Source organism: Rana temporaria, chromosome 5, assembly GCF_905171775.1.
Source record: "Rana temporaria chromosome 5, aRanTem1.1, whole genome shotgun sequence".
Taxonomy (NCBI): Eukaryota; Metazoa; Chordata; class Amphibia; order Anura; family Ranidae; genus Rana; species Rana temporaria.
This window is the reverse complement of record NC_053493.1, coordinates 125,868-197,573: the sequence shown is the minus strand read 5'-3', so window position 1 is coordinate 197,573 and position 71,706 is coordinate 125,868. Positions and strand designations below refer to the sequence as shown.

At 51.7% G+C, this 71,706-nt stretch overlaps 2 protein-coding genes across 3 annotated transcripts; both read right to left on the bottom strand.

Moving 5' to 3' along the window:
* Nucleotides 1-16,713: 16,713 nt before the first annotated feature.
* On the bottom strand, nucleotides 16,714-34,448 carry LOC120939728 (solute carrier family 52, riboflavin transporter, member 3-B-like). 2 transcript variants are annotated; one of them, XR_005749363.1, is made up of 5 exons: nucleotides 34,364-34,448; nucleotides 24,760-26,419; nucleotides 24,146-24,269; nucleotides 17,725-18,249; nucleotides 16,714-17,384 (listed from the first exon to the last, which is right to left on the bottom strand). XR_005749363.1 is itself a non-coding variant. In XM_040352056.1 (4 exons), the coding sequence occupies exons 2-4, from the start codon at nucleotides 25,734-25,736 to the stop codon at nucleotides 18,037-18,039; spliced, it is 1,314 nt and encodes a 437-aa protein (XP_040207990.1). In that variant the 5' UTR covers nucleotides 25,737-26,419; nucleotides 34,364-34,448; the 3' UTR covers nucleotides 17,724-18,036. The 2 variants fall into 2 exon arrangements, 1 of the variants encoding a protein (XP_040207990.1); XM_040352056.1 differs by lacking the exon at nucleotides 16,714-17,384 and having other exon boundaries at nucleotides 17,724-18,249.
* Nucleotides 34,449-43,421: 8,973 nt separating this feature from the next.
* Nucleotides 43,422-67,881, bottom strand: LOC120939727 (solute carrier family 52, riboflavin transporter, member 2-like). Its single transcript, XM_040352055.1, has 2 exons — nucleotides 67,732-67,881; nucleotides 43,422-43,828 (listed from the first exon to the last, which is right to left on the bottom strand). Exons 1-2 carry the CDS (start codon nucleotides 67,828-67,830, stop codon nucleotides 43,616-43,618), a joined length of 312 nt encoding a protein of 103 aa, XP_040207989.1. The 5' UTR covers nucleotides 67,831-67,881; the 3' UTR covers nucleotides 43,422-43,615.
* Nucleotides 67,882-71,706: the final 3,825 nt, after the last annotated feature.

Genomic DNA, 71,706 nt, shown 5'->3' with positions numbered 1-71,706 from the left:
GGGTCTCCATGTATCCGTGTGTCTGAGGTCTCCATGTATCCGTGTGTCGGAGGTCTCCATGTATCCGCGTGTCGGGGTCTCCATGTATCTGTGTGTCGGGGTCTCCATGTATCCGTGTGTCGGGGTCTCCATGTATCCGTGTGTCGGAGGTCTCCATGTATCTGTGTGTCGGAGGTCTCCATGTATCCGTGTGTCTGAGGTCTCCATGTATCCGTGTGTCGGAGGTCTCAATGTATCCGTGTGTCGGAGGTCTCCATGTATCCGCGTGTCGGGGGTCTCCATGTATCTGTGTGTCGGGGTCTCCATGTATCCGTGTGTCTGAGGTCTCCATGTATCCGTGTGTCGGAGGTCTCCATGTATCTGTGTGTCGGGGTCTCCATGTATCCGTGTGTCTGAGGTCTCCATGTATCCGTGTGTCGGGGTCTCCATGTATCCGTGTGTCGGGGTCTCCATGTATCCGTGTGTCTGAGGTCTCCATGTATCCGTGTGTCGGGGTCTCCATGTATCCGTGTGTCGGGGTCTCCATGTATCCGTGTGTCTGAGGTCTCCATGTATCCGTGTGTCGGAGGTCTCAATGTATCCGTGTGTCGGAGGTCTCCATGTATCCGTGTGTCGGAGGTCTCCATGTATCCGTGTGTCGGAGGTCTCCATGTATCTGTGTGTCGGAGGTCTCCATGTATCCGTGTGTCGGAGGTCTCCATGTATCCGTGTGTCGGAGGTCTCCATGTATCCGTGTGTCGGGGTCTCCATGTATCCGTGTGTCGGAGGTCTCCATGTATCCGTGTGTCGGAGGTCTCCATGTATCCGCGTGTCGGGGGTCTCCATGTATCTGTGTGTCGGGGTCTCCATGTATCCGTGTGTCTGAGGTCTCCATGTATCCGTGTGTCGGAGGTCTCCATGTATCCGCGTGTCGGGGTCTCCATGTATCCGTGTGTCGGGGTCTCCATGTATCCGTGTGTCTGAGGTCTCCATGTATCCGTGTGTCTGAGGTCTCAATGTATCCGTGTGTCGGAGGTCTCCATGTATCCGTGTGTCGGAGGTCTCCATGTATCCGTGTGTCGGAGGTCTCCATGTATCTGTGTGTCGGAGGTCTCCATGTATCTGTGTGTCGGAGGTCTCCATGTATCCGTGTGTCGGAGGTCTCCATATATCCGTGTGTCGGGGTCTCCATGTATCTGTGTGTCGGAGGTCTCCATGTATCCGTGTGTCGGAGGTCTCCATGTATCTGTGTGTCGGGGTCTCCATGTATCCGTGTGTCGGAGGTCTCCATGTATCTGTGTGTCGGAGGTCTCCATGTATCTGTGTGTCGGGGTCTCCATGTATCCGTGTGTCGGAGGTCTCCATGTATCCGTGTGTCGGGGTCTCCATGTATCCGTGTGTCGGGGTCTCCATGTATCCGTGTGTCGGGTCTCCATGTATCCGTGTGTCGGAGGTCTCCATGTATCTGTGTGTCGGAGGTCTCCATGTATCCGTGTGTCGGGGTCTCCATGTATCTGTGTGTCGGGGGTCTCCATGTATCTGTGTGTCGGGGTCTCCATGTATCCGTGTGTCTGAGGTCTCCATGTATCCGTGTGTCGGAGGTCTCCATGTATCCGTGTGTCGGAGGTCTCCATGTATCCGCGTGTCGGGGTCTCCATGTATCCGTGTGTCGGGGTCTCCATGTATCCGTGTGTCTGAGGTCTCCATGTATCCGTGTGTCGGAGGTCTCAATGTATCCGTGTGTCGGAGGTCTCCATGTATCCGCGTGTCGGGGTCTCCATGTATCTGTGTGTCGGGGTCTCCATGTATCCGTGTGTCTGAGGTCTCCATGTATCCGTGTGTCTGAGGTCTCCATGTATCCGTGTGTCGGGGTCTCCATGTATCTGTGTGTCGGGTCTCCATGTATCTGTGTGTCGGGGTCTCCATGTATCCGTGTGTCGGGGTCTCCATGTATCTGTGTGTCGGAGGTCTCCATGTATCCGTGTGTCGGAGGTCTCCATGTATCCGTGTGTCGGGGTCTCCATGTATCCGTGTGTCGGGTCTCCATGTATCCGTGTGTCGGGGTCTCCATGTATCCGTGTGTCTGAGGTCTCCATGTATCCGTGTGTCGGGGTCTCCATGTATCCGTGTGTCGGAGGTCTCCATGTATCCGTGTGTCGGGGTCTCCATGTATCCGTGTGTCGGGGTCTCCATGTATCCGTGTGTCGGAGGTCTCAATGTATCCGTGTGTCGGAGGTCTCCATATATCCGTGTGTCGGAGGTCTCCATGTATCAGTGTGTCGGGGTCTCCATGTATCCGTGTGTCGGGGTCTCCATGTATCCGCGTGTCGGGGTCTCCATGTATCTGTGTGTCGGAGGTCTCCATGTATCCGTGTGTCGGAGGTCTCCATGTATCCGTGTGTCGGAGGTCTCCATGTATCCGTGTGTCGGGGTCTCCACGTATCCGTGTGTCGGGGGTCTCCATGTATCCGTGTGTCGGGGTCTCCATGTATCCGTGTGTCGGGGTCTCCACGTATCTGTGTGTCGGAGGTCTCCATGTATCTGTGTGTCGGAGGTCTCCACGTATCCGTGTGTCTCCATGTATCCGTGTGTCGGAGGTCTCCATGTATCTGTGTGTCGGGGTCTCCATGTATCTGTGTGTCGGAGGTCTCCATGTATCCGTGTGTCGGAGGTCTCCATGTATCCGTGTGTCGGAGGTCTCCATGTATCCGTGTGTCGGGGTCTCCATGTATCCGTGTGTCGGGGTCTCCATGTATCCGTGTGTCGGGGTCTCCATGTATCCGTGTGTCGGGGTCTCCATGTATCCGTGTGTCGGAGGTCTCCATGTATCCGTGTGTCGGAGGTCTCCATGTATCCGTGTGTCGGAGGTCTCCATGTATCCGTGTGTCGGGGGTCTCCATGTATCCGTGTGTCGGGGTCTCCATGTATCCGTGTGTTGGAGGTCTCCATGTATCCGTGTGTCGGAGGTCTCCATGTATCCGTGTGTCGGGGTCTCCATGTATCCGTGTGTCGGAGGTCTCCATGTATCCGTGTGTCGGAGGTCTCCATGTATCCGTGTGTCGGAGGTCTCCATGTATCCGTGTGTCGGGGGTCTCCATGTATCCGTGTGTCGGGGTCTCCATGTATCCGTGTGTTGGAGGTCTCCATGTATCCGTGTGTCGGGGTCTCCATGTATCTGTGTGTCGGGTCTCCATGTATCCGTGTGTCGGGGTCTCCATGTATCCGTGTGTCGGGGTCTCCATGTATCTGTGTGTCGGAGGTCTCCATGTATCCGTGTGTCGGAGGTCTCCATGTATCCGTGTGTCGGAGGTCTCCATGTATCCGTGTGTCGGGGTCTCCATGTATCTGTGTGTCTGAGGTCTCCATGTATCCGTGTGTCGGGGTCTCCATGTATCCGTGTGTCGGGGTCTCCATGTATCTGTGTGTCGGAGGTCTCCATGTATCCGTGTGTCGGAGGTCTCCATGTATCCGTGTGTCGGAGGTCTCCACGTATCCGTGTGTCGGGGTCTCCACGTATCCGTGTGTCGGGGTCTCCATGTATCTGTGTGTCGGAGGTCTCCATGTATCCGTGTGTCGGAGGTCTCCATGTATCCGTGTGTCGGGGTCTCCATGTATCCGTGTGTCGGGGTCTCCATGTATCCGTGTGTCGGAGGTCTCCATGTATCCGTGTGTCGGGGTCTCCATGTATCCGTGTGTCGGGGTCTCCATGTATCCGTGTGTCGGAGGTCTCCATGTATCCGTGTGTCGGGGTCTCCATGTATCTGTGTGTCTGAGGTCTCCATGTATCCGTGTGTCGGGTCTCCATGTATCTGTGTGTCGGAGGTCTCCATGTATCCGTGTGTCGGAGGTCTCCATGTATCCGTGTGTCGGAGGTCTCCACGTATCCGTGTGTCGGGGTCTCCATGTATCCGTGTGTCGGGGTCTCCATGTATCTGTGTGTCGGAGGTCTCCATGTATCCGTGTGTCGGGTCTCCATGTATCTGTGTGTCGGGGTCTCCATGTATCCGTGTGTCGGAGGTCTCCATGTATCCGTGTGTCGGGGTCTCCATGTATCCGTGTGTCGGGGTCTCCATGTATCCGTGTGTCGGAGGTCTCCATGTATCCGTGTGTCGGGGTCTCCATGTATCCGTGTGTCGGGGTCTCCATGTATCCGTGTGTCGGAGGTCTCCATGTATCCGTGTGTCGGGGTCTCCATGTATCTGTGTGTCTGAGGTCTCCATGTATCCGTGTGTCGGGTCTCCATGTATCTGTGTGTCGGGGTCTCCATGTATCTGTGTGTCGGGGTCTCCATGTATCCGTGTGTCGGAGGTCTCCATGTATCCGTGTGTCGGGGTCTCCATGTATCTGTGTGTCGGGTCTCCATGTATCCGTGTGTCGGGGTCTCCATGTATCCGTGTGTCGGGGTCTCCTTGTATCTGTGTGTCGGAGGTCTCCATGTATCCGTGTGTCGGAGGTCTCCATGTATCTGTGTGTCGGGGTCTCCATGTATCTGTGTGTCGGAGGTCTCCATGTATCCGTGTGTCGGAGGTCTCCATGTATCCGTGTGTCGGAGGTCTCCATGTATCCGTGTGTCGGAGGTCTCCATGTATCTGTGTGTCGGGGTCTCCATGTATCTGTGTGTCTGAGGTCTCCATGTATCCGTGTGTCGGGGTCTCCATGTATCCGTGTGTCGGGGTCTCCATGTATCTGTGTGTCGGAGGTCTCCATGTATCCGTGTGTCGGGGTCTCCATGTATCCGTGTGTCGGAGGTCTCCATGTATCCGTGTGTCGGGGTCTCCATGTATCCGTGTGTCGGAGGTCTCCACGTATCCGTGTGTCGGGGTCTCCACGTATCCGTGTGTCGGAGGTCTCCATGTATCCGTGTGTCGGAGGTCTCCATGTATCCGTGTGTCGGAGGTCTCCATGTATCCGTGTGTCGGAGGTCTCCATGTATCTGTGTGTCGGGGTCTCCATGTATCTGTGTGTCTGAGGTCTCCATGTATCCGTGTGTCGGGGTCTCCATGTATCCGTGTGTCGGGGTCTCCATGTATCTGTGTGTCGGAGGTCTCCATGTATCCGTGTGTCGGGGTCTCCATGTATCCGTGTGTCGGAGGTCTCCATGTATCCGTGTGTCGGGGTCTCCATGTATCCGTGTGTCGGAGGTCTCCACGTATCCGTGTGTCGGGGTCTCCATGTATCCGTGTGTCGGGGTCTCCATGTATCCGTGTGTCGGGGTCTCCATGTATCCGTGTGTCGGAGGTCTCCATGTATCCGTGTGTCGGAGGTCTCCATGTATCCGCGTGTCGGAGGTCTCCATGTATCCGTGTGTCGGAGGTCTCCATGTATCCGTGTGTCGGAGGTCTCCATGTATCCGTGTGTCGGAGGTCTCCATGTATCCGTGTGTCGGAGGTCTCCATGTATCCGTGTGTCGGAGGTTGTGACGGTATTGGTATGATATCCCCGTCAAAGATTCCCTTCTTCCATAAGAACATCACCCAATATTCCACTAGGAGGAATATTCCTGAGATCGCCCATTAAGCCACACATTAGTCCAGGCTTACTGCTAGAACAAGACAGACTTTAATGTTATATCACACAGCTTATATGTCATTTCCAAAACTGTTACAATGACAAATCTCCGCCCCCCCTCACACTGGGGCTTCCATACAGATGATTAGGCAGACACGACGGAGCCGATGCTGAAAACACATTTTCTTTAGACAACGACATCAATGACGCTGATTACTAGTTGTACTGAATACATTAACTAGACAGCTCGACCCCGCATATAGAGAGATAATTACCACAATGGAGCAATCAGAATAATTAACACAAGCCACTTAAACACAGATCTCCTTCACACAACACAATAGATCAATTAACCTTTAGAAATAGTGAGGGGACATTAGCACTTCAATAACCTGTTAGCCGAGGACTGAATCACACAGGGCAAGCAGGGAGAATTAAACTGAGACATATAGGCAAATGCATCACAATGGCCCCCCTTTTTCTCCCTGCTCCGGCAAACCCGGTTGGACCTTCCCTGGTCCAGTAGGGTTGACGGGTTCAGAGCTTTCAGTCCGAGGTTAACTCAGTTTGGCGTGACTGACCTCCCTTGGCAACTGCTTCAGACTCAGGTATGTCACCGGGTCGTCAGATCACACGCCGTTCAGTCCCCAAGTCTTTGTGCGATCTGCAGAGTCACCAGAAGTCAGTGTGAAGACAGCGAATGGGTTGGGGCGCCGCCATCTAGGTGTCCCGCTATGGGAGGGGCAGGTTATGGCTCTGAAGTGACAATCACAGGAGATTCATAAAAAAATAAGAAAAAGTTATATTTGTTGAAATGCTGTAGCACCGATGCTCAGAGTTCGTGGGGGGGGCGGAATCAGGGCCCCATAGGGTCAGCCACCCTCTGCTCCCTCCGCAGCCGCCAGTTCTCCTCTTTGAGCTTCTCCAGCTCCATCTCCAGTTCATGGAGCCTGGGGGGGTCAGCCTGCTGTGACCTCAGGTGGTTGTTCTCCTCCTCCATGCGGCTTATGCACTCCTCCAGCTCTATGTACTCACGGATCAGATCCTGCTTGCTCATGTCCTGCAGGCTCTCCACGTGGTCCTTCATCATCAGGAACTGGGTGGTGGTGTAAGGGGCCACCGGTGTGCCCTTGGCGAACATCTCGGCCCGCATCTGGGACGCCCGCTGCGATTCCATCTCCTCCAGTCGCTTCTTCTCCTCCCAGGTCAGCTTGTTATACGGCTTCCAGGACCTCTTCTTCTTGGAGGGTAGCCGGCGGTGCCTCTTTCTGCCCAGCTCCCTCCAGGGCCCCTCCGGCTCATAGCTGTTGCCCACCCGGCTGTCTCTTAGTCCCTGGGCGTTTTTTCCGTTACCCATGACCAGCTGACAATGGTGTTCCCTGTTGTCCGTAATAGCAGATTGTACCATGAGGGCTTCGTAAGGGGTGCCCAATGGTTCTTCCTGACCCAGCTCCTGGGGATCCCAAGCCGAGTCTACACAATGGGCTGCTGCTGGTGGGCGGTACCCAGGTTGAGACCAATTTGACCTGGTGTTGTCGTTCATGGGGCAATTCTGCTTGAAGTGACCCAGCTGTTTGCACCGGAAGCAGCGTTGTTCGTTGTCCTCCTGGCGTGGGTAGCGAGGGCTAGATGTCACCGGTCTGTTAGGAGGTTGATATCTAGCGGCTGGTGGGTGTGAGGGCGCCGTTGGTCATGGAGGTTGTACCCGTGGTGGGACCTGGTTCGTCTTGCGAGTATCCGCATATTCATCCGCCAACTTCGCGGCCTCTGGTAGAGTCATGGGCCTGCGATCTCTCACCCAGTCTTTGACGTCCGTCTGGATGTGATTGTAAAATTGCTCCAGGAGCATTAGTTGCAAAATGTCCTCTGCGGTGGTGGCCTGGCTGCTGTTAACCCAGTTAGAGGCCGACAGGGATAACTGGCATGCCCATTCCACGTAAGAGTCTTTCGTGGTTTTGCGTGAGTCCCTGAACTTCTGTCGGTGGGACTCTGGGGTTACTGCATAACGAGCCAGGAGCACTTCTTTAACCCGGGCGTAGCTATGAATATCCTGATCTGGCACGGTCCGGAAAGCATCAGAAGCTTTGCCTGACAGTTTGCCTGACAATATTGCAACCCACTCTCCTCTAGCTATTCGGTGCAGGTTACATTGTCGCTCAAAATCCGCCAGGTAGTTATCAATCTCACAGTCCTTTTCATCAAAAGCTTTAAAAGCGCTAAACGGAATCTTCCTTGTGTCTGCTGTGCTGTACTCACTGTTTGGAGAATGTGCGGCTGCTTGTTGGACTGCTGCCAGTTTTAACTGTAGTTCTGCGTCTCTTATTTGTTTAGCCTCCTGTAGTTCTGCGTCTCTTATTTGTTTATCCTTCTGTAGTTCTGCGTCTCTTATTTGTTTAGCCTCCTCCACTAACAGGTCCATCACTTTCAGCACCACATCCGCCGTTGGGTTCGGACCGAACCATGCTAGCTTCTCTCTCATTAGCTTGTTGGCTGGTGATTCCTCTTCCTGAATCACTGGTGTCTCCATCTCTTGTACTGCTGGCGTTGCTGCAATCCCGTTCTCCTGGTCTAGCGCCATTAATTCTGCTATGATGACCCACTTGGTTTTGTTGCTAGCAATCCTTCCACGAACTTCCAGTAGTTCTTCCAGTGTCTGCTTGGAATCCGGGTGTAAAGGAGAGTAGAAGGGAAAATCCCGCTGCTGCCAACCAGTTGTGACGGTATTAGAATGATATCCCCGTCAAACATTCCCTTCTTCCCATAACGAAGATCACCCAATATTCCACGTGGAGGAATATTCCTGGAATCGCCCAATAAGCCACACATGAGCCCAAGCTTACTGCTGGAACAAGACACTTTAATGGCAGCATGCTGCTCGGTATATATGCAGTTTACAAGCTAAATCCTCAATCAAAGAACAATGAAATCTCCACCCCCTTTCCACACACAGTGGGGGCTCTCATACAGATTATAGGCAGACACTTCGGCGCCGACTCTGAAGACACATTTCTTTAGATAATGACATCAGTGAAGGTAATTACTAGGGTTGTCCAGATACCGATACCAGTATCGGTATCGGGACCGATACCGAGTATTTGCGGGAGTACTCGTACTCGCGCAAATACCCCCGATACCTAAATAGAATACTCCCACCCCCCCTTCCCCCCCCCCGCCGCTCCTGCCGCATCGTGCCGCCGCATAGAGGGACATGGCTAGAGGGACATTGGTGCATATGTGAGGGACATGGCTAGAGGGACATTGCTGCATATGTGAGGGACATGGCTGCATATGTGAGGGACATGGCTAGAGGGACATTGCTGCATATGTGAGGGACATGGCTAGAGGGACATGGCTGCATATGTGGGGGACATGGCTGCATATGGGGGGGACATGGCTGCATATGTGAGGGACATGGCTGCATATGTGAGGGACATGGCTAGAGGGACATTGCTGCATATGTGAGGGACATGGCTAGAGGGACATGGCTGCATATGTGAGGGACATGGCTAGAGGGACATGGCTGCATATGTGGGGGACATGGCTGCATATGGGGGGGACATGGCTGCATTTGGGGACACATTTAAAAAAAGTATCGGTATTCGGTATCGGCGACTACTTGAAAAAAGTATCGGTACTTGTACTCGGTCCTAAAAAAGTGGTATCGGGACAACCCTAGTAATTACTAGTTGTAACAGAATACGTTATCTAGACAGCTTGGCCCCACATATAGAAGAGGTAATTACCACAATGAAGCAATCAGAATAATTAACATGAGCCCCTTCAAATCACAGTAAACACAGGGCTTCTTCACACAACACACTAGATCAATTACCCTTTCATACACAGCATTACTAGCAGGGAGAATTAACTGAAGCATATCCTTCACAGTACTTTAGACCTGTATAGGAACCATAGGCATGTATAGGAACTGGGATCTGTAGACTTGTGTGAAGCATATGCTTCAGTGTAATTCTCCCTGCTTGTTTTAGTTATATTGTGTGTGTTAGAGGTAAAAAGGGTTCATGTGTTACAGGCTGATTGAGATGTTAATGACCCTTCTTCAGCCAGCTCCCTAATTCAAATGGTAATTGATTTATTGTGTGTGTGAATGAGACCGGCCTTACTGTTTACAATGATTAGATAAGTGGTATGTTAATTATTCTGATTGCTTCAGTGTAGTAATTACCTCCACTGATGTCATTATCTAAAGAAATGTGTCTGCATAGTCGGCTCCGACGTGTCTCCTATAATCATCTGTATGGAAGCCCCAGTGTGAGGGGGGGGGGCGGAGATTTGTCATTGTAACAGTTTTGGAAATTACATATAAGCTGTGTGTTATACCATTAAAGTCTGTCTTGTTCTAGCAGTAAGCCTGGACTCATGTGTGGCTTAATGGGCGATCTCAGGGATATTCCTCCTAGTGGAATATTGGGTGACGTTCTTATGGAAGAAGGGAATCTTTGACGGGGATATCATACCAATACCGTCACACCATGTATTAAGACTAGACTTTTATGCAAACCACAGACTTGTATGGGAACCGTAGACTTGTATGGGAATTATAGACTTGTACGGGATCTGTAGACTTGTTTAGGAACTGTAGACCTGTATGGGAACTGTGACGGTATCGGTATGATATCCCCGTCAACGTTCCCTTCTTCCCATAATGAAAATCACCCCAATATTCCACGAGGAGGGATATTCCTGGAATTGCCCAGAAAGCCACACATGAGACATATAGGCAAATGCATCACAATGGCCCCCCTTTTTCTCCCTGCTACGGCAAACCCGGTTGGACCTTCCCTGGTCCAGTAGGGTTGACGGGTTCAGAGCTTTTAGTCCGAGGTTAACTCCGTTTGGCGTGACTGACCTCCCTTGGCAACTGCTTCAGACTCAGGTATGCCACCGGGTCGTCAGATCACACGCCGGTCAGTCCCCAAGTCTTTGTGCGATCTGCAAAGTCACCAGAAGTCAGTGTGAAGACGGCGAATGGGTCTGTGCGCCGCCTTCTAGGTGTCCCGCTATGGGAGGGGCAGGTTATGGCTCTGAAGTGACAGTCACAGGAGATTCATAAAAAGAAAAAGTTATATTTGTTGAAATGCTGTAGCACCGGTGCTCAGAGTTCGGGGGGGGGGGGAATCAGGGCCCCATAGGGTCAGCCACCCTCTGCTCCCTCCGCAGCCGCCAGTTCTCCTCTTTGAGCTTCTCCAGCTCCATCTCCAGTTCATGGAGCCTGGGGGGGTCAGCCTGCTGTGACCTCAGGTGGTTGTTCTCCTCCTCCATGCGGCTTATGCACTCCTCCAGCTCCATGTACTCACGGATCAGCTCCTGCTTGCTCATGTCCTGCAGGCTCTCCACGTGGTCCTTCATCATCAGGAACTGGGTGGTGGTGTAAGGGACCCCCGGTGGGCCCTTGGCGAACATCTCGGCCCGCATCTGGGACGCCCGCTGCGACTCCCTCTCCTCCAGTCGCTTCTTCTCCTCCCAGGTCAGCTTGTTATACGGCTTCCAGGACCTCTTCTTCTTGGGGGGTAGCCGGCGGTGCCTCTTTCTGCCCAGCTCCCTTCAGGGCCCCTCCGGGTCATGGCTGTCGCCCATGACCAGCTGACAATGGTGTTCCCTGTTGTCCGTAATACCAGATTGTACCGTGAGGACTTCGTAAATGGTGTCCAATGGTTCTTCCGGACCCAGCTCCTGGAGATCCCAAGCCGAGTCTACACAATGGGCTGCTGCTGGTGGGCGGTACCCAGGTTGAGACCAATTTGACCTGGTGTTGTCGTTCATGGGGCAATTCTGCTTGAAGTGACCCAGCTGTTTGCACCGGAAGCAGCGTTGTTCGTTGTCCTCCTGGCGTGGATAGCGAGGGCTAGATGTCATCGGTCTGTTAGGCGGTTGGTATCTAGCGGCTGGTGGGTGTGAGGGCGCCGTTGGTCGTGGAGGTTGTACCCGTGGTGTGACCTGGTTTGTCTTGCGAGTATCCGCATATTCATCTGCCAACTTCGCGGCCTCTGGTAGAGTCATGGGCCTGCGATCTCTCACCCAATCTTTGACATCCGTCTGGATGTGATTGTAAAATTGCTCCAGGAGCATTAGTTGCAAAATGTCCTCTGCGGTGGTGGCCTGGCTGCTGTTAACCCAGTTAGAGGCCGACAGGGACAACTGGCATGCCCATTCCGCGTAAGAGTCTTTCGTGGTTTTGCGTGAGTCCCTGAACTTCTGTCGGTGGGACTCTGGGGTTACTGCATAACGAGCCAGGAGCGCTTCTTTAACCCGGGCGTAGCTATGGATATCCTGATCTGGCACGGTCCGGAAAGCATCAGAAGCTTTGCCTGACAGTTTGCCTGACAATATTGCAACCCACTCTCCTCTAGCTATTTGGTGCAGGTTACATTGTTGCTCAAAATCTGCCAGGTAGTTATCAATCTCACAGTCCTTTTCATCAAAAGCTTTAAAAGCGCTAAACGGGATCTTCCTTGCGTCTGCTGTGCTGTACTCACTGTTTGGAGAATGTGCGGCTGCTTGTTGGACTGCTGCCAGTTTTAACTGTAGCTCTGCGTCTCTTATTTGTTTAGCCTTCTGTAGCTCTGCGTCTCTTATTTGTTTATCTTTTATTTGTTTAGCCTCCTCCGCTAACAGGTCCATCACTTTCAGCACCACATCCGCTGCTGGGTTCGGGCCGAACCACGCTAGCTTCTCTCTCATTAGCTTGTTGGCTGGCGATTCCTCCTCCTGAATCACTGGTGTCTCCATCTCTTGTACTGCTGGCGTTGCTGCAATCACGTTCTCCTGGTCTAGCTCCATTAATTCTGCTATGATGACCCGCTTGGTTTTGTTGCTAGCAATCCTTCCACGAACTTCCAGTAGTTCTTCCAGTGTCTGCTTGGAATCCGGGTGTAAAGGAGAGTAGAAGGGAAAATCCCACTGCTGCCACCAATTGTGACGGTATTGGTATGATATCCCCGTCAACGTTCCCTTCTTCCCATAATGAAAATCACCCCAATATTCCACGAGGAGGGATATTCCTGGAATTGCCCAGAAAGCCACACATGAGACATATAGGCAAATGCATCACAGGAACCATAGACTTGTATGAGAACCATGGACTTGAAAATGGATTGAAAACTTGTATGGGAAGTGTAGACTTGTCTGGGATCTGTAGGCTCGTACGGGATCTGTAGGCTCGTACGGGATCTGTAGGCTCGTACGGGATCTGTAGGCTCGTACGGGATCTGTAGGCTCGTACGGGAAGTGTAGGCTCGTACGGGAAGTGTTGTATGGGATCTGTACACTTGTATGGGAAGTGTAGACTTGTACGGGATCTGTTGGCTTGCACGGGATCTGTAGGCTTGTACGGGAAGTGTAGACTTGTACGGGAAGTGTAGACTTGTACGGGAAGTGTAGGCTTGTACGGGAAGTGTAGGCTCGTACGGGATCTGTAGGCTCGTTCGGGATCTGTAGGCTTGTTCGGGATCTGTAGGCTTGTTCGGGATCTGTAGGCTTGTTCGGGATCTGTAGGCTTGTACGAGAAGTGTTGTAGGGGATCTGTAGGCTTGTACGGGAAGTGTAGACTTGTATGGGAATTGTAGACTTGTCTGGGATCTGTAGGCTTGTACGGGAAGTGTAGACTTGTATGGGAATTGTAGACTTGTCTGGGATCTGTAGGCTTGTACGGGATCTGTAGGCTTGTACTGGAAGTGTAGGCTTGTAAGGGATCTGTATGCTTGTACGGGAAGTGTAGGCTTGTACGGGAAGTGTAGGCTTGTACGGGAAGTGTAGGCTTGTTCGGGATCTTTAGGCTTGTTCAGGATCTGTAGGCTTGTACGGGAAGTGTAGACTTGTCTGGGATCTGTAGGCTTGTACGGGATCTGTAGGCTTGTACGGGATCTGTAGGCATGTACGGGAAGTGTAGGCTTGTACGGGAAGTGTAGGCTTGTTCGGGATCTGTAGGCTTGTTCGGGATCTGTAGGCTTGTACGGGATCTGTAGGCTTGTACGGGATCTGTAGGCTTGTACGGGATCTGTAGGCTTGTACGGGATCTGTAGGCTTGTTCGGGATCTGTAGGCTTGTACGGGAAGTGTAGGCTTGTACGGGAAGTGTTGTATGGGATCTGTAGGCTTGTACGGGAAGTGTAGACTTGTATGGGAAGTGTAGACTTGTCTGGGATCTGTAGGCTTGTACGGGATCTGTAGGCTTGTACGGGATCTGTAGGCTTGTATGGGAAGTGTAGGCATGTACGGGATCTGTAGGCATGTATGGGATCTGTAGGCATGTAATGGAAAAGTAGGCTTGTACGGGAAGTGTAGGCTTGTACGGGAAGTGTAGGCTTGTACGGGAAGTGTAGGCTCGTTCGGGATCTGTAGGCTCGTACGGGAAGGGTAGGCTTGTACGGGATCTGTAGGCTCGTACGGGATCTGTAGGCTCGTTCGGGATCTGTAGATTTGTACGGAAATGCTAAACCTACTTGAAGCAAATAAAAACGCCTTCCTACAGAAGTCTTTAGAACCTCAGGGTGGGTGGCAGGATTCTCAGGATGACCAAAGCAGGATGGTGAGCATAGATCGGAACCGTAGTGCCCTTTTCCTAGACCTGTCATGTGCTGAGTATTCTGGCCAGCTCATGTGTGCGTCCGCTGCCAATAACCAGATCTGGAGAAGGAGAAATTCACCTAACATACACCGCCTACTCCTGACCTGTGACTTCTGCACTATATATATATATATATATATATATATATATATATACACACAAGAAACATCGACGGGGAAAAACTGCACCGCACATCAACACAAAATCTCCTTTATTGTATACTGAAGATACATTATTTTATTCTCTATATATGATTGTTACGGCAGCCAAAAGTCTTCTATATATTTGTACAAAGACGTCCCGTACCCAGATCTGTACCAGGCGGAGAACAGAGAATCCATCGCTGAGAAATGAATGAAAAGGGACCATTCCAGAAATGAGAGCCAACCAGAGGACTGGAGAGGCCCTAAGTCCCCTAGGACCCCCCCACTCCCTTCTCCAGGACCCAAAGATCCTAGACCCCTTCCCCAGAACCCCCAGACCACCACCCTCAGTTCCCCAGACCCCCTACCCCAGGCCTCAGACCCCCTCTTCCCTTCCTCAGACCACCAACCCCTCTTCCTAGGCCTTAGAGCCCCCAAACCCTCCCCCTCCCTTCCCCAGACCACCACCCTCAGTTCCCCAGACCCCCTACCCCAGGCCTCAGACCCCACTCTCACTACCCCAGACCACTAACCCCTCTTCCTAGGCCTCCGAACCCCCAAACCCTCCCCCCTTCCCCAGAACCGCCAGACCTCCACCCTCACTTTACCCTGAGCCCCCAGACCACCACCCTCACTTTACCCTGAGCCCCCAGACCACAAACCCCTCTTCCTAGGCCCCAAAATACACAACCCTTTCTCCAGGCCCCAGCATCTCCAGACTGCCCCTCCCTTCCCCAGAACCCCCAGACCATTACCCTCACTTCCCCCACCAAAGGCCCCAAGATCATCAACCCCTCTCCCCAGGCCCCAAATATCCTAGACCACCAGGCTCCAGAACCCCCAGACCACCTCCCTCACTTATCCAGAGCCTCCAGACCACCAACCCCTCTTCCTAGGCCCCAAAACACCAAGACCACCACCCTCGCTTTCCCAGAGCACCCAGACAACCAACCCCTCTTCCCAGCTTTCAGAACCCCCAGAACAATCCCCCTTTCCCCAAGCCCCAAATCCCACTCCCCTCTCTTCCTCAGGCTGAAAGACCACCAACCCCTCTTCCTATACCTCAGAAACCCCCTCCCCCTTCCCCAGGGCACAGAACCCTTAGACCACCACCCTTCCTTCCCCAAGCCCCAGACTACCAATCCCCCTTACCCAGGTCCCAGAGGCCCCAACCCCCCCTCCTCCTGGGGTCCCAGAGACCTCAGACCACCAAACCCCCTTCCTCACACCCCAGAGCACTTAGATTTACAACCCCTTCCCAGTTCCCAGACCTTCAACCCCTCTTTCCCCCCCCCCCAAAAAAAAACAACCCCCTTTCCCTAGGCCCCAGAACCCTTAGATCATCAACTCCTCTTTCCCAAAACCCAGAGACCAACATCGCTTCCCCAGAGCCCTCAGTCCTCTTTCCCTGGCCACAGAACCGCCAGATTACCCCCCCCCCCCTTCCTTCCCCAGGTCCCAGACCACCAACTCCTCTCTAGGTCCCAGAGTGTTCAGGTTATCAAACCCCCTTCCCCAGGCCCTAGAACCCCCAACTCCCCTTCTCTAGACCCAGAGCCCCCAGGGCCTTGTGTTTATTCCATACCTTGTATCACACCTCCCATCTCACATTGAGTCTGTGTCTTTCCACACACCTGCAATGCAGAGGCAGAGACCGCCATAAACCGATTTCCGTGTTCCTCATTTCGCACTTCCAGTGACAGCGGTCTCAATAATCTCACCAATTCCATATTTCTATGTATGTCATCTCCTCATTACAGCAGAGCTCATACTGGTCCTTACCACCTTCCCCTATCACATGGCTCTCCTGAAAATGGTTCATTTCCACCAACCGGAATTCCAGCTTTTTCTCAAATTGTAATTTTTACAGGGTGGAGTCAAATCTGATTGGTGATTGTGGAAAAACACAATCAATTTCTTACTAAAGACAAAAAAAGTAGTGTGTGACTCCTCCCAACACCACCTGCGGAACTCCTCCCATCACCCTGCATAGCTCCTCCCACTATTAACTACAAAGCTTCTTCCAACACATCATCAATTCCTCCCACTATTACCTGCATTAGTCTACATAACTCCTCCCATTACGCCATTACACATTCTATCATTCCATGTAACTTCTCAAATACTCAGAAGAACATCTATTGCTTAATATAACTCCTCCCATTACGCCATATTACACATTCTATCATTCCATGTAACTTCTCACATCTATTGCTCAATATAACTCCTCCCATTATTCTCTATGACTCCTCCCATTCTTCTTCTTGTCCCCTATCATTCTCTATTACTCCTCCCCTCATTCTCCCTGAATCCTCCCATTATTCTCTTTGATGTCTCCCATTATTCTTCTTGACCCCTATCATTCTCTACTCCTCCCATCATTCTCCCATTATTCTCTATGACTCCTCCCATCATTCTTCTTGACCCCTATCATTCTCTATTCCTCCTCCCATCATTCTCCCATTATTCTCTATGACTCCTCCCATCATTCTTCTTGACCCCTATCATTCTCTATTCCTCCTCCCGTCATTCTCTCTGAATCCTCCCATTATTCTCTATGACTCCTCCCATTATTCTTCTTGACCCCTATCATTCTCTATTACTCCTCCCATCATTCTCCCTGAATCCTCCCATTATTCTCTTTGATGCCTCCCATCATTCTTCTTGACTCCTATCATTCTCTATTACTCCTCCCCTCATTCTCTCTGAATCCTCCCATTATTCTCTATGACTCCTCCCATTATTCTTCTTGACCCCTATCATTCTCTATTACTCCTCCCATCATTCTCCCATTATTCTCTATGACTCCTCCCATCATTCTTCTTGACCCCTATCATTCTCTATTCCTCCTCCCGTCATTCTCTCTGAATCCTCCCATTATTCTCTATGACTCCTCCCATTATTCTTCTTGACCCCTATCATTCTCTATTCCTCCTCCCGTCATTCTCCCTGAATCCTCCCATTATTCTCTTTGATGCCTCCCATCATTCTTCTTGACCCCTATCATTCTCTATTACTCCTCCCCTCATTCTCTCTGAATCCTCCCATTATTCTCTATGACTCCTCCCATTATTCTTCTTGACTCCTATCATTCTCTATTACTCCTCCCCTCATTCTCTCTGACTCCTCCCATTATTCTCTATGACTCCTCCCATCATTCTTCTTGACCTCTATCATTCTCTATTACTCCTTCCCTCAGTCTCCCTGAATCCTCCCATTATTCTCTTCGATGCCTCCCATTATTCTTCTTGACCCCTATCATTCTCTATTACTCCTCCCATCATTCTCTTTGACTCCTCCCATTATTCTTCTTGACCCCTTTCATTCTCTATTACTCCTCCCGTCATTCTCCCTGAATCCTCCCATTATTCTCTATGACTCCTCCCATTATTCTTCTTGACCCCTATCATTCTCTATTACTCCTCCCGTCATTCTCTCTGAATCCTCCCATTATTCTCTTTGATGCCTCCCATTATTCTCTTTGATGCCTCCCATCATTCTTCTTGACCCCTATCATTCTCTATTACTCCTCCCCTCATTCTCTCTGAATCCTCCCATTATTCTCTATGACTCCTCCCATCATTCTTCTTGACCTCTATCATTCTCTATTACTCCTCCCCTCATTCTCTCTGAATCTTCCCATTATTCTCTCTGAATCCTCCCATTATTCTCTTTGATGCCTCCCATTATTCTGACGGCTATAGTTATTTTTTGACTCCTCCCCCTTTTTCCTCTGACTCCCTCCATCATTTATTCTGACTCCTCCCATCATTGTATCTCTCAGTATTATCTGCAGGTATAGGGGGATCCTCCTGGGAAGCTATTGGGGGCAGTTGTCCACGCAGGGGTCACCGGACTGGAAGAAGGAGTACACATTGACCACGGGGAACATAGTCAGGGCCCCCACCATCGAGCCCAGCTGCACCACCGCACCACACCAGACGAGGGCGCTGTGTCCTTCATCCCGTAGAATCATTCCGATAACCACCTTCACGTAGGAGAGGATCCCAACAAACAGCACCCAGGACGCGACCTGCGGAGACAGACAGATCATCAGCCTCACATGGGGATCACATGGTGATATCCTCCTCATCCCTCACTGTGTTCTACCCGTCCTTCACTATGACATAAACCCCCCGCCCCCTGGTTACACATACACGTGTGCGACGCGTTTCGTTATGAATCGGAATTCAGATGAGATTTTCATTATTTGGAGAATTATCTGAATTCAAATTTGAAATGGAAACATATTTCAATGAGTACAGTAAGGTATAAAAGTGAAAAACGATGATTGCAACTTAGGCAGCTTTATAGACATAGGGGTAGATTCAGGTAGGGGCACGCCTAGTTACGGCGGCGCAGCGTATCGTATTTAAGCTACGCTGACACAACTTACAGGAGCAACTGCAGTATTCACAAAGCACTTGCTCCATAAGTTGCGGCCGCGTAACGTAAATGGGGCCGGCGTAAGCCAAATGTGGAAGGGGGGGCATTGCTACTGTATGATGACCCGACGTGATTGACGTGTTTTACGAACGGCGCATGCGCCGTCCGTGTACATGTCCCAGTGTGCATTGCTCTCAAGTACGCCGCAACGACGTATTGGTTTCGACGTGAACGTAAATTCCGTCCAGCCCTATTCGCGAACGACTTATGCAAACGACGTAAAAAATTCAAATTTCGAAGCGGGAACAACGTCCATACTTAATATTGGCTGCGCCTCCTAATAGCAGGAGCAACGCTACGCCGAAAAAGCCTTACGTAAACGACGTCAAAAAACTACCGCCGGGCGCACGTACGTTCGTGAATCGACGTAACTAGGTAATTTGCATATTCTACGCCGAAAAACAACGGAAGCGCCCCTAGCGGCCAGCGTAATATTGCACACAATTCTACGCTGCCGCATTCAAGTTACGTCGGCGGAGGAAGCCTATTTTTTAAGCGTATCTGCCTTTGAGAATCGGCGTACAGATACGCCGGCGCAGATTTCAAATTACGGCGGCGTATCTGGAGATACGCCGTCGTAAAAGCCACCTGAATCCGCCCCACTGCAATTCGTTTGGGTCCTAATGTCAATTCGGACACATTTTTGGTTATTCGGAGATACGAATTAACCACTTAAGGACCGCCTCATGTAAATATACGTCAGCAAAATGGCACGGACAGGCACATGCACGTACCTATATGTCCTCTGCTTGACGTGGGTCGGGGGTCCTTAAGCCTCGGGGGGCGATCCAGGACGACGGCGCGGCTATTCGTTTATAGCCGCCCCGTCGCGATCGCTCCCCGGAGCTGAAGAACGGGGAGAGTCGTATGTAAACACAGCTTCCCCGTGCTTCATTGTGGCAGTGCATCGATCGTGTGATCCCTTTTATTAGGGAGACTCGATCGATGACGTCACACCTATAGCCACACCCCCCTACAGTTGTAAACACACACTAGGTGCACCCTAACTCCTACAGCGCCACCTGTGGTTAACTCCCAAACTGCAACTGTCATTTTCACAATAAACAATGCAATTTAAATGCATTTTTTGCTGTGAAAATGACAATGGTCCCAAAAATGTCTCAAAATTGTCCGAAGTGTCCGCCATAATGTCGCAGTCACGAAAAAAATCGCTGATCGCCGCCATTAGTAGTAAAAAAAAAAAAAAAATAATAAAAATGCAATAAAACTATCCCCTATTTTGTAAACGCTATAAATTTTGTGCAAACCAATCGAAAAAACGCTCTACAAAAATAGGTAGAAGAATACGTATCGGCCTAAACTGAGGGAAAAAAATTATTTTTATATGTTTTTGGGGATATTTATTATAGCAAAAAGTAAAAAATATTGCATTTTTTTCAAATTTTCGCTCTATTTTTGTTTATAGCGCAAAAAATAAAAACCGCCGAGGTGATCAAATACCACCAAAAGAAAGCTCTATTTGTGGGGGAAAAAAGACGCCAATTTTGTTTGGGAGCCACGTCGCACGACCGCGCAATTGTCCCGAACTGTAAAAACCCCTTGGGTCTTTAGGCAGCATATTGGTCCGGGGCTTAAGTGGTTAAATAGTAATTTAGTTGAAACGTATTTCATTTCGTTTTCTTTATTCGTTTTCTAACAAATTCCAGATTTTCGAAACGATTCGAGTTTTGGATCGGTCGAAAAATGATCGACCGACTTAAATTCTGTGTGAAAAATAGCTGGTTGTTAAAGTGAAGTTCCACCCAAAAATGGAACTTCCGCTTTTCCGATTCCTCCCCCCCTCCGCTGTCATATTTGGCACCCTTCAGGGGGGAGGGGGGAGCAGATACTAATGCAAGTACTTTGCTCCCACTTCCGGGCATAGATACCCGAGCCACCTGTGGGTATCTACGCCACTTCCGGCGCCTTTTCCGTTCCCCCCCCGTCTTCTGTGAAACACACAGGTCCCAGAAGACAGCGGGGACCAGTTAGGACGCGCAGCGCGACTCGCACATGCTCGACAAGACACCGGCATTCCATATCAACCCTACTCCAAAATGTAAAATAAACTGCATGGGGTCCCTCCAAAAATCCATACCAGACCCAACATCCGAGCATGCAGCCCCAGCAGGCCAGGAAGGGGGAGGGGACGAGCAAGTGACACCGCCCCCCCCCCCCCCGTCCTGAACCATACCAGCCCACCACCCAAAGCACCTTGTGCCCATGTTGATGAGGACAAGGGCCTCTTCCCCACAACCCTGGGCGGTGGTTGTGGGGGTCTGCAGCAGGGGGCTTATCAAGATCCGGAAGCCCCCTTTCCCGTCGTGTGACTGAGTAAGGGGTACCCACCAAAAAAGCGTACAAACAGGTAGATTCAGGTACGTTGGCGTAACTTTGCGGCGACGTAGCTTAAGGCATTTAAGCTACGCCGCCGTAAGTTAGTGAGGCAAGTACATGATTCACAATGTACTTGCCTGCTAAGTTACGTCGGCGTAGCCTAAAGCGGGCGGGCGTAAGGGCGCCTAATTCAAATGTGTTTGAGGGGGGCGCGTTTTATGTTAATGGCGCTTGACCTCACATTTTTTACGTTTTTTTTTTCACTGCGCATGCACCGGGCGCCTACATTTCCCAGTGTGCATTGAGGCTAAATACGCCGCACGGGTCTACTGATTTCGACTCGGACGTAAACGACGTAAATCCCGATTCACGGACGACTTCCGCAAACGGCGTAAAAAAATTTGAATTTCGACGCGGGAACGGCGGCCATACTTGACATTACTATTCTAATAGGGCCTAGCTCTAACTTTACGAGGCATATCTCTTACGTAAACGGCGTAAAAAGGTACTGCGTCGGCCGGGCGTACGTTCGTGAATCGGCGTATCTCCTCATTTACATATTCTACGCCGACCGCAATGGAAGCGCCACCTAGCGGCCATCCGAAATATTGCAATCTAAGATAGGACGGCGCAAGCCATCGTATCTTAGATATGTTTAGGCGTATCTCTGTTTGAGCATACACTTAAACATACGTCGGCGTAGATTCTGAGTTAGGCCGGCTTATCTACTGATAATCTACTGATAATCCGGCCTAACTCTACCTGAATCTACCTAAAAGTGAATAAAGACACAACACAAGTTTTTGACAATTTCTTTATTAAACAAAAAACAAAAACATGTCCCCTGATGTAGATCCATCTTCAATCACAAGGCCCCCCGGACCGCCGGACCCGCCCCCAGCGCCCTCTCCTGCCCCAAAGCACCGCTCATCCTCCACCTTTCCTGGGCTGCCGGGCTGCGCGCTTAGATAAGGGTCTGGTATGGATTTAGGGGGGACCGCCCCACGCAATTTATTTTTATTTTTTTGATTGCCGGCATTCATTTGTTTACATTTCAGCCTTCAGTGGGGAGGCCCGCTGACAGCTGACGAGTCATTGGTTGTTAGGGACGCGGGCGGCAGGCCCCTTAAAGGGGTTATAATCCTCATCCTATGCATTTAGGTAAAAAAACTTCTGATAGGTACCGGCCCCCCAGCCCCCCCCGTTACTTACCTGAGCCCTGGAAAGTCTTCAATAGACCTCCTCCCTCATAGTAGATCCCACCCAGCATCATAAAGACCCCGCCTCCCTCATAATAAACCCCTCCCAGCATCAATAGACCCCCTCCCTCATAGTAGATCCCTCCCAGCATCAATAGACCCCCTCCCTCATAGTAGATCCCTCCCAGCATCAATAGACCCCCTCCCTCATAGTAGATCTCTCCCAGCATCAATAGACCCCCTCCCTCATAGTAGATCCCTCCCAGCATCAATAGACCCCCTCCCTCATAGTAGATCTCTCCCAGCATCAATAGACCCCCTCCCTCATAGTAGATCCTTCCCAGCATCAATAGACCCCCTCCCTTATAGTAGATCCCTCTCAGCATCAATAGACCCCCTCCCTCATAGTAGATCCCTCCCAGCATCAATAGACCCCTCCCTCATAGTAGATCCCTCCCAGCATCAATAGACCCCCTCCCTCATAGTAGATCCTTCCCAGCATCAATAGACCCCCTCCCTTATAGTAGATCCCTCTCAGCATCAATAGACCCCACCTCCCTCTTAGTAGATCCCCCCAGCATCAATAGACCCCTCCCTCATAGTAGATCCCTCCCAGCATCATAAAGACCCCGCCTCCCTCATAGTAAACCCCTCCCAGCATCAATAGACCCCCTCCCTCATAGTAGATTCCTCCCAGCATCAATAGACCCCACCCCCCTCATAGTAGATCCCTACTATGCAAACGCCCTTTACCTCGGACTCCCCAAGTACCAAATCGCTCGTCTACAAGTCGTTCAAAATACGGCCGCTAGACTTGTGACTGGGAAAAAACCTTGGGAATCAATCTCACCTTCGCTGAGAACCCTTCATTGGTTGCCAGTAAAAGACAGAATCACTTTTAAAGCACTCTGTCTAACGCATAGATGTATCCATGGGAACGCTCCCCATTATCTATGCGAAAAAATAAAAGCTCATAAACGCAATCGCGTTCTGCGATCCACCAATCAAAATTTCCTCCAGATACCCAAAGCCAGATACAAGTCCAAAGGAGAAAGGAGATTCGCGGTCCAAGGACCCAGACTATGGAACGCTTTACCAACCAGCGTCCGCTTGGAGGAGAACCACTTGGCCTTCAGGAAAAAGATCAAGACTCATCTCTTTTGATACCAAAGGAGACAGGAACAACAAGCGCCCAGAGGCGATTAAATTCGCATGTGCTGCGCTATATAAGTTTTCATTCATTCATTCATTCATTCACTCCCAGCATCAAAAGACCCCCTCCCTCATAGTAGATCCCTCCCAGCATCAATAGACCCCCTCCCTCATAGTAGATCCCTCCCAGCATCAATAGACCCCCCTCCCTCATAGTAGATCCCTCCCAGCATCAATAGACCCCCTCCCTCATAGTAGATCCTCCCAGCATAAATAGACCCCTCCCTCGTAGTAGATCCCACCCAGCATCAATAGACCCCCTGCCTCATAGTAGATTCCTCCCAGCATCAATAGACCCCCTACCTTATAGTAGATCCCTCTCAGCATCAATAGACCCGCTCCCTCATAGTAGATCCCACCCAGCATCAATAGACCCCCTCCCTCATAGTAGATCCCTCTCAGCATCAATAGACCCCCTCCCTCATAGTAGATCCCTTCCAGCATCAATAGATCTCCTCCCCCCAGAAACAGTAGACCCCTCACTAGCAACAATAGACCTATTAGGCAAACAGTAGATTTCCTGCAACAATAGATCTCCCTCATTGGACCCTTCCGCACACTCAGTACCCCTTGTCATTATACACATTGGGTGCGGGAGGTGGTGGACCTGTGTTCCCCCGCGTTCCCCTGGGAGGAGGGGTGTGATATCGGGACTGCCAAGCACTGACATGGAAGTCAGAGGACAAAGACGAGGCCCGGGCAGGGCAGAGGTTTATTCCCCATCAGGGTACCTACCATGAGCGCTCCCCCGATGGCGCTGTGTAGAAGAGGTGGGCAGGGACTCAGCACTGCTATACCCATAATGTACCCGCCCATGATGGAACCGACCAATGACAGCACACCGACAGCCACCAGAGACCTGCAGGAGAGAGACATTGGTGGGGTTACTGGAGAAGGGAGTCACAGTGGTCAGGAGTATGTAACATACAGTGCAGTGGTCAGGAGTATGTAACATACAGTGCATTGTACAGAGTGCAGTGGTCAGGAGTAAGTAACATGCAGTGCATTGTACTGAGTGCAGTGGTCAGGAGTATGTAACATACAGTGCATTGTACTGAGTGCAGTGGTCAGGAGTATGTAACATACAGTGCAGTGGTCAGGAGTATGTAACATACAGTGCAGTGGTCAGGAGTATGTAACATACAGTGCAGTGGTCAGGAGTATGTAACATACAGTGCAGTGGTCAGGAGTATGTAACATACAGTGCAGTGGTCAGGAGTATGTAACATACAGTGCATTGTACAGAGTGCAGTGGTCAGGAGTATGTAACATACAGTGCATTGTACAGAGTGCAGTGGTCAGGAGTAAGTAACATGCAGTGTCCAGTTAGTCCCCCCCATTCTCAGTACCTGTTGGGCAGACACATGGCTATGCCACAGGCCAGTGGGTTTGCCATGGAGGCAAGGGTGGCAGCCAGATGGTAGATGTGCCCTCCGTATGGCATGCAGGAGTAGGTCTGGACCGCGGGCAGTACCGCGTTGGTCAATGCGTTGACCCAGGCCAGGACCAGGAAGATGAAGATCTTCTCACACCGGGAATATCTTTCCTTCTTCACTGCGGTGACCTCTTCTTCCATCATCGGTCGTTGCTCCACCCCCTTTCCCCAGGACTCCACCTCATCTCTTTTCCGCTTCTTTAGCGCCTCCTGGTGCCTGTGGTTGCGTGTGTCGGGCAAGGTGTGAAGGATGGTAAACGCTATCAGACAGATGCCCATCATACCGGCCAAGAACAAGAAGAAGCCCCAGGCCGGAAACCTGGCCGGCTGGTAAACGGCTGTGAGATTTCCAAAGACAAAGGACCCATTGGCCTCAGTGATGTTCACCGGCTCACAGCTCAAAACCCCGACGCCTTGTGCCAGGGCCAGGAGTGCCGGCATCAAGCCACTTAGTCCTTCTCCAATGAAATACGAGACCAGGTAGTCAGGCCGGAGACGGGTCATGTATGGAAGGAAGGTGACCGAAGAGGTGCAGTCCACCAAGGACAGGAAGAAGATCAGGGAGAGCAGCGCCGTACTCCTCCGCGTTCCTCCGACCCAGCTGGTCTTCTGCCACAGAAATGCCAGGAGCACACAGGACACGACCCCCACCCCTAACAGGACAAATATGACCGGTCCCTCCCGGAGCCACCCTGGGCGAAACTTGTGAGTCAGTGTGACCGCCAGGGGCCCAATATTGGCAAACTGGATAAGAAGAGACAAGTAAGAGGGTAACTCCCAACCTTCCGGTGCCTGAGGCACCAACAGGGGCAACTCCACCCATACCCCATTGATGGCAACCCAGGAGCCCAAACCAAGCAAGCAGGAGAGAATATGAAGGACAAGAGCCATGACTGTCCACGTCACCGGATGTTCTGGAATAATTCACATCAATGTCTCATCAGAGGAAGTCTTCATCTGCAGGAGAAGCACCAATGAGGGAGTTCAAGATCTGGGATCTAATAATGAGGATCTGGGATAGAATAATAAGGATCTGGGATCGAATAATGAGGATCTAGGATCTAATAATGAGGATCTAGGATCTAATAATGAGGATCTGGGATCTAATAATGAGGATCTGGGATCTATTCATGAGGATCTGGGATCTAATAATGAGGATCTGGGATCGAATAATGAGGATCTAATAATGAGGATCTGGGATCTAATAATGAGGATCTAATAATGAGGATCTGGGATCTAATAATGAGGATCTGGGATCTAATAATGAGGATCTGGGATCTAATAATGAGGATCTAATAATGAGGATCTAGATCTAATAATGAGGATCTGGGATCTATTAATGAGGATCTGGGATCTAAGAATGAGGATCTTCTCTCATCCAGACCCCGGGAGGGGGAAGGACTTGTATCCAGACCAAATGATGAACATCTATTCCAGCTGAACAGAATCCTCATCCATAGTGTTCGGAGGTGGCCGGGTTCTCTACCTTCCTGAAGATAAAATCCACCAACCAGAGACAATAGTTGGAATTCCGAAGGCGGCTCTTTATCCCGGAAATGAAAACATTCCAGCGCCTGTGAAGAGGAAATCAGATAATAAAGAATTATTTACTGAGAGAGAAGAGAAATTCCGAGGACTTACGGAAATTCCGAGGACAGATACGACCTCCTAGATCTGCCTTTATCAACACTTTCAATGCAGAGGAACCCTTGAAATAACTTTCTGGTCTAAGCAGGCCCGTCACTACAAGGCAGGCAAAACAAGCAATTGCTTGGGGCTCCCGAGCTGGCCTGGGGCCCCAAGCAGGGCCCTTGCCGCCCTTCCTATATGCTGCAGCCACCTGAGCGCTCTATAGAGAGCCTGCAGCACTGCTGCCTCGAGTCGTCACTTCCCCTTCTCTGTAGCATGGCCGAGCTCCTTCCTTCCTCCTGTCAGTCCAGACTCCAACTGGGGTACCGCGCGGTACAGGAGATTCAGTTTCCTGTTCCCGGCCAGACTGACAGGAAGTGCACACTGAGTGCTCACTTGCTTTCAGTCCGGCCAGGAACAGGAAACTGAATCTCCTGGGACCCGGGGGCGTAAAAAGATCATAGGGAGGGAGAGGGGGGTCAGGGGGAGTAAAAAGAACATGGGGGGCTTTGCGTTAGTGCATGCGTGTGTGGGGGGTTGGGGGGCCTCCATGTCCATTTTGCTTGGGGCCCCCAAATTCCTTCAAACAGCTTTGGGTCTAAGGCAACCCCTACTAATAATAACTATATCTTCAACTCATGATTCATTAGTGTGATGTTCTGTGGGAACTTATCTGAGAGGCAGAAATTGCTCCTTGCCCAAGGAAGGTGGGTAAGAGGAGATTGAGGGGTGTAAGGTGGGTGAGAGGAGATGGGGGGATGTAAGGTGGGTGAGAGGAGATGGAGGGATGTAAGGTGGGTGAGAAGAAATTAAGGTGGGTGAGAGGAGATGGGGGGATGTAAGGTGGGTGAGAGGAAATTAAGGTGGGTGAGAGGAGATGGGGGGATGTAAGGTGGGTGAGAGGAAATTAAGGTGGGTGAGAGGAGATGGGGGGATGTAAGGTGGGTGAGAGGAGATGGAGGGATGTAAGGTGGGTGAGAGGAAATTAAGGTGGGTGAGAGGAGATGGAGGGATGTAAGGTGGGTGAGAGGAAATGAAGGTGGATGAGAGGAGATGGAAGGGTGTAAGGTGGGTAAGAGAAGAAAAAAACATTAAAGGTGGTACTGAAATGATGGACGGATACAATTAGGAGAAAGGAGACAATGGAGGGATGAAAGGTGGTACTTGGAGGAGATGGAGGGATGGAAGGTGGTATTAGGAGGAGATGGAGGGATGGAAGGTGGTACTTGGAGGAGATGGAGGGATGGAAGGTGGTACTTGGAGGAGATGGAAGGTGGTACTTGGAGGAGATGGAGGCATGGAGGATGGTACTTGGAGGAGATGGAGGGATGGAAGGTGGTACTTGGAGGAGATGGAGGGATGGAAGGTGGTACTTGGAGGAGATGGAGGGATGGAAGGTGGTACTTGGAGGAGATGGAGGGATGGAAGGTGGTACTTGGAGGAGATGGAGGGATGGAAGGTGGTATTAGGAGGAGATAGAGGGATGGAAGGTGGTACTTGGAGGAGATGGAGGGATGGAAGGTGGTACTTGGAGGAGATGGAGGGATGGAAGATGGTATTTGGAGGAGATGGAGGGATGGAAGGTGGTACTTGGAGGAGATAGAGGGATGGAAGGTGGTACTTGGAGGTGATGGAGGGTGGTACTTGAAGGCAATAAAGGCAAGTAGAGGAATTGAGGGATTAAAGATGAGTGAGGGGAGATGAAGCTGGGGGGGGGGGGGGGTGTAAGGTGGGTGAGAGGAAATGAAGGTGGATGAGAGGAGATGGAGGGTGTGAAGGACTTTTATGCAATTGCCTATATGCTTCAGTAATTCTCTCCTTGCTATTTTAATGTCTGTGTGTTCTGTGTAGAAGGTGATTTAATGTGGACTCATTCCTCTGCATAACAGACTGTTGAAATGTTAATGTCCCATCCCCAGCCAGCTCTCTATTCTAAAGGGTAATTGATCTATTGTGTGTGAAGAAGACCTGTGTTTACCCTTAAGAGATGTGTATTGTATCGTCAGGCTAAATGATTAGATAATTGGCTCATGTTAATTATTCTGATTGCTTCGTTGTAGTAATTAACTTCGCTGATGTCATTATCCAAAGAAATGTGTCTTCAGGGTCGGCGCCAGAGTGTCTACCTATAATCTGTATGGGAGCCCCAGTGTGTGGAAAGGGGGTGGAAATTTCATTGTTCTTTGATTGATGATTATCTTGTAAACTGTATATAACTAGCAGAATGCTGCCATTAAAGTGTGTCTTGTTCCAGCATTAAGCTTTGGCTCATGTGTGGATTATTGGGGCAATTCCTACTCGTGGAATATTGGGTGATTTTCTTTATGGGAAGAAGGGAAGACTTGACGGGGATATTTTCTACTACCGTCACAGAGGGATGTAAGGTGGGTAAGAGAAGAAAAAAGCATGGAAGGTGGTACTGAAAGGATGGATGGATACAATTGGGAGAAAGGAGACAGTGGAGGGATAGAAGGTGGTACTTGGAGGCAATGGAGGGATGGAAGGTGGTACTGAGAGGAGAGTAAGGAATGGAAGGTGGTACTGAGAGGGGGGGGGGAGCGATGGAAGTTGGTACTGAGAGGGGGGGAAGGGATGGAAGGTGGTACCAGCACAAGATGGAGGGTTAGAAAATGGTACTTTGGATAATGGAGAAGGAGGGATGGAAGGTGGTATTTGGAGGAGATGGAGGGATGGAAGGTGGTATTAGGAGGAGATGGAGGGATGGAAGATGGTATTTGGAGGAGATGGAGGGATGGAAGGTGGTATTAGGAGGAGATGGAGGGATGGAAGGTGGTATTTGGAGGAAATGGAGGGATGGAAGGTGGTATTAGGAGGAGATGGAGGGATGGAAGGTGGTATTAGGAGGAGATGGAGGGATGGAAGGTGGTACTTGGAGGAGATGGAGGGATGGAAGGTGGTACTTGGAGGAGATGGAGGGATGGAAGGTGGTATTAGGAGGAGATGGAGGGATGGAAGGTGGTATTTGGAGGAAATGGAGGGATGGAAGGTGGTATTAGGAGGAGATGGAGGGATGGAAGGTGGTATTAGGAGGAGATGGAGGGATGGAAGGTGGTACTTGGAGGAGATGGAGGGATGGAAGGTGGTACTTGGAGGAGATGGAGGGATGGAAGGTGGTATTAGGAGGAGATGGAGGGATGGAAGGTGGTATTTGGAGGAAATGGAGGGATGCAAGGTGGTATTTGGAGGAGATGGAGGGATGGAAGGTGGTACTTGGAGGAGATGGAGAGATGGAAGGTGGTATTAGGAGGAGATGGAGGGATGGAAGGTGGTATTAGGAGGAGATGGAGGGATGGAAGGTGGTACTTGGAGGAGATGGAGGGATGGAAGGTGGTACTTGGAGGAGATGGAGGGATGGAAGGTGGTGTTAGGAGGAGATGGAGGGATGGAAGGTGGTATTTGGAGGAAATGGAGGGATGGGAGGTGGTACTTGGAGGAGATGGAGGGATGGAAGGTGGTATTAGGAGGAGATGGAGGGATGGAAGGTGGTATTTGGAGGAAATGGAGGGATGGAAGGTGGTATTAGGAGGAGATGGAGGGATGGAAGGTGGTATTTGGAGGAGATGGAGGAATGGAAGGTGGTATTTGGAGGAAATGGAGGGATGGAAGGTGGTATTTGGAGGAGATGGAGGGATGGAAGGTGGTGTTAGGAGGAGATAGAGGGATGGAAGGTGGTATTTGGAGGAAATGGAGGGATGGAAGGTGGTATTTGGAGGAGATGGAGGGATGGAAGGTGGTATTAGGAGGAGATGGAGGGATGGAAGGTGGTATTTGGAGGAGATAGAGGGATGGAAGGTGGTATTTGGAGGAAATGGAGGGATGGAAGGTGGTATTTGGAGGAGATGGAGGGATGGAAGGTGGTACTTGGAGGAAATGGAGGGATGGAAGGTGGTACTTGGAGGAAATGGAGGGATGGAAGGTGGTATTTGGAGGAGATGGAGGGATGGAAGGTGGTGTTAGGAGGAGATGGAGGGATGGAAGGTGGTATTTGGAGGAAATGGAGGGATGGAAGGTGGTATTTGGAGGAAATGGAGGGATGGAAGGTGGTATTTGGAGGAGATGGAGGGATGGGAGGTGGTACTTGGAGGAGATGGAGGGATGGAAGGTGGTATTAGGAGGAGATGGAGGGATGGAAGGTGGTATTTGAAGGAAATGGAGGGATGGAAGGTGGTACTTGGAGGAGATGGAGGGATGGAAGGTGGTACTTGGAGGAAATGGAGGGATGGAAGGTGGTATTTGGAGGAGATGGAGGGATGGAAGGTGGTATTTGGAGGGAGAGATGGCAGGTGGGTGAGAATGCGCAATGGTTGGCTAATCTTTACATTTCATACTGAACAGCACAATCTGCAGACTGATGGGAAATTTCGGGGTTCGTCATGTTGGGCGCAGTGAGCTGTAGAGAAATTCACTATTTTTGGTCTATGAGTGACCCCCCCCCCCCACGGGGCACTTACCTTTTGTTTGCCAGTTAGTGATATTTTCCTCAGGGAGGGGGTGGGTGCAGCTGCCAGTTAGTGATATATTTCCGGGCAAAGGGGTGGCGGAGCTGCCAGCTAGCAGCTGACATTCCAGAAGGGATTAATAAAGTACAGAACTACCTACATCCCGCCCAAGTCTGCCGCAGATCGCGTGATAGGAAGGTTTCTTCCCCCAGACTGACCCATATGGGGGGGGGGATCTCCATAAACACCCTCCACACAACTACTTACCTCCTGTCATAGGAAAGTCCCCATACCACCTACCTCCAGAGAGGGGTACCTCCTCCATAACTATGTCATACTCCACACCTCCAACACAACTACTTACCTCCTGTCATAGGAAAGTCCCCATACCACCTACCTCCAGAGAGGGGTACCTCCTCCATAACTATGTCATACTCCACACCTCCAACACAACTACTTACCTCCTGTCATAGGAAAGTCCCCATACCACCTACCTCCAGAGAGGGGTATCTCCTCCATAACTATGTCATACTCCACACCTACTACACAACTACTTACCCCATGTCATAGGAGAGTCCCCATACCACCTACCTCCAGAGAGGGGTATCTTCTCAATAACTATTCACACGCCACACCTACTACACAACTACTTACCTCCTGTCATAGGAAAGTCCCCATACCACCTACCTCCAGAGAGGGGTACCTCCTCCATAACTATGTCATACTCCACACCTACTACACAACTACTTACCTCCTGTCATAGGAAAGTCCCCATACCACCTACCTCCAGAGAGGGGTATCTCCTCCATAACTATGTCATACTCCACACCTACTACACAACTACTTACCTCCTGTCATAGGAAAGTCCCCATACCACCTACCTCCAGAGAGGGGTATCTCCTCCATAACTATTCACACTTCACACCTACTACACAACTACTTACCCCCATTATAGAAAATTCTCACAAGATACAGCATATTAGGTAGGTGTTCCCAGACATCACAGGATAGGTAGTTGGGAGGGGAACATTTTATTCCAGGGAGGGGTATCTCCTCCATGAGTACATAACACGCCACACCTATTACATAACTACTTACCTCCTGTCATTGAGAACTCCTCTGATAAAGAACACAGCACATTACTAACTTACCTGATAAAGAAGGTAACTCACAACATCTACTTACCAACCTACCTCTGGCCTCAGAACATACCTCTTCTCTTCATACAAAACACCTCACAACCACCTACCTTCCTCCTGTCCCAGAGTATACCGAACACCCCCAGTCAAAGAAGAGGTAAGTTGGTGCCCCCAGAGATCTCAGTACCAGTAGGTAGGTGGCCTCAGGTCACACAACAAATAGGGAGGGGATCTCAGGTGACACAGCATAGGTGGGTAGATAGGTGGTCTCCAATGGTACATTACAAGTAGGGAGGTGGTTTCCTGTGACAGAAGACAGGTAGGTGGAGACAGAATGCGTAGGTAGGTGGTTTGGGATGATACAGGACAGGTAAGGGGGTTCAGAAACAGAGGACAGGAGGGTAGGTGGTCTCAAGTGATTCAGAAATAGTAGACAGATACGTAGTCTCAGGTCATACAGGACAGGTAGGTAGTGGCAGGTGATACAGGACAGGTAGGTAGTGTCAGGAATGTGGTCTCTGGTGATACAGCACAGGTAAGTAGGCAGACTTAAGTGATTCAGAAATGGGAAATAGGTAGGTATTCTCCGGTGATTCGAGACAGGTAGGTAGATGGCTTCAGGTGATGCAGGGTTAGTAGGTAGGTGGTCTCTGGAAAGACAGGATGTCTAGGTAGGTGGGTCTCAGGTGATACAGAATGAGTAGGTGGGTAGTCTCATGTGATTCAGAAGTAGTAGGTAGGTAGTCCCAGGTTATATAGGACTTCTAGGTGTTCTCTAGTGACACAAGACAGGAAGGTAGGTGGTCTCAGGTGATACAGGGAGGGTAGGTAGGTAATCTCAGTTGGTAGAAGTGGGTAGACTTAGGTAACACAGGATGGGCAGAGGGGTGGTCTCTGGTGACACATGATGGGTATGTAGGTTGCCTCAGGTGATTCAAAAGTGGTAGGTAGGTGGTCTCAGGTTATACAGGGCCAATAGGTAGGTAGTCTCTGGGGAAAATGGGGCAGGTAGGTAAGAAATCTCATGTTATAAAGAGTGGTTAGGTGATCGCAGTTGATACTGTAGGTAGGTGGTCCTAGGTGATAAAGGACAGGAAGGTAGGTGATCTCAGCTGACAGAATGGGTAGGTAGGTGATCCAGGATGGGCAGGGAGGTGATCTTGGGGAAAACAAGACAGATATGTAGGTGGCCTCAGGTGATACAGGATGGGTAGGTGGTTGGTCTCATGTGATTCAGAAGTGGTAGGTTTATACAGGTGTTCTCTAGTGACACAAGACAGGAAGGTAGGTGGTCTCAAGTGATACAGGGTGGGTAGGTAGATGATCTCAGTTGGTAGAAGACAAGCAAGTAGGTGGTCTTAGGTAATACAGAACATGAAGGTAGATGATCTCAGCTGACAGAGAATGGGTAGGTAGGTGGTCTAAGGTGACAAAGAATAGGAAGGTAGGTTGTATCAGGTGATGGTAGGTAGTTGGATTCGGGTGACACAGGATAGGTGGGAAGGTGGTTTCACGTGATACAGCAGTGGTAGGTAGGTAGTCTCAGGTGATACAGAATAGGAAGGTAGGTTGTCTCAGGTGACACAGAATAGGAAGGTAGGTTGTCTCAGGTGACACAGAATAAGAAGGTAGGACAGAATAGGAAGGTAGGTTGTCTCAGGTGACACAGAATAGGAAGGTAGGTTGTCTCAGGTGACACAGAATAGGAAGGTAGGTTGTCTCAGGTGACACAGAATAAGAAGGTAGGTTGTCTCAGGTGACACAGAATAAGAAGGTAGGACAGAATAGGAAGGTAGGTTGTCTCAGGTGATGCAGGAAGGTAGGTAGTTGGATTCAGATGACACATGATAGGTAGGTAGGTGATCTTGAGGAAAACAGGGCGGGTAGGAAGGGGGTCTCAGGTGATGCAGGAAGGTAGGCAGGTTGTCTCAGGTGATGCAGGAAAGTAGGTAGGTAGTCTCAGGTGATGCAGGAAGGTAGGTAGTTGGATTCGGGTGACACAGGATAGGTAGGTGATCTTGGGGAAATCATGGCGGGTAGGAAGGGGGTCTCAGGTGACACAGGATGGAAGGTAGGACAGAATAGGAAGGTAGGTAGTCTCAGGTGATGCAGGAAGGTAGGTAGTTGGATTCGGGTGACACAGGATAGGTAGGTAGGTGATCTTGGGGAAATCATGGCGGGTAGGAAGGGGGTCTCAGGTGATGCAGGATAGAAGGTAGGTGATCTCGGCTATCACAGGTAGGTCCTCCCATGTGGCTGTCACCCCCCCCCCCCGTAGGTGGTCACTCACCCATGTGTGGTGCTGGAGGTCGGTCTCGGTTCTGGGATGGGATGAGAGGAAAGTGACTTATGTCTCAGCTGATGGAGGAGTGACTGGAGGAGGGGTGAGCAGAGGGGGGGGGGGGAGGGGATGGAGAGCACTCACCTTCTTCATACATGGAGGGTGGATTGTGCCGGGGGGGGGGGGGGAGTCCTCCGGCTGTACAGATCAGTTCTCAGACCAGCCAGGATGACTCGGCACAATTCACACAATGCAGGGAGTATTCACCCATACACAGTGCAATCAGCATCGCGTCTGAACACAGGACAGATCACCGTGAGGCTGCAAAATAACCCCTCCCTATATACTCTCTATATACCTCCTATATACTCTCTATATACCCTCCTATATACTCTCCATATACTCTCTATATACCCCATATACCCCCTATATACTCTCCATATACCCCCTATATACTCTCTATATTCTCTCTATATACCCTCCCTATATACACCCCATATACTCTCTATATACCTCCTATATACTCCATATATACTCTCTATATACCCCATATATACACTCCATATACTCTCTATATACCCCATATACCCCCTATATACTCTCCATATACCCCCTATATACTCTCTATATTCTCTCTATATACCCTCCCTATATACACCCTATATACTCTCTATATACTCTCCTATATACCCTCTATATACTCTCTATATACCCTCCTATATACTCCATATATACTCTCTATATACCCCATATATACACTCCATATACTCTCTATATACTCTCCTATATACCCTCCTATATACTCTCTATATACTCTCCTATATACCCTCCTATATACCCTCTATATACTCTCTATATACCCTCCTATATACTCTCTATATACCCTCCTATATACTCTCTATATACACTCCTATATACTCTCTATATACCCTCTATATACTCTCTATATACCCTCTATATACTCTCTATATACCCTCCTATATACTCTCTATATACACTCCTATATACTCTCTATATACCCTCTATATACTCTCTATATACCCCTATATACCCTCTATATACTCTCTATATACACTCCTATATACTCTCTATATACCCTCTATATACTCTCTATATACCCTCCTATATACTCTCTATATACCCTCCTATATACTCTCTATATACACTCCTATATACTCTCTATATACCCTCTATATACTCTCTATATACCCCCTATATACCCTCTATATACTCTCTATATACACTCCTATATACTCTCTATATACCCTCTATATACTCTCTATATACCCTCCTATATACTCTCTATATACCCTCCTATATACTCTCTATATACACTCCATATACCCTCCTATATACTCTCTATATACACTCCTATATACTCTCTATATACCCCCTATATACTCTCTATATACCCCCTATGTACTCTCTATATACCCTCTATATACCCTCTATATACCCCCTATATACTCTCTATATACCCTCTATATACACTCCATATATACTCTCTATATACCCCCTATATACTCTCTATATACACTCCATATATACTCTCTATATACCTTCCTATATACTCTCCTATATACTCTCTATACACCCTCTATATACCCTCCTATATACTCTCTATATACCCCCTATATACACTCCTATATACCCTCCTATATACCCCCTATATACACTCTATATACTCTCTATATACCCTCCTATATACTCTCTATATACCCTCTATATACTCTCCTATATACTCTCTATATACCCTCTATATACTCTCCTATATACTCTCTATATACCCTCCTATATACCCCCTATATACTCTCCTATATACCCTCCTATATACCTCTATATACACTCCTATATACCCTCCTATGTACGCTCTATATACCCCCTATATACTCTCTATATACCCCCTATATACTCTCTATATACACTCCTATATACTCTCTATATACCCCCTATATACTCTCTATAAACCCCCTATATACTCTCCTATATACACTTTATATACCCCCTATATACTCTCTATATACCCCCTATATACTCTCTATATACCCTCCTATATACTCTCCTATATAATCGGTGCCCAACCTTTTGAAGAGTGAGGGCCACAATGAGCGGATGACAGGTCCGCGTCCACACTGCGTATACAAAGTGGGACACAGACACAGCCCACCCTACTCTATGGACCCTCCCACCTGATCAGATGGAAGGGGGCGGATCCACTTCTCTCACCTGATCAGATGGAAGGGGGCGGATCCACTTCTCTCACCTGATCAGATGGAAGGGGGCGGATCCACTTCTCTCACCTGATCAGATGGAAGGGGGCGGATCCACTTCTCTCACCTGATCAGATGGAAGGGGGCGGATCCACTTCTGTTTTTTAGCAGATTGGATGGAAAGTAGGCACACGTCTGATTACATCTGTTACCCCATAGAGGTGAATGGAGGGTCTGATACCCCATAGAGGTGAATGGAGGGTCTGATTACATCTGTTACCCCATAGAGGTGAATGGAGGGTCTGATTACATCTGTTACTCCATAGAGGTGAATGGAGGGTCTGATTACATCTGTTACCCCATAGAGGTGAATGGAGGGTCTGATTACATCTGTTACCCCATAGAGGTGAATGGAGGGTCTGATTACATCTGCTACCCCATAGAGGTGAATGGAGGGTCTGATTACATCTGTTACCCCATAGAGGTGAATGGAGGGTCTGATTACATCTGTTACCCCATAGAGGTGAATGGAGGGTCTGATTACATCTGTTACCCCATAGAGGTGAATGGAGGGTCTGATTACATCTGCTACCCCATAGAGGTGAATGGAGGGTCTGATTACATCTGCTACCCCATAGAGGTGAATGAAGGGTCTGATTACATCTGCTACCCCATAGAGGTGAATGGAGGGTCTGATTACATCTGTTACCCCATAGAGGTGAATGAAGGGTCTGATTACATCTGCTACCCCATAGAGGTGAATGAAGGGTCTGATTACATCTGTTACCCCATAGAGGTGAATGGAGGGTCTGATTACATCTGCTACCCCATAGAGGTGAATGGAGGGTCTGATTACATCTGTTACCCCATAGAGGTGAATGGAGGGTCTGATTACATCTGTTACCCCATAGAGGTGAATGGAGGGTCTGATTACATCTGCTACCCCATAGAGGTGAATGGAGGGTCTGATTACATCTGCTACTCCATAGAGGTGAATGGAGGGTCTGATTACATCTGCTACCCCATAGAGGTGAATGGAGGGTCCGATTACATCTGCTACTCCATAGAGGTGAATGGAGGGTCTGATTACATCTGCTACCCCATAGAGGTGAATGGAGGGTCTGATTACATCTGCTACTCCATAGAGGTGAATGGGGGGTCTGATTACATCTGTTACCCCATAGAGGTGAATGGAGGGTCTGATTACATCTGCTACTCCATAGAGGTGAATGGAGGGTCTGATTACATCTGTTACCCAATAGAGGTGAATGGAGGGTCTGATTACATCTGCTACTCCATAGAGGTGAATGGAGGGTCTGATTACATCTGCTACCCCATAGAGGTGAATGGAGGGTCTGATTACATCTGTTACCCAATAGAGGTGAATGAAGGGTCTGATTACATCTGTTACCCCATATAGGTGAATGGAGGGTCTGATTACATCTGCTACCCCATAGAGGTGAATGGAGGGTCTGATTACATCTGTTACCCCATAGAGGTGAATGGAGGGTCTGATTAAATCTGATACCCCATAGAGGTGAATGAAGGGTCTGATTACATCTGTTACCCCATAGAGGTGAATGGAGGGTCTGATTACATCTGCTACCCCATAGAGGTGAATGGAGGGTCTGATTACATCTGCTACCCCATAGAGGTGAATGGAGGGTCTGATTACATCTGTTACCCCATAGAGGTGAATGGAGGGTCTGATTACATCTGCTACTCCATAGAGGTGAATGGAGGGTCTGATTGGGTCAGACGGCTCATGTTAAAGGGGTCTAAGGCTCCTTTTACACTGATGGTCTGCGGTCTACCCCCCACTGTGGATGCAGCGCAGTGCGCCTGCGGCTTTCCTGCAGGTTAGCTGCACTTTGCCATAGAATTCTATCATATCCTGCAGGTGTGGTGCACTTTCTGAAAGCGCCCCGACCCGCAGGTAAAACCAGAAGTCTAAGGGTCAGTGCAGGTAAAACCAGAAGTCTAAGGGTCAGTGCAGGTAAAACCAGAAGTCTAAGGGTCAGTGCAGGTAAAACAGAAGTCTAAGGGTCAGTGCAGGTAAAACAGAAGTCTAAGGGTCAGTGCAGGTAAAACCAGAAGTCTGTGGGTCAGTGCAGGTAAAAGCAGAAGTCTAAGGGTCAGTGCAGGTAAAACCAGAAGTCTAAGGGTCAGTGCAGGTAAAAGCAGAAGTCTAAGGGTCAGTGCAGGTAAAACAGAAGTCTAAGGGTCAGTGCAGGTAAAAGCAGAAGTCTAAGGGTCAGTGCAGGTAAAACCAGAAGTCTAAGGGTCAGTGCAGGTAAAAGCAGAAGTCTAAGGGTCAGTGCAGGTAAAACAGAAGTCTAAGGGTCAGTGCAGGTAAAACCAGAAGTCTAAGGGTCAGTGCAGGTAAAACCAGAAGTCTGTGGGTCAGTGCAGGTAAGACCAGAAGTCTAAGGGTCAGTGCAGGTAAAACAGAAGTCTAAGGGTCAGTGCAGGTAAAACAGAAGTCTAAGGGTCAGTGCAGGTAAAACCAGAAGTCTAAGGGTCAGTGCAGGTAAAACCAGAAGTCTAAGGGTCAGCGCAGGTAAAACCAGAAGTCTGTGGGTCAGTGCAGGTAAAACAGAAGTCTAAGGGTCAGTGCAGGTAAAACAGAAGTCTAAGGGTCAGTGCAGGTAAAACCAGAAGTCTAAGGGTCAGTGCAGGTAAAACCAGAAGTCTAAGGGTCAGTGCAGGTAAAACCAGAAGTCTAAGGGTCAGTGCAGGTAAAACCAGAAGTCTAAGGGTCAGTGCAGGTAAAACCAGAAGTCTGTGGGTCAGCGCAGGTAAAACCAGAAGTCTGTGGGTCAGTGCAGGTAAAACCAGAAGTCTAAGGGTCAGTGCAGGTAAACCCAGAAGTCTGTGGGTCAGTGCAGGTAAAAGCAGAAGTCTAAGGGTCAGTGCAGGTAATCCTCAGGCACTACACCTGTGGATCAGTTTGAAAGCAGCCCTGTACTACTGCAGAGCAGATATGTCCGTATATACACTGTGGGCCAGATTCTCATAGAATCCGCGGCGGCGTAGCGTAAGCCATTTACACTACGCCGCTGCAAGCAAGTGGAGCAAGTGCCGTATTCTCCAAGCACTTGCTCCGTAATTTGCGTCGGCGTAGTGTAATTGGCCCGGCGTAAGGCCGCGTAATTCAAAGGGGGCGGCTTGTATTTAAATTAAGCGCGCCCCCCGTGCCGATCGAACTGCGCATGCGCCGGGGCGGAAAAATAGCCCAGTGCGCATGCTCCAGCTCACGACGGAAAACGTCAATGACGGCGAGGTTAGCGTCATTGACGTAAAGTCGTATTCGCGGACGACTTACGAAAACGACGTAAAAAGCCGACGCTGACCCGACGCCATACTTAACATGGCATACGACGGACCTTCGTAAACTTGTCCCTCATATAGCAGGGGCAAGTTTACGCTTACGTAAACGTCGTAAAATCACTGCGTCGTCCGCGCGTATGTTCGGGAATTCGCGTAAATAGCTAATTTGCATAGACGACGGGGAAAACGACGGAGGCGACACCTAGCGGCGGGAAAAAAAATTACATCTAAGATCTGACAGCGTAAGAGCCTTACGCCTGTCGGATCTAATGGATATCTGTGCGTAACTGATTCTAAGATTCAGCAAATGGCATTGCGCCGTCGTAACGCCTTTGAGAATCTGGCCCTGTGATTTTAGTAATAAACTTTCTGGCCCAGGCAGAGGGCATTTAGTATCACTCCACCTATGACAAGAGCCAGTGCTGTAAAGGAAGCATCGGCTTATGTGGCTCAGCTGCTGCTTTCCCTACCACCGGCTTCATTCACAACACTGAGGCTCTGGCATGGCGGGTAGACAACCTGCAATCTGGGCTTGCCAACCCGCCATCCCACAGCAGGAGGTGAGGGGCCACATCAGAGGGCTCCGCGGGCCACTGGTTGGGCACAACTGCTCTATATACCCTCCTATACACTCTCTATATCCTATATACCCTCCTATATCCTATATACCCTCCTATACACTCTCTATATACCCTCCTATACACTCTCTATATACCCTCCTATACACTCTCTATATACCCTCCTATACACTCTATATACCCTCCTATACACTCTCTATATACCCTCCTATACACTCTCTATATACCCTCCTATACACTCTCTATATACCCTCCTATATCCTATATACTCTCCTATACACTCTCTATATCCTATATACACTCTATATACCCTCCTATATACACTCTATATACCCTCGTATATACTCTCTATATCCTATATACCCTCCTATATACACTCTATATCCTATATACACTTTATATACCCTCCTATATACTCTCTATAGCCTATATACACTCTATATACCCTCCTATAGCCTATATACACTCTATATACCCTCCTATAGCCTATATACACTCTATATACCTCCTATATACTCTCTATATACACTCCTATATACCCTCTATTCTGGCTGCCTGGACTCTACAGTGCCTTGAAAAAGTATTCATACCCCTTGATATTCCCCACATTTTCTCATGTTACACCCAAAAACATAAATGTATTTTATTGGGATTTTATGTGAGAGAGACAAAGTGTCACATAATTGTGAAGTGGAAGGAAAATGATACAAATAAATATGTGAAAAGTGTGTGTGTGGGGGGGGAGGGGCATTTGTATGGCGCCCCCCGGAGAGTGTGGGGGGGAGGGGCATTTGTATGGCGCCCCCCGGAGTCAATACTTTGTAGAACCCCCTTTCTCTACAAGTCTTTTTGGGGGTGTCTCTACCAGCTTTGCACATCTAGAGAGGGACATTTCTCCTCCATTCTTCTTCTCTGTAAAATATCTCTGTCTCTGTCAGATTGGATGGAGAGCGTCTGTGATCAGCAATTTTCAAGTCTTGCCACAGATTCTCAATGGGATTTAGGTCTGGACTGTGACTGGGCCATTCTAACACATGAATAGGCTTTGATGTAAACCATTCCATTGTAGCTCTGGCTGTACTTTAGGGTCGGTGTCCTGCTGGAAGGTGAACCTCCCCCCCTCGGTCTCAAGTCTTTTTCTTCTAAGATTGTCCCGTATTTGTCTCCATCCATCTTCCCATCAACTCTGACCAGCTTCCCTGTCCCTGCTGAAGAAAAGCATCCCCACCACATGAAGCTGCCACCACCATGTTTCACGGTGGGGATGGTGTGTTCAGGGTGATGGGCGGTGTTGGTTTTCCCCACACAGCAATTTTGGTGTCATGTGACCAGATCACCTTCTTCCACATGATTGCTGTGGCCCCTCCCCCACATGTTTGCTGTGTCCCCTCCCCCGCACGGCTTCTCACAAACAGGACTTCTTATGTCTTTCTTTCTCCAATGTCTTTCTTCTTGTCACTCTTCCATAAAGGGCAGATTTGTGGAGAGACCACTAATAGTTGTCCTGTGGACAGATTCTCCCCCCTGAGCTGTGCAGCTCCTCCAGAGTTACCATGGATACCTCTTGGCTGCTCCTCTGCTGAATGCTCTCCTTGCCCGGCCCGGTCAGTTTAGGGGGACGGCCGTGTCTTGGTAGGTTTGCAGTTGCGCCATACTCGTTCCATTTTCCGATGATGGATTGAACAGAAGCTCCGTGAGATCTTCAAAGCTTGGGAGATTTTTTTTTATAACCGAACCCTGCTTTATACTTCTCCACAACTTTATCCCTGACCTGTCTGGTGTGTTCCTCGGCCTTCATGATGCTGTTTGTTCACTAAGGTTCTCTAACAGACCCCTGAGGGCTTCACAGAACAGCTGCATTTATAACTGAGATTAAATGACACACAGGTGGGCTCTATTTACTAATTAGATGACTTCTGAAAGAATAGATTTTAGTTATCAGAGTAAAGGGGCTGAATATAAATGCCCCCCCCCCCCCACACTTTTCACATATTTATTTGTATCGTTTTCATTCCACTTCACAATTATGTGACATTTTGGACTAGATTCAGGTACCTGCGCTTGATCTTACGGCGGCGCAGCGTATCGTATTTACGCCGCCGCAACTTACAGGAGCAAGTGCAGTATTCACCAAGCACTTGCTCCGTAAGTTGCGGCGGCGTAGCGTAAATGGGGCCGGCGTAAGCCCGCGTAATTCAAATGCGGAAGGGGGGGGGCGTGTTTTATGTTAATGTGTGATGACCTGACGTGATTGACGTGTTTTACGAACCGTGTACGTATCCCAGTGTGCATTGCTCCCAAATACGCTGCAACGGCGTATTGGTTTTGACGTGAACGTAAATTACGTCCAGCCCTATTCGCGAACGACTTACGCAAACGACGTTAAAAATAAAAAAAATAAAAATTGCGGGAACGACGTCCATACTTAACATTGGCTGCGTCTCCTAATAGTAGGAGCAACGTTACGCCGGAAAAAGCCTTTTACGCAAACGACGTGAAAAACTACCGCCGGGCGCACGTACGTTCGTGAATCGGCGTATCTAGGTAATTTGCATACTCTACGCGTAAAACGACGGAAGCGCCACCTAGCGGCCAGCGTGAGAATGCACCCTAAGATACGACGGCGTAAGAGACTTCCGCCAGTCGGATCTTAGGCTAATGTCGGCGTATCTAGCTTTCTGAATACAGAAAGAAGATACGCCGGCGCAGATTTGAATTTACGTGGCGTATCTATAGAGACGCCGGCGTAAATTCTATATGAATCTAGCCCTTTGTGTTGATCTCTCACATAAAATCCCAATAAAATACATTTATGTTTTTGGGGTGTAACACGAGAAGATGTGGGGAATTTCAAGGGGTATGAATACTTTTTCCAGGCACTGTATATAGAGGGGTATGAATACTTTTTCATGACACTGTATATTACATACAATACAGAGAGATCAGACGGGTTGTGGAAAAGATCAAATTTAATGATATAAAAGAAGGTGGGCGCAGGAATGAAGGCACAGCGGGGGGCGCGGTGGTCGTCGCGGGGCGCGGTGGTCCTCACAGGGCGCGGTGGTCCTCACGGGGCGCGGTGGTCCTCACAGGGCGCGGTGGTCCTCACAGGGCGCGGTGGTCCTCACGGGGCGCGGTGGTCCTCACAGGGCGCAGTTGTCCTGACAGTCCCTCCCGCTGTGGAACAGGTGATAGATGCTGACCATCGGGAACATCAATAAGGCACCAATCAGAGAGCCCACCTGGATGGCCGCTCCGCACCACAGGAGGGCGCTATGGCCGGCTTCATGCAGGAGGCTTCCTATCACCACCTTCAGGTAGGAGAGAAGTCCCAGGAACAGGGACCAGGCCAGGACCTGCAGACAGAAGACAGACCAATCAGAGGACGCCAATTTATCATCACATGACCACAACGCACTTTATATTACAGCAAATAAATATTCGGTAACCCGGAAAATAAAGACTGGCACAGTTTTTGTTTTATCCAGCTGTATCAACTCCGTGCGACTTATAACATCCAAGTGCAAGATAGAACACCAACATCTCAGAGAGAATAGAAGCACTGCGTTGGAAAAAGGACCCCCCCCCGTCAGTATTTTGTTGGACCCCCTTTTGCTGTAATTCCAGCTTTTAGTCTGTTGGGATTTGTCTCGGGTAACTTTGCACATCTGGACTTTGCAATCATTTGCTCGCTCTTCTTTGCAGAACGGATCGGGTTCAGGTACATTTGATGATGAACGTTTGTGGACTGCAGTCTTCAATCATTCCACAGATTTTCAATGGGGTTCAAGTCTGGGCTCTGACTAGGCCATGCAAGGACATTCCCCGCCTTCTCCTCCAACCACTGTGTGCTCATTGGTGGACATTCCTCCTTCTTCTCCTCCACCCACTGTATGCTCATTGGTGGACATTGCCCCTCCTTCTCCTCCACCCACTGTGTGCTCATTGGTGGACATTCCCACCTTCTCCTCCAACCACTGTGTGCTCATTGGTGGACATCCCTGCCCCTCTTCCCCAACCACAGTGGTTGGAGAAGGTGGGGAATGTCCACCAATGAGCACACAGCGGTTGGAGGAGAAGGCGGGGAATGCCCACCAATGAGCACACAGCGGTTGGGGGAGAAGGCGGGAATGTCCACCAATCAGCACACAGTGGATGGAGGAGAAGGTGGGGAAGGTCCCCCAATGAGCAGACAGTGGTTGGAGGAGAAGGCGGAGAAGGTCCACCAATGAGCACACAGTGGTTGGAGGAGAAGGCGGGTGTAACGGCTACCCACTGGTAGTGAGGGGTATCGGCCGTTGGAGACGTCCTTTTCCCTGGCAAGCTGCGATATGCAGGTACCGCCGATATATCCCATCGAACGCCCTTCCAAGAAACGAGACGTGCTACGTTTGAAGGGTCAAGCAGACTGACTTTATTTGGCATATTTCACCTGCTTATATCTGGTTACAACTGTTACAAGAACAATGACAATTTCCGCCCTCCCCTTTTCCCAGTAGGGGGCTTCAACACAGACCCCCTGAAACAATGACATCTCCTTGAATTAATCACTTGACCAGTTTCTAGACTCTTCGGCACCTCACCCCACTTAACATTTCCTGGCCAGGCACATAGAATTCAATTAACCTTTAAAACAATTATCACTCACACATAATCCCCATCAGCCTACACCTCACAGGGGGCTGTTTACCTGCACACAAAAGAGGGTTCATTATCTATGCGAAGGGAACATTAGCATTCCAGCAATGAAAGAGACTTGTCCAGTTAACCCTTTGAGCTCAGAATACAATGTGGTACATCCGATGGTGACAAGCCATGCAGTTCCTTGTAGTCCCCCTGCACGAAGATTATAACTGTCTCGGCAGCATGCCTGTGTCCGTTACAGCGGGGAATGTCCACCAATGAGCACACAGTGGTTGGAGGAGAAGGCGGGGAATGTCCACCAATGAGCACACAGTGGTTGGAGGAGAAGGCGGGGAATGTCCCCCAATGAGCACACAGTGGTTGGAAGAGAAGGCGGGGAAGGCCCACCAATGAGCACAAAGTGGTTGGAGGAGAAGGCGGAGAAGGTCCACCAATGAGCACACAGTGGTTGGAGGAGAAGGCGGAGAAGGTCTACCAATGAGCACACAGTGGATGGAGGAGAAGGCGGGGAATGTCCACCAATCAGCACACAGTGGTTGGAGGAGAAGGCGGAGAATGTCCACCAATCAGCACACAGTGGTTGGAGGAGAAGGTGGGGAATGTCCACCAATCAGCACACAGTGGTTGGAGGAGAAGGCGGGAATGTCCACCAATCAGCACACAGTGGTTGGAGGAGAAGGCGGGGAAGGTCCACCAATGAGCACACAGTGATTGGAGAAGAAGGCGGGGAAGGTCCACCAATGAGCACATAGCGGTTGGAGGAGAAGGCGGGGAAGGTCCACCAATGAGCACACAGTGGTTGGAGGAGAAGGCGGGGAAGGTCCACCAATGAGCACACAGTGGTTGGAGGAGAAGGTGGGGAATGTCCACCAATCAGCACACAGTGGTTGGAGGAGAAGGTGGGGAATGTCCACCAATCAGCACACAGTGGTTGGAGGAGAAGGTGGGGAATGTACACCAATGAGCACACAGCAGTTGGAGGAGAAGGCGGGGAATGTCCACCAATGAGCACACAGCAGTTGGAGGAGAAGGCGGGGAAGGTCCACCAATGAGCACACAGTGGTTGGAGGAGAAGGTGGGGAATGTCCACCAATGAGCACAAAGTGGTTGAAGGAGAAGGCGGGGGAATGTCCACCAATGAGCACACAGTGGTTGAAGGAGAAGGCGGGGAATGTCCACCAATGAGCACACAGTGGTTGAAGGAGAAGGCGGGGAAGGTCCACCAATGAGCACACAGTGATTGGAGAAGAAGGCGAGGAAAGGTCCACCAATGAGCACACAGTGGATGGAGGAGAAGGCGGGAAATGTCCACCAATGAGCACACAGTGGTTTGAGGAGAAGGTGGGAAATGTCCACCAATGAGCACACAGTGGTTGGAGGAGGAGGCGGGGAATGTCCACCAATGAGCACACAGTGGTTGGAGGAGAAGGCGGGGAATGTCCACCAATGAGCACACAGTGGTTGAAGGAGAAGGCGGGGAATTCCCACCAATGAGCACACAGTGGTTGGAGGAGAAGGCAGGGAATGCCCACCAATGAGCACACAGTGGTTGGAGGAGAAGGCGGGGAAGGTCCACCAATCAGCACACAGTGGTTGAAGAAGGCGGGGAATGTCCACCAATGAGCACACAGTGGTTGAAGGAGAAGGCGGGGAATGTCCACCAATGAGCACACAGTGGTTGAAGGAGAAGGCAGGGAATGCCCACCAATGAGAACACAGTGGTTGAAGGAGAAGGCGGGGAATGTCCCCCAATGAGCACACAGTGGGTGGAAGAGAAGGCGGGGAATGCCCACCAATGAGCACACAGTGGATGGAGGAGAAGGCGGGAAATGTCCACCAATGAGCACACAGTGGTTGGAGGAGAAGGCGGGGAATGCCCAGCAATGAGCACACAGTGGTTGGAGAAGAAGGCGGGGAATGTCCACCAATGAGCACACAGTGGATGGAGAAGGTGGGGAAGGTCCCCCAATGAGCAGACAGTGGTTGGAGGAGAAGGCGGAGAAGGTCCACCAATGAGCACACAGTGGTTGGAGGAGAAGGCGGGGAATGTCCACCAATGAGCACACAGTGGTTGGAGGAGAAGGCGGGGAATGTCCACCAATGAGCACACAGTGGTTGGAGGAGAAGGCGGGGAATGTCCCCCAATGAGCACACAGTGGTTGGAAGAGAAGGCGGGGAAGGCCCACCAATGAGCACAAAGTGGTTGGAGGAGAAGGCAGAGAAGGTCCACCAATGAGCACACAGTGGTTGGAGGAGAAGGCGGAGAAGGTCTACCAATGAGCACACAGTGGATGGAGGAGAAGGCGGGGAATGTCCACCAATCAGCACACAGTGGTTGGAGGAGAAGGCGGAGAATGTCCACCAATCAGCACACAGTGGTTGGAGGAGAAGGTGGGGAATGTCCACCAATCAGCACACAGTGGTTGGAGGAGAAGGTGGGGAATGTCCACCAATCAGCACACAGTGGTTGGAGGAGAAGGCGGGGAATGTCCACCAATCAGCACACAGTGGTTGGAGGAGAAGGCGGGGAAGGTCCACCAATGAGCACACAGTGATTGGAGAAGAAGGCGGGGAAGGTCCACCAATGAGCACATAGCGGTTGGAGGAGAAGGCGGGGAAGGTCCACCAATGAGCACACAGTGGTTGGAGGAGAAGGCGGGGAAGGTCCACCAATGAGCACACAGTGGTTGGAGGAGAAGGTGGGGAATGTCCACCAATCAGCACACAGTGGTTGGAGGAGAAGGTGGGGAATGTCCACCAATCAGCACACAGTGGTTGGAGGAGAAGGTGGGGAATGTACACCAATGAGCACACAGCAGTTGGAGGAGAAGGCGGGGAATGTCCACCAATGAGCACACAGCAGTTGGAGGAGAAGGCGGGGAAGGTCCACCAATGAGCACACAGTGGTTGGAGGAGAAGGTGGGGAATGTCCACCAATGAGCACAAAGTGGTTGGAGGAGAAGGCGGGGGAATGTCCACCAATGAGCACACAGTGGTTGAAGGAGAAGGCGGGGAATGTCCACCAATGAGCACACAGTGGTTGAAGGAGAAGGCGGGGAAGGTCCACCAATGAGCACACAGTGATTGGAGAAGAAGGCGAGGAAAGGTCCACCAATGAGCACACAGTGGATGGAGGAGAAGGCGGGAAATGTCCACCAATGAGCACACAGTGGTTTGAGGAGAAGGTGGGAAATGTCCACCAATGAGCACACAGTGGTTGGAGGAGGAGGCGGGGAATGTCCACCAATGAGCACACAGTGGTTGGAGGAGAAGGCGGGGAATGTCCACCAATGAGCACACAGTGGTTGAAGGAGAAGGCGGGGAATTCCCACCAATGAGCACACAGTGGTTGAAGGAGAAGGCGGGGAATTCCCACCAATGAGCACACAGTGGTTGGAGGAGAAGGCAGGGAATGCCCACCAATGAGCACACAGTGGTTGGAGGAGAAGGCGGGGAAGGTCCACCAATCAGCACACAGTGGTTGAAGAAGGCGGGGAATGTCCACCAATGAGCACACAGTGGTTGAAGGAGAAGGCGGGGAATGTCCACCAATGAGCACACAGTGGTTGAAGGAGAAGGCAGGGAATGCCCACCAATGAGAACACAGTGGTTGAAGGAGAAGGCGGGGAATGTCCCCCAATGAGCACACAGTGGGTGGAAGAGAAGGCGGGGAATGCCCACCAATGAGCACACAGTGGATGGAGGAGAAGGCGGGAAATGTCCACCAATGAGCACACAGTGGTTGGAGGAGAAGGCGGGGAATGCCCAGCAATGAGCACACAGTGGTTGGAGAAGAAGGCGGGGAATGTCCACCAATGAGCACACAGTGGATGGAGGAGAAGGTGGGGAAGGTCCCCCAATGAGCAGACAGTGGTTGGAGGAGAAGGCGGAGAAGGTCCACCAATGAGCACACAGTGGTTGGAGGAGAAGGCGGGGAATGTCCACCAATGAGCACACAGTGGTTGGAGGAGAAGGCGGGGAATGTCCACCAATGAGCACACAGTGGTTGGAGGAGAAGGCGGGGAATGTCCCCCAATGAGCACACAGTGGTTGGAAGAGAAGGCGGGGAAGGCCCACCAATGAGCACAAAGTGGTTGGAGGAGAAGGCGGAGAAGGTCCACCAATGAGCACACAGTGGTTGGAGGAGAAGGCGGAGAAGGTCTACCAATGAGCACACAGTGGATGGAGGAGAAGGCGGGGAATGTCCACCAATCAGCACACAGTGGTTGGAGGAGAAGGCGGAGAATGTCCACCAATCAGCACACAGTGGTTGGAGGAGAAGGTGGGGAATGTCCACCAATCAGCACACAGTGGTTGGAGGAGAAGGTGGGGAATGTCCACCAATCAGCACACAGTGGTTGGAGGAGAAGGCGGGGAATGTCCACCAATCAGCACACAGTGGTTGGAGGAGAAGGCGGGGAAGGTCCACCAATGAGCACACAGTGATTGGAGAAGAAGGCGGGGAAGGTCCACCAATGAGCACATAGCGGTTGGAGGAGAAGGCGGGGAAGGTCCACCAATGAGCACACAGTGGTTGGAGGAGAAGGCGGGGAAGGTCCACCAATGAGCACACAGTGGTTGGAGGAGAAGGTGGGGAATGTCCACCAATCAGCACACAGTGGTTGGAGGAGAAGGTGGGGAATGTCCACCAATCAGCACACAGTGGTTGGAGGAGAAGGTGGGGAATGTACACCAATGAGCACACAGCAGTTGGAGGAGAAGGCGGGGAATGTCCACCAATGAGCACACAGCAGTTGGAGGAGAAGGCGGGGAAGGTCCACCAATGAGCACACAGTGGTTGGAGGAGAAGGTGGGGAATGTCCACCAATGAGCACAAAGTGGTTGGAGGAGAAGGCGGGGGAATGTCCACCAATGAGCACACAGTGGTTGAAGGAGAAGGCGGGGAATGTCCACCAATGAGCACACAGTGGTTGAAGGAGAAGGCGGGGAAGGTCCACCAATGAGCACACAGTGATTGGAGAAGAAGGCGAGGAAAGGTCCACCAATGAGCACACAGTGGATGGAGGAGAAGGCGGGAAATGTCCACCAATGAGCACACAGTGGTTTGAGGAGAAGGTGGGAAATGTCCACCAATGAGCACACAGTGGTTGGAGGAGGAGGCGGGGAATGTCCACCAATGAGCACACAGTGGTTGGAGGAGAAGGCGGGGAATGTCCACCAATGAGCACACAGTGGTTGAAGGAGAAGGCGGGGAATGCCCACCAATGAGCACACAGTGGTTGGAGGAGAAGGCGGGGAATGCCCACCAATGAGCACACAGTGGTTGGAGGAGAAGGCGGGGAAGGTCCACCAATCAGCACACAGTGGTTGAAGAAGGCGGGGAATGTCCACCAATGAGCACACAGTGGTTGAAGGAGAAGGCGGGGAATGTCCACCAATGAGCACACAGTGGTTGAAGGAGAAGGCAGGGAATGCCCACCAATGAGAACACAGTGGTTGAAGGAGAAGGCGGGGAATGTCCCCCAATGAGCACACAGTGGGTGGAAGAGAAGGCGGGGAATGCCCACCAATGAGCACACAGTGGATGGAGGAGAAGGCGGGGAATGTCCACCAATGAGCACACAGTGGTTGGAGGAGAAGGCGGGGAATGCCCAGCAATGAGCACACAGTGGTTGGAGAAGAAGGCGGGGAATGTCCACCAATGAGCACACAGTGGATGGAGGAGAAGGTGGGGAAGGTCCCCCAATGAGCAGACAGTGGTTGGAGGAGAAGGCGGAGAAGGTCCACCAATGAGCACACAGTGGTTGGAGGAGAAGGCGGGGAATGTCCACCAATGAGCACACAGTGGTTGGAGGAGAAGGCGGGGAATGTCCACCAATGAGCACACAGTGGTTGGAGGAGAAGGCGGGGAATGTCCCCCAATGAGCACACAGTGGTTGGAAGAGAAGGCGGGGAAGGCCCACCAATGAGCACAAAGTGGTTGGAGGAGAAGGCAGAGAAGGTCCACCAATGAGCACACAGTGGTTGGAGGAGAAGGCGGAGAAGGTCTACCAATGAGCACACAGTGGATGGAGGAGAAGGCGGGGAATGTCCACCAATCAGCACACAGTGGTTGGAGGAGAAGGCAGAGAATGTCCACCAATCAGCACACAGTGGTTGGAGGAGAAGGTGGGGAATGTCCACCAATCAGCACACAGTGGTTGGAGGAGAAGGTGGGGAATGTCCACCAATCAGCACACAGTGGTTGGAGGAGAAGGCGGGGAATGTCCACCAATCAGCACACAGTGGTTGGAGGAGAAGGCGGGGAAGGTCCACCAATGAGCACACAGTGATTGGAGAAGAAGGCGGGGAAGGTCCACCAATGAGCACATAGCGGTTGGAGGAGAAGGCGGGGAAGGTCCACCAATGAGCACACAGTGGTTGGAGGAGAAGGCGGGGAAGGTCCACCAATGAGCACACAGTGGTTGGAGGAGAAGGTGGGGAATGTCCACCAATCAGCACACAGTGGTTGGAGGAGAAGGTGGGGAATGTCCACCAATCAGCACACAGTGGTTGGAGGAGAAGGTGGGGAATGTACACCAATGAGCACACAGCAGTTGGAGGAGAAGGCGGGGAATGTCCACCAATGAGCACACAGCAGTTGGAGGAGAAGGCGGGGAAGGTCCACCAATGAGCACACAGTGGTTGGAGGAGAAGGTGGGGAATGTCCACCAATGAGCACAAAGTGGTTGGAGGAGAAGGCGGGGAATGTCCACCAATGAGCACACAGTGGTTTGAGGAGAAGGTGGGAAATGTCCACCAATGAGCACACAGTGGTTGGAGGAGGAGGCGGGGAATGTCCACCAATGAGCACACAGTGGTTGGAGGAGAAGGCGGGGAATGTCCACCAATGAGCACACAGTGGTTGAAGGAGAAGGCGGGGAATTCCCACCAATGAGCACACAGTGGTTGGAGGAGAAGGCAGGGAATGCCCACCAATGAGCACACAGTGGTTGGAGGAGAAGGCAGGGAATGCCCACCAATGAGCACACAGTGGTTGAAGGAGAAGGCGGGGAATGCCCACGAATGTGCACACAGTGGTTGGAAGAGAAGGCGGGGAAGGCCCACCAATGAGCACAAAGTGGTTGGAGGAGAAGGCGGGGAATGCCCACCAATGAGCACACAGTGGTTGGAGGAGAAGGTGGGGAATGTCCACCAATGAGCACAAAGTGGTTGGAGGAGAAGGCGGGGGAATGTCCACCAATGAGCACACAGTGATTGGAGAAGAAGGCGGGGAAGGTCCACCAATGAGCACACAGTGGATGGAGGAGAAGGCGGGAAATGTCCACCAATGAGCACACAGTGGTTTGAGGAGAAGGTGGGAAATGTCCACCAATGAGCACACAGTGGTTGGAGGAGGAGGCGGGGAATGTCCACCAATGAGCACACAGTGGTTGGAGGAGAAGGCGGGGAATGTCCACCAATGAGCACACAGTGGTTGAAGGAGAAGGCGGGGAATTCCCACCAATGAGCACACAGTGGTTGGAGGAGAAGGCAGGGAATGCCCACCAATGAGCACACAGTGGTTGGAGGAGAAGGCAGGGAATGCCCACCAATGAGCACACAGTGGTTGAAGGAGAAGGCGGGGAATGCCCACGAATGTGCACACAGTGGTTGGAAGAGAAGGCGGGGAAGGCCCACCAATGAGCACAAAGTGGTTGGAGGAGAAGGCGGGGAATGTCCACCAATGAGCACACAGTGGATGGAGGAGAAGGCGGGGAAGGTCCACCAATCAGCACACAGTGGTTGAAGAAGGCGGGGAATGTCCACCAATGAGCACACAGTGGTTGAAGGAGAAGGCGGGGAATGTCCACCAATGAGCACACAGTGGTTGAAGGAGAAGGCAGGGAATGCCCACCAATGAGAACACAGTGGTTGAAGGAGAAGGCGGGGAATGTCCCCCAATGAGCACACAGTGGGTGGAAGAGAAGGCGGGGAATGCCCACCAATGAGCACACAGTAGATGGAGGAGAAGGCGGGAAATGTCCACCAATGAGCACACAGTGGTTGGAGGAAAAGCCGGGGAATGCCCAGCAATGAGCACACAGTGGTTGGAGAAGAAGGCGGGGGAATGCCCACCAATGAGCACACAGTGGTTGGAGGAGAAGGCGGGAAATGTCCACCAATGAGCACACAGTGGTTGGAGGAGAAGGTGGGGGAATGTCCACCAATGAGCACACAGTGGTTGGAGGAGAAGGCGGGGAATGTCCACCAATGAGCACACAGTAGTTGGAGGAGAAGGCGGGGAAGGTCCACCAATGAGCACACAGTGGTTGGAGGAGAAGGCGGGGAATGTCCACCAATGAGCACACAGTGGTTGGAGGAGAAGGCGGGGAATGTCCACCAATGAGCACACAGTAGTTGGAGGATAAGGCGGGGAAGGTCCACCAATGAGCACACAGACATGGCCTAGTCAGAGCCCAGACTTAAACCCCATTGAAAATCTGTGGAATAATGGGAAAAAGACTGCAGTCCACAAACTGAAAACGAGCCGTTCTGCAAAGAAGAGCGAGCAAATATTGCAAAGTCTAGATGTGCAAAGTTACTTGAGACGAATCCCAACAGACTAAAGGCTGGAATTACAGCAAAATGGGGTCTGACACGGGGGGGGGGGTCCTTTTTCCAACTTAGAACACTAAATGTCAGAAAAACAGAATAACCGTATTTATCGGCGTATACTGCGCACTTTTTTTCCCTTAAAATCAGGGCAAAATCGTGGGTGCGCGATATTTGCCGATACCCGCGCCGTGTTTGAACCACTGCGCCGATATATACCGAGCGCAGTACACTCGGGTATACTCGGGCAGGCTCGGCTCCTCTCGCGGTCACGTCCTGTGCGTCCTTTACGCGAGAGGAGCCGAGCCTGCCCGAGTATAGACCAGGCAGCTGGCAACCAACAATAACATACATTCGTGCATTTGCGAGAGGGGGTGGCGCTGCAGCGCCCTCTATAGACGGCCGCCAGAACTGCGGTTAAAATGTCAAAATGACATTTTAGCCGAATAAAAGTTCTTAAAGGGCCCGTTTATTTTTTGTGTGACTGTGGGAGGGGGCGGCGCCCGTGCGTCCCTATGGACGGGCCGCCACTGTTCAAATTCATAATTCATGGAAAGCTTGTAAAACATATTTGGATTTATGATAGTAATTAGGTAGGAGTGAATGACCTTCTTCAGTTGATACGACAGAATTCTTCAATCTAAAGCTGAGCTTCGCTGGATATTTCTGGTCAGCCAATTAGAGAATGACACATGAGGAATCCTGAATGTCAGGTTTGTGACGCGGCTCCAGTGTCCAAGGCTTGTCATGAGGTCAGCGGGTCAGCAGGCACACAGGTAAGACACACAGGCCCAGATTCAGGTAGAACCGCGCAATATTTGCGTGGGCAAAGGGCAACGATTTTTGCTCTGTGCCCAGTAGCTCCGTAAATTGCGCGGGCGCTATGCTAATTTGCCCTGCGTAAGGGCGCCTAATGTAAATGATCCCGCCGGGGGCGGAAATCATTTAAATTAGGCGCGCTCCCGCGCCGAGCGAACAGCGCATGCTCCGTCGGGAAACTTTCCCGACGTGCATTGCGGCAAATGACGTCGCAAGGACGTCATTTGCTTCTAAGTGAACGTGAATGGCGTCCAGCGCCATTCACGAATCACTTACGTAAACTACGTGAAATTTAAATTTCACGAGCGGGAAGGGCGGCTATACTTTAGCATTGGCTGCGCCTACTATGAGAAGGAGCAGCCTTACGCTAAAGTCGCCTTACGGAAACTCCGTACCTTGCGTGCGCAGGGCCCGCGCAACTTTTGTGAATCGGTGGTAGTATGCAATTGGCATACTATACGCCGATCACAATGGCCGCGCCCCCTAGCGGCCAACGCAAGAATGCATCCTGGGATGTGAAGGCATAAGGAGGCTTATGTCTGTCACATCCTAGGCTGCAGTCCGCGTAGCGATGTTCCTGAATCAGGGGCATTCGCTACGCGGGAGCAAAACAGCTATTGCGCCGCGCAACCTATGGTTGCGCGGGCGCAATAGCTTCTTGAATCTGGGCCACAGAGTTCACGTGTCATAGAGCTGAACAGAAATACTGTGGCCCGGATTCACAAAGCACTTACACCGACGTATATCAAGTTAGGCCGACGTAATTGCAAATGTGCGCCGTCGTATCTGTGCGCAAGACCCACAAACAGAGATGCGCCTAAAAACAGGCTACACCCCGCCGACGTAGCTTGCTTACGCTGGCGTAGGGTGGGCGCACATTTAGGCTGGGCGCATGGTGCCGCTCCCATTGATTAGTCATTCAAATATGTAAATTAGGGAAATGCGGCGATTCACAAACCTGCGTGCGCCCGACGCAGGCTACGAGAGGTGCGCATAAGTTGTACGTCCGGCGAAAAGTTATTCCCAATAAAGGAGGTGCAACCCAGGAGCAGACATGCAAAGGTCTAAACCAGGGAACACAAGCCGGCGTATTGTGCGTTGGACGTGTGTCTGGCTGGGCGTAGGTTACGTTCCTGGCGTACGCATTGCTCCGGCGTATCTTAGGCAATTGTTCCAACGTGGTTGTGAGCATGCGCACGGGGATGCGTCCACGTCACGGCGCATGCGCAGTTCATTAAACGTACTTGTCTGGCGCTCGGACCATCATTTGCATGGGGGGGTCACGCCTCATTTGCATGGGTCAAGCCCACTTCCACCTACGCCGGCGTGCGCCTTCGAAACCTACGCCACGCCGACGCAGTGTGGGGAGCACTGGCTTGCTGAATTCCATGCCAGGTCAGCTCTCGGCAAGGTGATCCAGACAAATATGGGGATAAATTGTAATCTCTATGGAGCCTAACCATGTCAGGATGGTAATGGGCGGAGCTATGCCATATTAAGCGTCTATGCAAGAAAGGGCGTTACCTTTGTATTTAGCCGACATATAGATTTGAGAATAGGATAAAAAGAGGGTTTCAACTGACATACAGTCACAAACACCACACACCGCACACAAACACCGCACACATACACCGCACACATACGCCGCACACATACGCCGCACACAAACGCCGCACACATACGCCGCACACATACACCGCACACATACACCGCACACAAACACCGCACACATACACCGCACACATACACCGCCACATACACCGCACAGAAACACCGCACATATACACCTCACACATACACCGCACACATACACCGCACACAAACACCGCACACATACACCACACAGAAACACCGCACACATACACCGCACACATACACCGCACAGAAACACCGCACATATACACCTCACACATACACCGCACACATACACCGCACACAAACACCGCACACATACACCACACAGAAACACCGCACACATACACCGCACAGAAACACCGCACACATACACCGCACACATACACCGCACAGAAACACCGCACACATACACCGCACACAAACACCGCACAGAAACACCGCACACATACACCGCACACATACACCGCACACATACACCGCACACAAACACCGCACACAAACACCGCACACAAACACCGCACACATACACCGCACAGAAACACTGCACATATACACCTCACACATACACCGCACACAAACGCCGCACACATACACCGCACACATACACCGCCACATACGCCGCACACATACACCGCACACATACACCGCACACAAACACCGCACACAAACACCGCACACATACACCGCACACATACACCGCACACATACACCGCACACATACACCGCACACAAACACCGCACACATACACCGCACAGAAACACCGCACACATACACCTCACACATACACCGCACACATACACCGCACAGAAACACCGCACACATACACCGCACACATACACCGCACACAAACACCGCACACATACACCGCACACATACACCGCACAGAAACACCGCACACATACACCGCACACATACACCGCACACAAACACCTCACACAAACACCGCACACATACACCGCACAATGGCCCAGATTCACAGAGAGCAAGGCGCACATTACGCCGCCGTAGAGTAACCACCGTACGCCATGCCAACGCAGCGCGTAGAGGCAAGCATTGCATTCAGCAAGCCAGTGCTCCCAACGCTGCGCCAGCATGGCGTAGGTCTCGAAGGCGCAGGACGGCGTAGGTGGAATTGAGCGTGACCCCATGCAAATGATGGCCTGAGCGCCAGACAGATACGTATCACGAACTGCGCATGCGCCGTGACGTGGACGCATACACAGCACCCCCCTGCGCCTGCTCACAACCACGCCGGCACAACTGCCTAAGACACGCCGGATCACTGCGTACGCCCTGAACATAACGTACGCCCAGCCAGACACACGTCCAACGCACAATACGCCGGCTTGTGTTCCCTGGTGCAGACCTGTGCATGTCTGTTGCCGGGTTGCACCTCATTTATGGGGAATAACTTTACACCGGACGTACAACTTCCGCGCATCTCGCGTACCATGCGCTGGGCACACGCACGTTCGTGAATCGCCGTATTTCCCTCATTTGCATGTTTGAATGGCTAATCAATGGGAGCGGCACCATGCGCCCAGCCCATATGTGCGCCAACCCTTGGCCGGCGTGTGCAAGCTACGTCGGCTGGGTGTAGCCTGTTTTTAGGCGCATGTTGGTTAGTGGGTCTGCCGCACACATACGCCGGCGCACATTGGCACTTACGTCGGCGTAACGTGTTATACGTCGGCGTAAGTGCTTTGTGAATCTGGGCCGTTCTTTCTACACATACACTCAGAAGGAAACACATTCATCAAGAAAAGACACTGGCCCAGATTCACAGACAGCAGGCGCACATTACGCCGCCGCAGCGCATCCCCCTGTGCGCTACGCCGACGCAGCGCAGAGAGGCAAGCACTGCATTCAGCAAGCTATTGCTCCCAACTCTGCGTCAGTGTGGCATAGATTTCGAAGGCGCAGGCCAGCGTAGGTGGAAGTGGGTGTGACCCCATGCAAATGATGGTCCGAGCGTGGTGCAGTGATTTACGCCCGGCGTATCATGAACGGCGCATGCGCTGTGACGCAGACATATCCCCAGCACCCCTATGCTCTTGCTCACAACTACGCCGGCGCAACTGCCTAAGATACGCCGGCCCACCGGCTTACGCCGAGCACATAAATATGCCATACGCCCGTCCAGCGCAAAAGTACACCAGCCTGTCTTCCGCTTGGTGCACAGCACTTTTGTTGTCTGAGCCATGTCAGATACTGAGGTGGACAGGGAGAGGAGAAAAAAAGATCCTGACCTCAGCAATCGCCAAATATGATGCCTACCTCCATGGCGCACAGAGCGCCAGGACCAGCAAGGCCAGGAAGCAGGAGATCTTCCAGAAGATCACCCTGGAGATCAATGCCCTTGGGCATGAAAACCGGACCGGCAACATCCAGAAACAAATCAATGACATGAGACGACGGGTCAGGGAGAAGGTGAGGAGGCACCTCAGGGGCACGGGGGGCGGACCAGCTTCTTCTCTGAAGTTGACACCGGAGGAGGAGGTGATCGCCAGCTTTCTGGAGCAGGTGGAGGGCCTGGAGGGCTTTGACTCCATTGAGCAGGACTTGAGGAGAGGTAAGTGTGTTTTATCCCCCATCCGGTGTGGAGCGGAACATGTGACAAGTGTTTGGGTCCCCCAACATGTGAATGCTTTGTGTCATCCACTGGAGGGAGCCGGGCCATCGTCTGCCCCTGGACGACCCACGCCATCCCCGGAACACCCTCACCCTAAGCCTGACCCCCTGGGAAGCCAGGAAAGATCGGTGGAGGGGAGTGCCCACGCCTGGATGGTGTTCTCCATGTATGACAGTGGGATATGGTGTTCTCCATGTATGATGGTGGGGGATGGCGTTCTCCATGTATGACGGTGGGGGATGGTGTTCTCCATGGATGACGGTGGGGGATGGTGTTCTCCATGGATGACGGTGGGGGGATGGTGTTCTCCATGTATGACGGTGGGGGATGGTGTTCTCTGTGGATGACGGTGGGGGGATGGTGTTCTCCATGTATGACGGTGGGGGATGGTGTTCTCCATGTATGACGGTGGGGGGATGGTGTTCTCCGTGTATGACGGTGGGGGGGATGGTGTTCTCCATGGATGACGGTGGGGGATGGTGTTCACCACGGATGACGGTGGGGGGGATGGCGTTCTCCATGTATGACGGTGGGGGATGGTGTTCTCCATGGATGACGGTGGGGGATGGTGTTCTCCATGGATGACGGTGGGGGGATGGTGTTCTCCATGGATGACGGTGGGGGATGGTGTTCTCCATGTATGACGGTGGGGGATGGTGTTCTCCATGTTTGACGGTGGGGGATGGTGTTCTCCATGTATGACGGTGGGGGATGGTGTTCTCCATGGATGACGGTGGGGGGATGGTGTTCTCCATGGATGACGGTGGGGGGATGGTGTTCTCCATGTATGACGGTGGGGGATGGTGTTCTCCATGTATGACGGTGGGGGGGATGGTGTTCTCCATGTATGACGGTGGGGGGGATGGTGTTCTCCATGTATGACGGTGGGGGATGGGGTTCTCCATGTATGACGGTGGGGGGATGGGGTTCTCCATGTATGACGGTGGGGGATGGTGTTCTCCATGTATGACGGTGGGGGATGGTGTTCTCCATGTATGACGGTGGGGGATGGGGTTCTCCATGTATGACGGTGGGGGGATGGGGTTCTCCATGGATGACGGTGGGGGATGGTGTTCTCCATGTATGACGGTGGGGGATGGGGTTCTCCATGTATGATGGTGGGGGGGATGGTGTTCTCCATGGATGACGGTGGGGGATGGTGTTCTCCATGTATGACGGTGGGGGATGGGGTTCTCCATGGATGACGGTGGGGGATGGTGTTCTCCATGGATGACGGTGGGGGATGGTGTTCTCCATGTATGACGGTGGGGGATGGTGTTCTCCATGGATGACGGTGGGGGATGGTGTTCTCCATGTATGACGGTGGGGGGATGGTGTTCTCCATGGATGACGGTGGGGGATGGTGTTCTCCATGTATGACGGTGGGGGGATGGTGTTCTCCATGGATGACAGTGGGGGGATGGTGTTCTCCATGTATGACGGTGGGGGATGGTGTTCTCCATGTATGACGGTGGGGGGATGGTGTTCTCCATGGATGACGGTGGGGGATGGTGTTCTCCATGGATGACGGTGGGGGGATGGTGTTCTCCATGGATGACGGTGGGGGATGGTGTTCTCCATGGATGACGGTGGAGGATGGTGTTCTCCATGGATGACGGTGGGGGATGGTGTTCTCCATGGATGACGGTGGGGGATGGTGTTCTCCATGTATGATGGTGGGGGATGGTGTTCTCCATGTATGATGGTGGGGAATGGTGTTCTCCATGGATGACGGTGGGGGGATGGTGTTCTCCATGGATGATGGTGGGGGATGGTGTTCTCCATGTATGACGGTGGGGGGATGGTGTTCTCCATGGATGACGGTGGGGGATGGTGTTCTCCATGTATGACGGTGGGGGATGGTGTTCTCCATGGATGACGGTGGGGGATGGTGTTCTCCATGTATGACGGTGGGGGGATGGTGTTCTCCATGGATGACGGTGGGGGATGGTGTTCTCCATGTATGACGGTGGGGGGATGGTGTTCTCCATGTATGACGGTGGGGGGATGGTGTTCTCCATGGATGACGGTGGGGGATGATGGAGCCGGCACACGCCCGGAATTTCCGACCAATGGCTAACATCGGACTTTTCCACAAACTCAGCAGCCGATCAAATACTTTATTCCTCGCTGTATTCAGCGTTGCGTTGCGTCTCCTTCCCCATCCCCCCTCCCTATGTGTCCTCACGTGTCCCGGGGCACCCGCTGATGCGGAACGTTTCCTGATGCGGCGCGCTCACCTCTGACTCCGCTGGATCCGATTCAACTGACACTCCGAATCACCTGAAGAAGGTTAATAAATAATATTCTGGAAGTGTCCGCCCAGATCCCCCCTCCCCCGCCCGGGAATGTATTCTGGGATCGGGTCACCTCGGCGCGGACCAAGAGAAGGCAACCAGCCAGGAATTCCACATCTTCATCCCTGGACTCACTTCTCGGGTGCCGGGATCTATCCTGGGAATCCTGTACTCGGCGCCCCCTCGGGACCATCCTGGGAATCCTGTACTCGGCGCCCCCTCAGAACCATCCTGGGAATCCTGTACTCGGCGCCCCCTCGGGACCATCCTGGGAATTCTGTACTCGGCGCCCCCTCGGGACCATCCTGGGAATCCTGTACTCGGCGCCCCCTCGGGACCGTCCTGGGAATCCTGTACTCGGCTCCCCCTCGGGACCATCCTGGGAATCCTGTACTCGGCGCCCCCTCGGGACCATCCTGGGAATCCTGTACTCGGCGCCCCCTCGGGACCATCCTGGGAATCCTGTACTCGGCGCCCCCTCAGGACCATCTTGGGAATCCTGTACTGGGCGCCCCCTCAGGACCATCCTGGGAATCCTGTACTCGGCGCCCCCTCGGGACCATCCTGGGAATCCTGTACTCGGCGCCCCCTCAGGACCATCTTGGGAATCCTGTACTGGGCGCCCCCTCAGGACCATCCTGGGGATCCTGTACTCGGCGCCCCCTCAGGACCATCCTGGGAATCCTGTACTGAGCGCCCCCTCAGGACCATCCTGGGAATCCTGTACTGAGCGCCCCCTCAGGACCATCCTGGGAATCCTGTACTCGGCGCCCCCTCGGGACCATCCTGGGAATCCTGTACTCGGCGCCCCCTCGGGACCATCCTGGGAATCCTGTACTCGGCGCCCCCTCGGGACCATCCTGGGAATCCTGTACTCGGCGCCCCCTCGGGACCATCCTGGGAATCCTGTCCTCGGCGCCCCCTCAGGACCATCCTGGGAATCCTGTCCTCGGCGCCCCCTCAGGACCATCCTGGGAATCCTGTCCTCGGCGCCCCCTCAGGACCATCCTGGGAATCTTGTACTCGGCTCCCCCTCAGGACCATCCCGGGAATCCTGTACTCGGCGCCCCTCAGGACCATCCTGGGAATCCTGTCCTCAGCGCCCCCTCAGGACCATCCTGGGAATCCTATACTCGGCGCCCCCTCGGGACCATCCTGGGAATCCTGTACTCGGCGCCCCCTCAGAACCATCCTGGGAATCCTGTACTCGGCGCCCCCTCGGGACCATCCTGGGAATTCTGTACTCGGCGCCCCCTCGGGACCATCCTGGGAATCCTGTACTCGGCGCCCCCTCGGGACCATCCTGGGAATTCTGTACTCCGCGCCCCCTCGGGACCATCCTGGGAATCCTGTACTCGGCGCCCCCTCAGGACCATCTTGGGAATCCTGTACTGGGCGCCCCCTCAGGACCATCCTGGGAATCCTGTACTCGGCGCCCCCTCAGGACCATCCCGGGAATCCTGTACTCGGCGCCCCCTCAGGACCATCCCGGGAATCCTGTACTCGGCGCCCCTCAGGACCATCCTGGGGATCCTGTACTGGGCGCCCCCTCAGGACCATCCTGGGGATCCTGTACTGAGCGCCCCCTCAGGACCATCCTGGGAATCCTGTACTGAGCGCCCCCTCAGGACCATCCTGGGAATCCTGTACTGAGCGCCCCCTCAGGACCATCCTGGGAATGCTGTACTCGGCGCCCCCTCGGGACCATCCTGGGAATCCTGTACTCGGCGCCCCCTCGGGACCATCCTGGGAATCCTGTACTCGGCGCCCCCTCGGGACCATCCTGGGAATCCTGTACTCGGCGCCCCCTCAGGACCATCCTGGGAATCCTGTCCTCGGCGCCCCCTCAGGACCATCCTGGGAATCCTGTCCTCGGCGCCCCCTCAGGACCATCCTGGGAATCTTGTACTCGGCTCCCCCTCAGGACCATCCCGGGAATCCTGTACTCGGCGCCCCTCAGGACCATCCTGGGAATCCTGTCCTCAGCGCCCCCTCAGGACCATCCTGGGAATCCTGTACTCGGCGTCCCCTCATGACCATCCTGGGAATCCTGTACTCGGCGCCCCCTTTAGGACCATCCTGGGAATCCTGTACTCGGCGCCCCCTTTAGGACCATCCTGGGAATCCTATACTCGGCGCCCCCTCAGGACCATCCTGGGAATCCTGTACTCGGCGCCCCCTCGGGACCATCCCGGGAATCCTGTACTCGGCGCCCCTCAGGACCATCCTGGGAATCCTGTCCTCAGCGCCCCCTCAGGACCATCCTGGGAATCCTGTACTCGGCGCCCCCTCATGACCATCCCGGGAATCCTGTCCTCGGCGCCCCCTCAGGACCATCCTGGGAATCCTGTACTCGGCGCCCCCTCAGGACCATCCTGGGATCCCTGTACTCGGCGCCCCCTCAGGACCATCCTGGGAATCCTGTACTCGGCGCCCCCTTTAGGACCATCCTGGGAATCCTATACTCGGCGCCCCCTCAGGACCATCCTGGGAATCCTGTACTCGGCGCCCCCTCAGGACCATTCTGGGAATCCTGCACTCGGCGCCCCCTCAGGACCATCCTGGGAATCCTGTACTCGGCGCCCCCTCAGGACCATCCTGGGAATCCTGTACTCGGCGCCCCCTCAGGACCATCCTGGGAATCCTGTACTCGGCGCCCCCTCAGGACCATCCTGGGAATCCTGTACTCGGCTCCCCCTCAGGACCATCCTGGGAATCCTGTACTCGGCTCCCCCTCAGGACCATCCTGGGAATCTTGTACTCGGCGCCCCCTCAGGACCATCCTGGGAATCCTGTACTCGGCGCCCCCTCAGGACCATCCTGGGAATCCTGTACTCGGCGCCCCCTCAGGACCATCCTGGGAATCCTGTACTCGGCGCCCCCTCAGGACCATCCTGGGAATCCTGTACTCGGCGCCCCCTCAGGACCATCCTGGGAATCCTGTACTCGGCGCCCCCTCAGGACCATCCTGGGAATCCTGTACTCGGCGCCCCCCTCAGGACCATCCTGGGAATCCTGTACTCAGCGCCCCCTCGGGACCATCCTGGGAATCCTGTACTCGGCGCCCCCTCAGGACCATCCTGGGAATCCTGTTGTTGGCCCCCGAAACATGTTTGATATTTTATATTAACCTGTTGTGAACTGATAACATTATTAGAACATTTTGAACCTTTTGTTTGGTGCTCTCATTAGGCCGTACATTAGTTGTTCTGCACTGTGGCCCTGCGTGGAGGCGGCCAATTTGGTAGAGGATATAGGTAGAGACAGAAAGTGCTCCGTTGTCAGGAGTGCCTAGGCACAGGAAGTATTCCGTTGTCAGGAGTGCCTAGGCAAGGGAAGTGCTCTGATGACAGAAGTGCCTAGGTACAGGAAGTGCTCTGTTGTCAGGAGGGCCTAGGCACAGGAAGTGCTCTGTTGTCAGGAGGGCCTAGGCACACAAAAAACGCACAGATATTTTTCAGGGAAGTATTGCTCAGGGACACTTAACATGCCTAGACGTTCCCTACAAGGTATCAAACCTTTTATGTTCGGCTCCACTTTAAAGTGAATTGATTAGAGATTTCCCTGATGTGGGTGTGGTTTACGTTGGTGTGGGTGTGGTATATGTTTGTGTGGGCGTGGTTTATGCTGGTGTGGGTGTAGTTTGTGTTGGTGTGGGCGTGGTTTATGCTGGTGTAGGTGTGGTTTATGTTGAGGCGGGTGTGGTTTACATTGGTGTAGGTGTGGTTTATGTTGGTGTGGGCGTGGTTTATGTTGGTGTGGGCGTGGTTTATGTTGGTGTGGGTGTGGTTTATGTTGGTGTGGGCGTGGTTTGTCGATGTGGGCGTGGTTTATGTTGGTACAGGTGTGGTTTATGTTGGTGTAGGTGTGGTTTATGTTGGTGTGGGCGTGGTTTATGTTGGTGTAGGCGTGGTTTATGTTGGTGTGGGTGTGGTTTATGTTGGTGTAGGCGTGGTTTATGTTGGTGTGGGCGTGGTTTATGTTGGTGTAGGCGTGGTTTATGTTGGTGTGGGTGTGGTTTATGTTGGTGTAGGCGTGGTTTATGTTGGTGTAGGCGTGGTTTATGTTGGTGTGGGTGTGGTTTATGTTGGTGTAGGCGTGGTTTATGTTGGTGTAGGCGTGGTTTATGTTGGTGTGGGCGTGGTTTATGCTGGTGTAGGGGCGTGGTTTATGTTGGTGTGATTTATGTTGGTGTAGGTGTGATTTATGTCGGTGTAGGTGTGGTTTATGTTGGTGTGGGCGTGGTTTATGCTGGTGTAGGTGTGGTTTATGTTGGTGTGGTTTATGTTGGTGTGGGTGTGGTTTATGTTGGTGTGGTTTATGTTGGTGTGGGCGTGGTTTATGTTGGTGTGGGCGTGGTTTATGTTGGTGTAGGTGTGGTTTATGTTGGTGTGGGCGTGGTATGTTGGTGTGGGTGTGGTTTATGTCGGTGTGGGCGTGGTTTATGGCGGTGTGGTTTATGTTGGGGCGGGTGTGGTTTATGTTGGTGTAGGTGTGGTTTATGTTGGGGTGGGTGTGGTTTATGTTGGTGTGGGCGTGGTTTATGTTGGGGTGGGTGTGGTTTATGTTGGTGTGGTTTATGTTGATGTGGTTTACGTTGGCGTGGGTGTGGTTTATGTTGGCGTGGGTGTGGTTTATGTTGGTGTAGGTGTGGTTTATGTTGGTGTGGGGGTGTGGTTTATGTTGGTGTGGGCGTGGTTTGTGTTGGTGTGGGTGTGGTTTATGTTGGTGTGGGGGCATGGTTTATGTTGGGGTGGGTGTGGTTTATGTTGGTGTGGTTTATGTTGATGTGGTTTACGTTGGCGTGGGTGTGGTTTATGTTGGCGTGGGTGTGGTTTATGTTGGTGTAGGTGTGGTTTATGTTGGTGTGGGGGTGTGGTTTATGTTGGTGTGGGCGTGGTTTGTGTTGGTGTGGTTTATGTGTGGTTTATGTTGGTGTGGGTGTGGTTTATGTTGGTGTGGGTGTGGTTTATGTTGGTGTGGTTTATGTTGGTGTAGGTGTGGTTTATGTGTGGTTTATGTTGGTGTGGGTGTGGTTTATGTTGGTGTGGGTGTGGTTTATGTTGGTGTGGTTTATGTTGGTGTGGGCGTGGTTTATGCTGGTGTAGGTGTGGTTTATGTTGGTGTAGGTGTGGTTTATGTCGGTGTGGGTTATGCTGGTGTGGGCGTGGTTTATGCTGGTGTAGGTGTGGTTTATGTCGGTGTGGGCGTGGTTTATGCTGGTGTGGGCGTGGTTTATGCTGGTGTAGGTGTGGTTTACGTTGGCGTGGGTGTGGTTTACGTTGGCGTGGTTTATGTTGGTGTGGGGGCGTGGTTTATGTTGGTGTGGGGGCGTGGTTTATGTTGGTGTGATTTATGTTGGTGCAGGCGTGGTTTATGTCGGTGTGGGCGTGGTTTATGCTGGTGTAGGTGTGGTTTATGTTGGTGTGGGCGTGGTTTATGTTGGTGTGGGGGCGTGGTTTATGCTGGTGTAGGTGTGGTTTATGTTGGTGTGGGGGCGTGGTTTATGTTGGTGTGATTTATGTTGGTGTGGGCGTGGTTTATGTCGGTGTGGGCGTGGTTTATGTTGGTGTGGGGGCGTGGTTTATGTTGGTGTGATTTGTGTTGGTGTGGGCGTGGTTTATGTTGGTGTGGGCGTGGTTTATGCTGGTGTAGGTGTGGTTTATGTTGGTGTGGGGGCGTGGTTTATGTTGGTGTGATTTATGTTGGTGTGGGCGTGGTTTATGTTGGTGTGGGCGTGGTTTATGCTGGTGTAGGTGTGGTTTATGTTGGTGTGGTTTATGTCGGTGTGGGCGTGGTTTATGCTGGTGTAGGTGTGGTTTATGTCGGTGTGGGCGTGGTTTATGCTGGTGTGGGTGTGGTTTACGTTGGTGTGGTTTATGTTGGTGTGGGCGTGGTTTATGTTGGTGTGGGCGTGGTTTATGCTGGTGTAGGTGTGGTTTATGTTGGTGTAGGTGTGGTTTATGTCGGTGTGGGCGTGGTTTATGTTGGTGTCGGTGTGGTTTATGTTGGTGTGGGCGTGGTTTATGTCGGTGTGGGTTATGTTGGTGTCGGTGTGGTTTATGTTGGTGTGGGCGTGGTTTATGCTGGTGTAGGCGTGGTTTATGTCGGTGTGGGCGTGGTTTATGTTGGTGTAGGTGTGGTTTACGTTGGTGTGGGTGTGGTTTACGTTGGTGTGGGTGTGGTTTGTCGGTGTGGGCGTGGTTTATGCTGGTGTAGGTGTGGTTTATGTTGGTCCGGGCGTGGTTTATGTTGGTGTGGGCGTAGTTTATGCTGGTGTAGGCGTGGTTTATGTTGGTGTGGGGGCGTGGTTTATGCTGGTGTAGGTGTGATTTATGTTGGTGTGGGCGTGGTTTATGTTGGTGTGGGCGTGGTTTATGCTGGTGTAGGTGTGGTTTATGTTGGTGTAGGTGTGGTTTATGCTGGTGTGGGCGTGGTTTATGCTGGTGTAGGTGTGGTTTACGTTGGTGTGGGTGTGGTTTACGTTGGTGTGGGTGTGGTTTATGTCGGTGTGGGCGTGGTTTATGCTGGTGTAGGTGTGGTTTATGTTGGTGCGTTTGTTACTTTGTACAAAATGCATCCAATGAGCTTCGGGGGATGGGGAGACCACGCGGAGTGGAGGGGCAGTCAGCTGTGAGAGGACGATGATGCCCCCCGGGGGGGGCGGGTACTCACCACCAGCACAATCCCCGCTGTGCTCCCAACCAATGGAGGACAAGGACTGAGCGCCGCCAACACCATCAGATAGCTCCCGAGTATTACGCCGGCCGCCATGATCAGCCCGAGACCCAGAGAAGACCTGAGGAGAGAACACAGACCCAGAATTCAATGACCGGCATTTAAAGAGAACCTGTCAGTCCCCGTGAATTATCCCGACCTCCCCCTACACACACAAAACATCCCCCTTTTATCATCATTCAGTGACTGCGCCTAGGCTAGGATGATGTCATCAGTCTGCTGCAGGCGGGAGGAAGCGCTTCTTCCATAACCGATGTGTCCGCACAACACCGAGGATTACTGTTCCCGGGAAACGCCCGCGGATCATGTGATTGCTAATCGATCGCAATGCCAACAAAGCGGCTATGAATGAATTCAGCTGTGATTGGTCTACAGCTATCACATGGTACCTGGGCCAAACACAGCACCCTGTACCATGTGATTAGCTGTAGCCAATCACAGCATGTGAACAACAAGAAACCTCCCCCAACTACTAAGGGACCTCCCCCAACTACAAGAAACGTCTGACCTCTGTGCTTCCCAACAAGGAACCTCCCCCAACTACTAAGGAACCTCCCCCAACTACTAAGGAACCTCCCCCAAATACTAAGGGACCTCCCCCAAATACTAAGGGACCTCCCCCAACGTCTGACCTCTGTGCTTCCCAACAAGGAACCTCCCCCAACTACTAAGGAACCTCCCCCAACTACTAAGGAACCTCCCCCAACTACTAAGGAACCTCCCCCAACTACAAGAAACGTCTGACCTCCGTGCTTCCCAACAAGGAACCTCCCCCAACTACTAAGGAACCTCCCCCAAATACTAAGGGACCTCCCCCAAATACTAAGGAACCTTCCCCCAACTACTAAGGAACCTTCCCCCAACTACTAAGGAACCTTCCCCCAACTACTAAGGAACCTTCCCCCAACTACTAAGGAACCTCCCCCAACTACTAAGGAACCTCCCCCAACTACTAAGGAACCTCCCCCAACTACTAAGGGACCTCCCCCAACTACTAAGGAACCTCCCCCAACTACAAGAAACGTCTGACCTCTGTGCTTCCCAACAAGGAACCTCCCCCAACTACTAAGGGACCTCCCCCAACTACTAAGGAACCTCCCCCAACTACTAAGGGACCTCCCCCAAATACTAAGGGACCTCCCCCAACTACTAAGGGACCTCCCCCAACTACTAAGGAACCTTCCCCCAACTACTAAGGAACCTTCCCCCAACTACTAAGGAACCTCCCCCAAATACTAAGGGACCTCCCCCAAATACTAAGGGACCTCCCCCAACTACTAAGGGACCTCCCCCAACTACTAAGGAACCTTCCCCCAACTACAAGAAACGTCTGACCTCTGTGCTTCCCAACAAGGAACCTCCCCCAACTACTAAGGAACCTCCCCCAACTACTAAGGAACCTTCCCCCAACTACTAAGGAACCTCCCCCAACTACTAAGGAACCTCCCCCAACTACTAAGGAACCTCCCCCAACTACTGAGGAACCTCCCCCAACTACTGAGGAACCTCCCCCAACTACTAAGGAACGTCCCCCAACTACTAAGGAACCTCCCCCAACTACTAAGGGACCTCCCCCAACTACTAAGGGACCTCCCCCAACTACAAGAAACGTCTGACCTCTGTGCTTCCCAACAAGGAACCTCCCCCAACTACTAAGGAACCTCCCCCAACTACTAAGGGACCTCCCCCAACTACTAAGGGACCTCCCCCAACTACAAGAAACGTCTGACCTCTGTGCTTCCCAACAAGGAACCTCCCCCAACTACTAAGGAACCTCCCCCAACTACTAAGGAACCTCCCCCCAACTACTAAGGGGATCAAATACTTATTCTCCTCCATTTATAACATTTGTATCATGTGATCTCTCTGGAGTTCTGGTTGATCTTCTGTCTCCATCATATAAAATACACCTATGAGAGAAATTATATTCATTCCTATGTAACGATCTGCAGGGGAGACGATCGGTATTCCCCCCCCCCCCCTCTGTATATATCTGATGAGATGGGGGAGGGGGGGGCAGATCTGTAGAGCGGAGGATCCCTCAGGCTGGATGTTGGGAGGCTCCTCAGATCTATATTTGGTTTCCTCCGGTAGACAATGGGAGTCTTTATGGGGGGGTTGGGGGGGGGGGGTAGGTGGTCCTCTGTGTGACGATCACAAGGTTGGTGGAATGTATAAACACAGGGTCACGCGGGGAGCGGACCGCACTCAGGGGCCCCGGGGGGTGGGGGGGCTCCTCCATGAATCCACAAGTGTTCTGTCAGTGATGAAGGTCCCGACACCCGGGGGGGGGGGGGACTACTCACAACATCATCACATGGCATCCCTCCCGATCTCTATATGACCCCTCTAGGGCCCCGCCAAGGGCCCCATTCATAGCACTGCACTCAGCATTAGAGGGGAGGTCCCATGATGTGACGTCACAACCATTCCTCACAATAAAGAGGACCTGTCACGCCTTTTCTATGACAAGGGATGTTTATAGGAATAAAAGTCACACCATTGGGGCAGATTCAGGTACATTTGCGCTTTTTTTACGGAGGCGCAGGGCAACGTTTTTGCCCTGCGCCCCCGCAAAATCTCTGCGCTACCTGCGATTCACAGAGCAGTAGCTCCGTAAATTGCGTGTGCGCTCCGGCAAAATGCCCGGGGTAAGCGCGCGCAATTTAAATGATCCCGTAGGGGGCGGGAATCATTTAAATTAGGCGCGTTCCCGCGCCGAGCGTAGAGCGCATGCTCCGTCGGGAAACTTTCCCGACGTGCATTGCGGCAAATGACGTCGCAAGGACGTCATTTGCTTCAAAGTGAACGGCGTCCAGCGCCATTCACGAATCACTTACGCAAACTACGTAAATTTCAAATTTCGCGACGCGGGAACGACGGGTATACGTAACATTGGCTGCCCCCTGCTAATAGCAGGGGCAGCCTTACGCGAAAACCGCCGTACGCAAACGACGTAAACTGCGTACGCAGGGCTCGCATAACGTTGTGAATCGGCGTAAGTATGCAATTTGCATACTATACGCTGACCACAATGGGAACGCCACCTAGCGGCCATCGCAAGAATGCAGCCTAAGATATGCGGGCATAAGAGCCTTATGCCGCGCAGATCTTAGGCTGCAGTCGGCGTAACGAGGTTTCTGAATACAAGAACACTCATTACGCCGGGGCAAGTAAGCAATTGCGCTGCGTAACTATGGTTACGCAGGCGCAAGTGCTCTTTGAATCCGGGCCAATGTTTTTTTTTTTTTTTTAAAGGACTGTGTAAAAAAAAAAAAAAAAAAGTAAAATAAATAAAAAAATTGAAATTCTGAGCTTGCGCGCAGAAGTGAACGCACACGTGAGCAGCGCCCGCATATGAAAACGGTGTTCAAACCACACATGTGAGGTGTCGCCGCGATTGTTGGAACGAGAGCAATAATTCTAGCTCTAGACCTCCTCTGTAACTCAGAACATGCAGCCTGTAGAACTTTTTAAACGTCGCCTATGGAATTGCCGGGAGGCCGTCTATAGTCGTCCTCCCCTTTGCGCGCTGTGATCACCGAATCACTGAGACTCGGGTGATCACGGATCCGAGTAAGGGGCCGGTCCTCGCCTCCTTACCACGTGATCAGCTGTCAGCCAATGAAACTGATCACGTGATGTAAACAAAAGCTCGGTAATCGTTTATTTTCCTCCCCACACTGACAGGCTTATGTGTAAGGGACATTGGTCCTGAAGAGGAAGAGGCAATTCTGCCTCATCTGTGCCAATTAGTACCCCCTGCCAGTGCCCACGGGTGCCACCTATAAATGTCCACAGTGCCTCATCAGTGTAACCTACCAATGCCAATCAGTGCCCATTATTTCCACCCATCAGTACCCATCACTGTCATCCATCAGTGCCCATTACTGCCACCCATCAGTGCCCATC

What these genes read in the sequence shown, in the direction of transcription:
- LOC120939728 (XM_040352056.1), bottom strand. Translation starts at nt 25,736, where the DNA reads ATGGCTCTTGTCCTTCATATTCTCTCCTGCTTGCTTGGTTTGGGCTCC. An exon ending in GCCATGTGTCTGCCCAACAG is followed by an intron (nt 24,270 to 24,759) that starts GTACTGAGAATG and finishes TCTCTCCTGCAG; the next exon opens with GTCTCTGGTGGCTGTCGGTG. An exon ending in CCATCGGGGGAGCGCTCATG is followed by an intron (nt 18,250 to 24,145) that starts GTAGGTACCCTG and finishes CTGTCTCCGCAG; the next exon opens with GTCGCGTCCTGGGTGCTGTT.
- LOC120939727 (XM_040352055.1), bottom strand. Translation starts at nt 67,830, where the DNA reads ATGGCGGCCGGCGTAATACTCGGGAGCTATCTGATGGTGTTGGCGGCG. An exon ending in CAGCGGGGATTGTGCTGGTG is followed by an intron (nt 43,829 to 67,731) that starts GTGAGTACCCGC and finishes TTCTGTCTGCAG; the next exon opens with GTCCTGGCCTGGTCCCTGTT.